Raw genomic sequence first — 72,089 nt, forward strand, 5'->3', positions numbered from 1 at the left:
GTAAGCGTAGTATAGGCCTATAGTTTATTCTGTAATATATTGCAATTCAATATTAATATCTGTATACATATATAAGATATACTGAATATTTCATAGAATACATAATATTAATATACTGTATCCATCAGTATACAGTACATTAATAGGTTATTAATATCTAGTATACATTGATTTCAATAGTATACATTAGCCTATACAGTACATTATACAGTATATTATATACACGTGTAAATGGAGTGTAAACAGCGCTAAAATATTAGAAAGGCCACTACGTTTAGGTTTTGTTTACTCTCTGTCAAAAAAATTTATAGTTAATTGTACAGGCTATTCAATCATTTAAACCTACTTGGAATCCCCGCATTTTCTGAAACTCCTTTCCACGCATCGTTTTTTTAATATATGTCCCTGTACGTGGGCAGAGACATGTCAAATAAAATCGGAAAATTACCGCAAATAACCGCAAGGATAAATTTTTCATCCATCTTAAATGCACTGCAGGCCCAGGGGCTGTGGAGAAGGATCACGTGCGCTTCACTCCTATTGGTTGTCGCTCGCGAAAGTCGCTCTTCATTTGCATAAAGTTAAACATTTCTCAACTTTGTCGCGTCGCCAGACACGCCCCATCCAGTCGCCAACGGTCACGACCGCGCGTGTCACCGGAAGTCGCCCGCTCCCCATTGAAAATGAATGGTATCGCGTCGCTTGGTCGCGTGTAGTGTGAACGCAGCTTTAGTGTGGACGGGAGGTGCAAACGTAGGAAAAGGTCTCCGTTTTTAAACGAAAACACAGTAGTGTGGACGGGGCCTGACAGTGACCTCTGTGCAGTTTCTGTTTTTCCACAAACAAAGACATAGGATGAGACAGAAGATGTTTATGAATAAGTCTCTTCTGTTTCAGATTGTCTGGATCATTGTGGCGGCACCGAGGCTCTGATTCGACTGGTTCTGTCTGGTCTGGTGGGAATCGCCACTGTTGTATTTCTGGTTGATCATGTGAGGATCTGCAGTTATCCTAGAATGCACATTAAAGCCACACTATGTAAGATTTTTGGATTCAAATATCCAAAAACCACTAGAACAATGTTATATATTTTGTTGATTTGTGTACTTCCATTATCCCAGATGTTTCAAAGAATGTTTAAATTCTTAAAATCCAGATTTTTAGCAGTTTTAACCAGGATACGGCGTGTGTCCATGTGTCGCCTATCAGTGACATCACACCCCCGCTTTACCCTCGATTTACGGTTTTAGTTGAAACCATGAAAACACCAAAGATACGTTATACGTTTTAATATATTATGTGTTTTATTAGACAGGTGAGCAACCGCTTGGATACATTTATCGACAGAAAACGAATCATTATTATACAGCTCAACAAAGGTAGTCTTTCTGTTTAAATCTCGTTTTCTTGATTTACCGCGAATACCAGATTTACCATGGCTAATATTGATCTAGCTGCAGTGTGCAACAAGTGTCTCATATAGCAGCTGCTGAGAAAACACACAGAGTTGCATTATAACAAATTTCATCACACTCAAATGTATCTAATATGATAAAACAGCGCTGCGTTACCCCACTTACTCATGACCGGAAGAAGCAGAAGCGGCGTCGGCGCATAATAAAAGTTACAACTTTCCAATCAACCAATCAGATCTGAGGGACAAGTTTACAGTTTATGTCAAGTTTAGGCTGAGAACCAGGGTGAGGTGCTTCAACATCAGTGTTATTCACCAATCATTTCCCTCTAATTTTAGGGAAAGTTATAGGTAGAGTTAGGTTTAGGGGTAGGGATAGGGTAAGGACTAAATTTTGGGACAGGAAGGTTATTCCAGGATCAACAAAATATGTTGATCCAGGAACATGTCTTGCTTGGCAAAATCACGGTGACCGCGCTCCAACGGCTTTCAAAATGTTAATACGATTACCAGTCATCCATGAATATGATTTCTACCCGAGTCCTGTCGTATTCTCCACAAGCTGTAGAGCTGAAGACAACAACTCCCATGATTCAGCGAAATCAAAGCGTCATCAAGCTATGCCTTTGTTTTGAATAAGCAACCTCTAGTGGCGAAAAATTACAGTGTGCCTTTAAGGCTGTTCTCTTTGTAGGAGTCATTTGTTGTATTGAAAAGTTTTTGTTGTCCACTGAGTGGCGCTGTGACTCAGTATAATTGGAGCACCTGAGTAACAAGTGTGTGGGTTGGTAATAGGCTTTATGCCCAGCTGCACTACTTCCTGAACTTCAGCCAGCTCTTTTGTTTCCTGCCTGCCATTATTGGACAATCTGATTAATCCAGGTGTGGCTGATTATTGTTACTGAGGTCAGGCACACCTGGATTAATCAGTTTGTCCAATAATGGCAGGCAGGAAACAAAGGAGCTGGCTGAAGTTCAGGAAGTAGTGCAGCTGGGCATAAAGCCAATTGGGAAGAACAGTTTTTGACCGCACTGCAGAGTAGCGTGCAAGGTTTTTATTTATTTAATTTTATTTAACCTTTATTTAACCAGGTGAGCACATTGTGAACACTTTCTCATTTATAATGACGACCTAGCCAAGATAAAAGCGTTGAGGTACAAAAGAACATAAAGTTACACATGTAATTACAAGACAAAGAAGTACACAATAAGCATAGGAATGCATGCAGTTTGCAGTTCAGCAGATCAAACATTTACAAATTTATACAAATAGTGCAAAAGGTGTCAATATATGGAGGTAAATGATTGGTAGATAAAGTGGTGTTGCTCTGTGCCATACAGTCAATGGAGGAAGTAAGTGTAGAGGTCTAATAAGGAGGTACGGTTGTCGGGTACAAAGTGGCAATGCTTAGAACAATATGAAAGGTGGCAAATGGCAAAATAGCAAATGACCATTGCTGGATGGGGAATATGCAAGTGTGTATTATAGTAGGGTGACCATACGTCCTCTTTTCCTGGACATATCCTGCCGGGATTTCGAGATCCGGGATTCGGCTTTTGCTTTCTACAGTCGCCATTCGTTATGTTTACATGCACACCTGTTGTTTCAATCGGACTGAATTAATTCCGATTGGTGAATCTGAATGTAGAGTTTACTGATGAACGCTAAACAAGTGATCGGTTGATGTGCGTTTTAACATTGCTAAGAAAATTCCTGTGTTTTTGTCTCGGCCGAGTGAAGCAGAATGCATGACCTGCAAAGCTGGCACGTACGTGTCAGTGTCAAATAATGTAATAATGTAAACATGCGACTGCAGAAAGCAAAAGCCGAATCCCGGACATTTTGGGTAATCACAGAAAAGAAGGACGTAGGCCTATGCTGTGTCTTCAAGGTATGGACTTTGTCTCAAAACAACTTCTTGTGGCTTTTCCTAGTTTACAAACACTTACACACAATGTTTAATGGAGCACAATAAAGAAAGACAATTGTTTGCATCTCCATCCGTCTGCATGGACTCTGTTTGTATGTGTTCTTCTAAACTTGCTCACTCCTGTTACCAATGGCAACGGCTTACTGGAAAGCCACTACACTCTTCTCTGAAACAAGGTGTGCAATGAAATTACAGCTCTTATAAAATGAAAAGCAGTGCCAGTGGAGGAAGTGGTCTAGTGGTTTGTGATCTGCAGTGACACCATCTGAAGAGTAAAGCTGTATGAAACCATTATGAGAGAAACATTAAAAACAGAACAATACTTACAATTAAATGCGATAGAAATGTTTGCATTCAAGTCAAGGTCTAGTTAAGGTCAAGTCTGTTTGATATTTTTGCAGAATATTTTGTAGCTTTTGTACCCCCAATAAAACAAAAGGTTATCAGAACTCAAACACTGCAACTTCATTTCAAAATGCTGACATTTTCTTGTAAATATCTGGACCAGTTATCTTCATGTATTCAGCCAATAATCCAACAACAAAAATTAAGCCCACAAGATATTTATTTCAAGAAATTGTATATAATTTAATAAACATTTATTTACAAGTGTTAAGTTAATGTAAACATTTTTTTTACAAAAATTAAAAAATTTGAATACATTAAGCAGCACTTCTTAAAATACAGTTTTTGTGTTTTATAGCACCCCAGTGAAAAAGCCAAAGGCCGCAGTGGCAAGTAAAAAACAAGAGGTTTAGCTGACTCTTTCCCCGCCAGTTACAGAATTTTCTGACAATCTGTGTTTTCACTGTTATACAGTAGAGGGCGCGATAACACATCTTCTGAAAGAGTCCTGAATCTCCAGATCAAAACACAGGTGAGGCAGTAGAAACAGATGTAAACAGTCACATGTAAGCAGATACATGTACAATAACATGATCATCAACGTGAAACAGCATTTAAATCAAAACTGCCTTACATTACTGAATGAAATGTCAACTCAGGAAGGGTTAACGACTGAAGCTTTGGGAGTGTATTCTTTCCTTTCATGAACTGTGTGTTCAGATATTTAAAAAAAAGAAATATTCTGGCAGCCATGAAATTGTGAAAATGGTTTAAAAAAAATGTATTAAAAAAAAACACTGAGGGGGACAGAGTAAACGAGGTAATAACCTTGGAGGGATTGAGCTGGGAAGCCCGCCTCCTCCTCGTGCTGGCACAAGACTTCAATACGGTCCATATGCGGATTACAAAACCAGCCATGTAACATTCAAACACAGTGACCTAATATACAGTATAAATAAACTGCAATTTTACTTCTGTCGCTGGCAAATGCTTCAGAGTATAAAAGGCACTTAAAGCTTATGACTTTGTTGTGCAGATCTGTCGCAACAGAATCTGGCACAGGACAACTTTTAATTGCGGAGTATGGATGGGAAGATACTGACTGGTGTGAACTCCAGAGAAAGAAATGAACTGATCCCATGCATTTACATTTATGCATTTGGCAGACACTTTTATCCAAAGCAATTTATATTGCATTTCAAGGTACATATTTACATTCTTATCAGTTCTTGCTTTCCCTGGGAATCGAACCCATGAGCTTGGCGTTGCAAGTGCCAACGCTTGAGGAAAGCTATGAGATGCAGATGCAGACCTCTATAACGAGGCATTGGTGGTCAGAGGGGACGGGTTGTGGTCCCAAGTGTCAGTGTGGATGAGATGATTGTTCGGTGACTGCCTTATGCCAGGAAATGCTGAGGTAAACGATAACTAATTGCACATTATAGTAGGGTTGAGGTGTGGAGAAAGTCAAATCTGTGATCTCCTTCATGTTGTATTCCTCTCGGCCTGTAAAATGTAAAATTAATTAGAAAAAACACATTCTTCATGACACAAAATAACACAATACATGTAAATGTCTGACATACTTTTTACACCATCAATCCTGGTGGCAGGAACTTCCCCGCTTCCCCGTCTCCCGCCTCACTGTCTCCCGCCTCACTGTCTCCCGCCTCACTGTCTCCCGCTTCCCCGTCTCCCGCCTCACTGTCCTCCTCCTGGTTAGGATTCCTCTGCAAGTAAATACAAACACAATATTTTAAGTTAGAGTATTCCTCAGAATCATTCAGGGGCAAATATCCATACTAATTTATTTTTATTTTGTAAAAACACTTTGTATAACAAGTACTATATATCTTTTGTGTATAAAAGATAATACGACAGATTGAATGCTGGCTCTCCAAATTTGTCAAATAGGATCAGAAATTCATATAGAATAACGACTTCCTTGAAGTGACTGTCGAAAGAACATGTTGCTAACGGCCTTGTGGAAGGACCCTTCGTGAAGGGATCATTGTCACTGAGAATGTCCTCTTCCCACCTTCAAAATTGGTCCTAATTTTACAGAACTGGTGTGTGTGTTTCCCGTACAATGACGTAACTCGCTGCTTCACTACTATAGTGCGATGAATCGTTGAAGAAATCAACTAGCTAGTCACGACTGTTTCCCGAAACGCAAAGTGGTCTTTCAACCACGTTAGTTAATGATGTCATGAACGTGGTGGAGTAATAACTTTTAATGAATCTGTTTGAGATCGAATTAACGCTAGATGTTTTGCTATAAATTACAGACATGGCATCTGAGGACTATTTATCACTTTTCTCAGTTATTTTCTTTATTTCCAGATTCAGTCATAGACTCGTTCTTACGCACTAGAGCACGTTCGCACATGCGCACTCTTCAAAAACTACGCTTTAAATCTCTTGACAAACTAAAAGACATAAATGACATTTGTATGTATTCTAAATAAAATATATATTGTACTGAATGTCAGCTTGTCAGGATAAGGATTTATTGAGTCCACATGTCATGCAAACTAGAAACTCTGCTTCTAACCACAGGTCGAGAGTGTCGTTCAAACACAACTCTGCGATGCTGTTTGCGAATGTTCGTTAGAACGATGGTTTCGGGAAACACCGACTCGTTGAACTGCTGATAACGACGGAACTTGCGAACATAGTTGGCTAACGATGCTTTTGTGAAACACACCCCTGAATGACTAGTTCACGGTCAGGTCCACGTTACAGTTCCACAAACACACTGGCCAAATAACTGAATCAGAGAGAAAAGGTTATTACCGTAGTTCTACACATAAACAATGAATATGTGTAAATGTTTTAGGACAAACATCTGTCTTGAGATGTGATTACTGTGGTACGAACTACATTACATTACACGCACAACCAAGGTGTGACGGATGTCTTTGTTTTCAATAATTTAGCAGTCATAAAATATTAAACTACAATAAACAAAGTCCAGTTTAACGAAGTTTGTGATATGCAATATATAATTTATATGCAATGGCAAGCAAATCCAAATTGTCAAAAGCAAAACACTCAAAGAGGTTAAAAATGGTTTTCACAATATACACAAACATTCCACTCACATGAACATATTCCGTATATTATTTTAGTTGCTCCTCCCCATCAAATGAGTCAAAAAAATGATTTCATTTTCATATGGTAATACTTACATTTTTACATTGTAGATGACTGAGGACGTCACGAATGGGTTGCTTGAAGCGATCCACCTGCAAGGACAAACATTTTATAGAATTATTACTAAAAATCAGATTTAGTTGTTCACCTCTTGGATAGTTACAAATGTTCTTATGCATCTCAACACACTTGCAGCTTTTCTCCTTCCAGTGCTTTGGACAAGGAACATTTAGTGCCTTTTCAAGTGTTTTAAAAGTGTATTTGCTTGATCTCGATTATAATACAAGATCAGAATCAGATTCTCCAGACTCAGATAACTTCTGAAGATTTGGAATATAACACACGGTTGTCTGGACAATTTTTATGGTATATTAATTGTACTTTAGTTGATCTTTTTGAAGCCTGGCAGTTGGAGTCCCTGATCTACATTAGTAGAGAAAAAGCAACCTAGAGATTCACAATATTTTCAATGATATAAGAGTGAGAAAGAGATGACAACTTTCATTTTTGAGTGAACTATTCCTTTAATAAAGATTAAAGGAACACCAACACAGATTTTCTTTAAGCTTCTGAAAATACTTGCCTTGAGGTAAAGGAAAATCATCAGCGCCACCAAACAGATGATCGGCAAAGTGACCCCAGCTGCAATAGCGCCTGATTGTGACTCATTATTGCCCAGACTGGGTGAAGTGATGGGAGCTCCTGGACAGGGTGAAGTGATGGGAGCTCCTGGACAGGGTGAAGTGATGGGAGCTCCTGGACTGGGTGAAGTGGTGGCATGTTCTACAAAGAACAACCGGACCAAAAACAGTATTGGAAAATGAATGCATGAAAATCAGTCAGCTTGGTCAGGTAGTTTATTAGTTAATTAATAGGTAATGGCCATTCATACCAGAAGGCAGACCTGCTCAAGAGAACACCACAGATAAGCAGAAGTAATCAAATGTGTGTACTTTATTAAATAATACTAACACTAATGATACTACACTGTAGAATCAATGCGCTCATCTTTCAGCTCTGCTGAATATTAATGCATCAACAGGTTGAAAGAACTGAGAAACATGTAGATGGGTAATAAAAAATGGCTTATCAAAATTAAAACTTGTATAACTTTCTTAAATAAGTAATAAATCTTCAGGAAAGTATATAAAGTTTTATAGACAAATGTGTATATGTTTCAGATGTGTCAATTATGAGTAATATATATATATTTTAAAGTGTTAAAAAAAATACACAAACATTCTTATTTTACTACACACACACACACACACACACACACACACACACACACACACACACACAATATATATATATATGCAGTACATATACAGTATATATATATATATATATATATATATATATATATATATATATATAAAACAGACACAGTATACTGTACATGTGTACTGTGCTAATGACTAAACCATGGACTAAACAAGTGAGAAGTCGCTTTCCTGTCGGTCTTTGTCAGGTGACGTCACACACAACAAACCCACGTGTCTGACAAATACCGATTCAGCCAAAGAGCGTCGCTGTTGCCATGAAGCCATGAACTGTCAGTATGTGGTGAGAAACATAGACATCATATATGATGTCTATGGTGAGAAAACCCGGCTTGTTGAGTCATCTCATTCATTCGGTTTCAAAACAAAGTTCGCTATTAGCGGCCACTGTAAACTTTAGTTTACACACAGCTGGCTGAGTGCACAATACAACTATATGTCGAGTCAAAAATAAAGCATTAGTTGTAACTTACCGATTTGAATTGCACTAAAGAATCATAAATGAAACAATCGTTTAATTACTTACGGTTGCAGTCCACAGTAAACTCCTCCGTTTGTTGATTGTCACGAATGTAACTCCGTGCCTCACAGGACCACGAATTGTAGGTGCAGTTGGTGATAGTTAGTCCATGCTTATCCAGCGAGACTCCGGGAGATGTCTTATTTCCACAGCTCTGATGACCAGTTTCACAATACTGTGCAATCTTCTTAGTACCGTTACAGACAAATTCAACTTTATCGGCGTCAGCCCATTCGGGAAAGCGTCGAACAAACGTTCCTGTCGACCTCTCTACACCTGTCAAATACAGTTATACTTTAAGTAAGCAAAAAAAACATACGACTTAGATAATAACGTAGAATAATAACGATCCAGAACTGTTCAACTATTAAAACACTCACTTGCGCCAAGGAGGTATAGGCCTACTATAACTACGAGAAAGTCACGCATCGTCGATGTAGTTTGGTCCCGGTTAAAAAAGTTGTGTGTAAAATCTGGAGTTTTTCGCCAACCCCATTCAGCGAAAAGTAAATCCCGCCCTGCAGCCGATTTCATTGGTTTAGGTTAGAGTGACGGGTACTCTCAGCCAATCACTGACTCAACTGGGTTATCACGTCATAAGTTCCAGAAGGTGTTCGCCAAACGCCGGTTTAAACCGCTTTTTTTCGGTATACTAGTGATGGAACCACTGTCTATGGATGGAACAGTACTTACTCTCCGTTCTGTTACTCTAACTTAGGCAATCTGTTTTACGCATGTCTTTTACTTATCGTAGACTGAACATTAGCATAGCGTTAGCTAGCAGAGTTAAAGTTTGTACTCACAATGAACATGATATCTTTTAATTAAATTTAATTAACTATTAATCTTATTAATTTCTACGCCATTTGTATGAGGACTCCATTAACAGGCTAGTAGCAAAATCACCTGTTACATTACACTAAGTTATATGTTAACGTTACATGCGTAAAAAGTTAGCAACATTATTTATTCATCATCATAGATATTTCTCATTTTCTAACCATAAAATATTTGATTATATATTATTATGTACTATTATTATGACGCAGTATTTTATAAACTATATTTAACTGTAAATGCCATCCACACAATTAGCCAAAAACATCTCTTTATATACTTAGTTTACGTTCCTTTACCAAAGGCAAATAATGGTTTTAAGTGCCCATGTTCATGAACCCTTTAGTTGTGAATCACTGGTTTAGAGATGCATGTCCTGTGTAGCAGTAAACTCTTCCTGACCATATCTATAACTGCCATACATATTATTTCTGTTATTTAACATGTTTTTGTTATATTTGTTTAATCCATTCATGAATATTGAGTGTTTAGCTTAACTAGGAACTAAAGTACATTTTGCGTTGCACTCTGACACTTTTAAGGGTGCAACAGGAAAAACACATATTTGGTCAGAAATTATTCTCCGTGTGTGGATTAAAGTTACACGTGTTTTGAGTTAAGAAGTAAAGAAGATGTTTTTCATTTTTGTTTTTTGAACCGGGTATTTTCAAGTGAACTCATTCCCTCTTGGTTGTGTGCAGCCAGCGAGGTATGTGTATTACGTTTGTATTCCCGAGTGTATTTGTATTTAACTCTTTATAGTGTATGTGAACGTGATTATCTTTATATTGTCATACTGTAGTTTGACGGTGGATTTCATTGATGGTGAATGTGATGGCGGACAAAAGGATGACAAGAGCAATAAATCCATCAGTAACCAGAACCGTGGTGTCGTTTATTTCCTGGAGGGAGTGATAGTAAAACTCGAACCTGCGTCAACGTTCCCGAACCTGCTCGTGCCCGGCCCGGACCTGCTGTGTCACAACGCGGATTTAACCGGATTTGTCGCAAGACGGGATTTAACACAGATAAGCCCATGTTTAACATTAAGGATCTGCAGTGATCAGTGTTTCATTAAGACGTCCATAAGTCAGACACTTAAGCTTGTGTTCTGAAAGGTGACAATAAGTTTGAACACTACAAAGGACTGTTTGTAACCTTAATAACTACTGTGGTTTAAATTGTATAAGGGGAATTTATTGATATTGTCTATTGAAGAAAGTAAGTGACAATTTGAAAAAGGAGAATTATTTTGTGCACATTTAAGCAAGCCAATATCTTTCAGTTTTTGAAGTTTTATTATTTTCTAAGCATGTTCACTTAAATGTGGCCATAAGCATTTTGTCAAGTGTAATTGACCAAGCCTTTACAATGTTTTTGCTTTAATTGAAGGGTAATTTTAAAGGACATTGACCTAATTTAATTTGATTGTTCACCTCAGTTTTGAAAAAAAAAAAAAAAAAAAATCTGCTGTTAACTCTAATGTTAAGTGAGTACAGGCAATTTCCAGATAATGTAAGATGTCACAAACAAGTGAAAAAGAACAAGTGTCAGAGAAGTCTGTAAAGCCTCGTAGAAGTGAAAGAGATCGAACATTAACAGAAAAGGGAAAGGAATTTCAGAAGGAAAAAGTGAAAGGATTATTACTTCGCTTTGACAGTGTTTATGAACGCTGGAAAGTTTTGACTAAGGTGGCTAAAAAATCTGTAATCAAACAAGATCCCAGTGATATCCTCCAAGAACACATTAAAGGTATTCAAAGAGAAGAATCTGAACTGAACAGTGTTTATGATGAATACAGAAAGATTGACAGCCCAGCTCATGATATGAGACGCAAGTTGGACAGATGTGCATCCATCACCAGAATTGTAATACAGAATGCACAGTCTCAGGTTCAAGGAGATGAGGAGGAGATTGTTTGGCCTGATGCTTCATCTGTGTTCGCGTCTTCAACCTCCAGTGTTTCATTTCAGGGCAGTCATTCTAAGTCTAATTCCATTCACTCTGCTGTATCCTCATCCAAAAGACAAGAAGCTGCTGCTGAGTATGCGCATACACAGGCTGTATTGAAGATTATGGATGAGCAAGAAAGCCACCAAGCAGAACTGCAGAGACTTGAAGCTAAGGATAAGTTGATAGTTGCAGACCAAGAAGCAGCTGCATCAACTCGCCGTCTTCAAAGAGAAAAGGAAGAAATTGAACGCAAGATAGAAGGAGAGAGACAAGAGGCTGCTCTCTTAAAGAGACAGCATGAAGAGAATGCTGCAAGAAAAAGGTCAGTTGAAAATTTGAAAAGAGAGCTTGAGCGTTTGGAAGAGTTGAAAAGGCTTAATGCAGCCAAAGCAAAGCTTCAAGTGTATAATGCAAATGAGTTCTATCCAACCCAAGACTTTGTACCACAAAACTTTAAAGCTGAGTTGCCTACAGATATGCAGATCATCAATCAAGCGAGTATTGCTGATCAGCATCCACCACCGCTCAGAGATGTGACTCCTAGAAGTGAACTCCAAAATGACATGCGAGAGCTGGTGAAGGTCTTAGCTGAAGCTATGACAGCAAATAGGCTACCCATTCCAGAGCCTTCAATCTTTAGTGGAGATCCACTCAAGTTTAATCATTGGAAATCATCCTTTCAGACACTTATAGAGAAAAAGAATATTCCAACTGCAGAGAAAGTCTTCTTTCTTCAAAAATATGTCGGAGGAGCTGCTAGAGAAGCCTTAGAAGGTCATTTTCTGTCTGGTTCAGAAGATTCATACAATGCAGCATGGCACCTGCTCAATGAAAGATATGGCCAACCTTTTGTAATTGCCAAGGCTTTCCGTGACAAACTACATGCATGGCCAAAAATAGCTTCAAGAGAGAGTGCTGAGTTGAGGAAATTTGTGGACCTTTTACGCAGTTGTGAAAGTGCTATGGCTAACAATGAAAGTCTACACATTCTTAATGATGGAATTGAGAATCAAAAACTTGCTGCCAAGTTACCTGACTGGTTAAGCTCTGGATGGAACCGAGCAGCCACACAATATCTACTTGAACACGGAAGATTCCCAAACTTCAGTTACTTTGTGACGTTCCTTTCAATGGAGGCTAGCATCGCTTGCAACCCCATTACATCCTTCCATGCATTACGGCAAAGTGAGTCTGATAAAGCTAAGACCAGGAGCCAGACCATTACGACCTCCAAGAACCAAACTGTAGGTGCCAAGATCTTCACAACAAACACCAGTGAAAGAAAAATACTCACATGTTTGTTTTGTAAAAAAACAGGACACAGCTTACACAAGTGCTACAAATTAAGAGAGAAGCCAGTTGCTGACCGCGTAAAATTTATACAAAGTGAAAAACTGTGCTTCGGCTGTTTGAGTCCTGGTCACCAGTCTAAGAGCTGCAGTAACCGGATGGTCTGCGATTCATGCTCAAAGAGGCACCCCACATGCCTGCACGAAGAACGTTCAAAAAGGGACCATGAGCTAAAGAAAGAACAATCTAAGGAAAAAACTCAACCACAAGACGTTACAAAGGAAACAACCTCTAACAGAGTTGTGCAAGATACTAATAGTACACAGACGTCGGCAATAGTACCTGTCTATGTGTCAACGCCAAGTGATCCAGACAAGGAAGTTCTCGTCTATGCTCTGTTAGATACACAGAGTGACTCTTCATTCATTCTTGATGAAGTGGCAGATGTTCTTGATACAAACACTGAACAAGTGAAGTTAAAACTTTCTACGATGTCGTCAAAGGATACAATCATTCACTGTAAAAGACTTAATAGTCTACAAATAAGGGGCCTATTTTCTTCCAAGACGTTAACAGTGCCGACAGTTTACACTCGTGACTTCATCCCTGCTAATCGCACACACATCCCAGTGCCTGAGACAGCAAAGGCATGGCCTCATTTGGAGCATCTTGCTGACCACATCGCACCTCAAAATGATTGTGAAATTGGTCTGTTGATTGGATACAATTGCCCACAAGCTCTAATGCCACGTGAAGTCGTTTGTGGAGAGGAAAGCCAGCCATTTGCTCAGAAGACTGACTTAGGTTGGAGCATAGTGAGTTATGGTGACCCAGGTGAACACTACGGTGATGCAATTGGAGTAAGTCACCGCATCATCGTAAAACAAGTCATGCCTGAAGTGAATGCAATGGTCAAGCTTAAAGGAGAAGTCCACTATGTCTGCAATACCCAGGTCAGTGAAATGGTTTCTCCAGATGACATAATTAAGATGTTGGAATCTGATTTCAGTGAGAGAGGTGGAGAAGAGACAACCTTCTCTCAAGAAGATCTTCACTTCTTGGCTAAACTGAAAGACGGAATCAGACAGAAGCAAGACGGTCATTTTGAAATGCCCTTACCTTTCAAACAAGAAAGACCAAATCTACCAAATAATAAATCATGTGCTGTTCAACGTCTAATGTCCTTGGAACGAAAGCTCAAGAGAGACCAGCAATACTGCACTGACTACTTGGGGTTTATGAAAGACATCATTGCTCGTGGCGACGCAGAAAAGGTCCCTGAAGAAGAGCTGGACAATCAACCAGTCTGGTATATTCCACACCATGGCGTATATCACCCCCAAAAGCCTGGGAAGATACGAGTTGTTTTTGATTGCTCAGCAAGGTTCCAGGAAACGTCACTGAATGACCAACTTCTTACTGGTCCAGAGCTCACAAACACCTTGGTGGGAGTTCTTTGTAGGTTTCGCAAAGGCCCGATTGCCATCATGTGTGACGTGGAAAAAATGTTTCACCAGTTCCATGTAAGGCCTGAGCACCAAGACTACCTAAGGTTCTTATGGTGGGAGAACGGTGATCTAGAGTCTCCACCCTCAATTTTTCGGATGAAGGTCCACCTATTTGGGGCAGCCTCCTCACCTGGATGTGCCAATTTTGGACTTAAGCATCTAGCCGCTCAAGGTCAGGATGAATTTAACCCAAGCACTGTTAAGTTTATCCAAAGGAATTTTTATGTTGACGATGGACTGGTGTGCGCAACATCTGACGCTGAAGCAATCCAACTGATTAAGGAAGCGAGAGAGCTTTGCAGCACAGGCAAGCTTAGACTACACAAATTTATCTCCAACAGCAAGGAGGTAATGAAATCAATACCGAAGGACGAGTGTGCTGAAAGTGTCAAAGACATGGATATGGCTTTGGGTGAGCCACTCATGGAAAGAGCTCTTGGCGTTCTATGGTGTGTATCCTCTGATGACTTCCAGTTCAGAGTGACTGTCAAGGAACACCCAAATACCAGAAGAGGAGTACTTTCTACAGTAGCTTCCATCTATGATCCTTTGGGATTCGTAGCGCCTTTTATTCTCCGTGGAAAACAGATCCTACAACAATTGTGTCGAGACAAAGTAACTTGGGATGAGCCACTCCCACAAGAGCTGAGAGCACAGTGGGAAATGTGGCTACAAGATCTTCGAAACTTATCTAATGTAAGGATAAGAAGGTGCTATATCCCAGACAACTTCAAGGATGTCAAGCAGTACGAACTTCACCACTTCTCAGATGCAAGCGTCATCGGTTATGGGCAATGTACTTACCTCAGAGCAGTCGACGTCAAGGGAGATGTTCACTGCGCTCTAGTCATGGGAAAAGCACGAGTTGCTCCTACCAAAGTAACCACAGTGCCACGGCTTGAGTTGTCGGCTGCAGTTGTTGCAGCAAGAACAAGTGTTGTGCTCAGAAATGAGCTGGAAATAGAGGGTCTTCAAGAACATTTTTGGACTGACTCAAAGGTCGTCCTCGGCTATATAAACAATGATGCCAGACGGTTTCATGTGTTTGTAGCGAACAGAATCCAAAGAATCAAGTCCACTACAGATCCTGAACAATGGCACTTTGTAAAGTCTGAAGATAATCCTGCGGATCATGCGTCGAGAGGTCTCTCCGCAGATCAGCTTGTTGCTTCAAATTGGTTCACTGGCCCAGATTTTTTATGGGAAAGAGAGCTACCCAGAGGAGATGCTATGGTGGGAGAAGTCTATGATGATGATCCGGAACTTCGAAAGGCCCTGGTACTCAACACCAAGGTGAGGGAGGAGAGGTCATTGTTAGACCGCCTAGCAAAGTTCTCTGACTGGAAAAGAGCTGTCAAGGCTATCGCTCTTCTAAAGCGCCATGCTAAGCAGATCAAGGGCATCAAAGATAAAGTAAGTGGAGCTACAAGTATTGAGGAACGAAAAGAAGCAGAGCTGTTTATAATCAAGTTGGTTCAGAGGGAAGCATTCAGCAGTGAAATCAGAGGTATAAAGCAAGACAAAGTAAACAAACTACACAAACTGAGTCCGTTTGTAGATGAGCATGGTGTGCTTAGGGTTGGAGGACGTTTGACGAGATCTGTTCTTCATCCACATGTTAAACATCCTGCCATTGTGCCAAATAAGAGTCATGTATCATCGTTGCTTATTAAGCACTACCATCAAAAGGTGCATCATCAAGGAAGAGGAATAACTGCCAACGAATTGCGATCCAATGGAGTATGGGTCATAGGATGCAGCAGTGCAGTTGCCTCACAAATTTACAAGTGCACAACATGCAGAAAGTACAGAAGGAACACACAAGATCCAAAAATGGCAGATTTGCCAGAGGAAAGAATGGAAATGACACCTCCTTTCACATATTGTGGCATAGATTGCTTTGGACCGTTCTATGTGAAGGAAGCAAGAAAGGAACTAAAGAAATATGGTCTTATTTTCACCTGTATGTGCTCTAGAGCCATACATATTGAAATGCTTGATGACCTCACTACAGATGCCTTTATCAACGCATTGCGCGCATTCATTGCGATACGCGGACATGTAAGACAGTTGAGATGTGATCAAGGCACTAACTTCGTAGGTGCAAGAGGAGAGTTCATGAATGCAATGAAGAATTTGGACCATGAACAGTTGAAGGAACACGGATGTGAGTTCATAATGAACTTCCCATCATCAAGCCACATGGGAGGCGTATGGGAAAGACAGATAAGGACGATCAGAAGTGTTTTAACCGCAATCCTTGACCAGTCTGCTAAACGACTCGACAGTGCCTCGCTCAGAACCTTTCTGTATGAAGTAATGGCTATTATAAATAGCAGACCTCTGACAATCGAGCATTTAAATGACCCAACAAGCCTTGAACCTCTCACGCCCAATCATATTCTTATGATGAAGTCTAACATAGTATTCCCACCTCCAGGTGAATTTGTGAGTCAGGATCTATTCTTGCGCAAGAGATGGCGCCAGGTGCAGTTTTTGGCAAACGAATTTTGGACAAGGTGGAAGAAGGAATATCTCCTTAATCTTCAGCAAAGACAAATATGGCAGAAAGAGAAGAGAAATACGAAGGTTAACGACATTGTCATCCTGCAGGAGGACAGTTCTCCACGTAACCAATGGAGATTGGCAAGGGTAACAGAGGTGTATCCGAGCACTGATGGAAAGGTTCGAAAGGTGAAACTGTTAATTAGTGACTCGACCTTAGACAGCCAAGGAAAACGAATTTCCAAGCCAGTCTACCTTGATAGGCCTGTACAAAAGACAGTTTTACTGCTTGAAGCAGAATAAAGGTTATGGTTGCCATTTCATGAATACAGCATTTTGTTTCTGCAAGGTTTAAGGCATACTATAGGGTTGAAATTAAGGTGTAAAAGGATTTCAATTCTGAGGTGAAATGACAAAATAGTCATTTGGTGGGAGTATAACTGCCATACATATTATTTCTGTTATTTAACATGTTTTTGTTATATTTGTTTAATCCATTCATGAATATTGAGTGTTTAGCTTAACTAGGAACTAAAGTACATTTTGCGTTGCACTCTGACACTTTTAAGGGTGCAACAGGAAAAACACATATTTGGTCAGAAATTATTCTCCGTGTGTGGATTAAAGTTACACGTGTTTTGAGTTAAGAAGTAAAGAAGATGTTTTTCATTTTTGTTTTTTGAACCGGGTATTTTCAAGTGAACTCATTCCCTCTTGGTTGTGTGCAGCCAGCGAGGTATGTGTATTACGTTTGTATTCCCGAGTGTATTTGTATTTAACTCTTTATAGTGTATGTGAACGTGATTATCTTTATATTGTCATACTGTAGTTTGACGGTGGATTTCATTGATGGTGAATGTGATGGCGGACAAAAGGATGACAAGAGCAATAAATCCATCAGTAACCAGAACCGTGGTGTCGTTTATTTCCTGGAGGGAGTGATAATATCACTACAAATGAAAGTTCACAGTTTGAAAAGAAGCCAATCAACTGTATAACACAAGGTTTATTTTCCCATTGACTGTTTATTCATTCAGTAAAGTATTCACAAACTAGTTACCAAGAAAACAAGTTATTTTTTTTATCCTGCAAAAGAAGAATAGCAATCCATGTTGTGAAAGATCTGGGCTATTATCATCTGCATATTAAACATTAGAAATTGTAATTTTATATAGAGTCTGGCCACTTTATATTTTGATAATACAGCAATCCATTCACATTAAATCTCAAGAATTCACTCGTATCAAAATCGGTCATATTTAATGAGAGACACTGTAAACATACAGTGACTATTGAAGAAAATGGGAAAAAAAATTCTACAAATATCAGCACATCTGTTGTATTTCTCAGCAAAATAATCATTTAAAGAAGAACAGATCAAATTTGTAACCAAAATATATCAGTTTGATGATGAGCATGAGTTTCCTAATTAATTTCTCTTGATATCATGAACTCATTCGATTAAAATCGAATCCTCATGTTTAGTCTCTTCCAAAACCAAAATGAAGCAAAATTGTACTTGGAGCATTAAAACTAAAAACCTACAGGTATAAGACAAAAGCAAAAGAGGGTTGCTTTCCACAGCAAAGTCACACCAAAACAAAATCTCCACACTCTGAGTCCGGTTTAGTGACGGGTCGACTGGTGGGTTTGATCTCTGAGAGGTTTCGTAACCTTGTTGGCTGGCATGAGAACTAACTTAGGCTACATGGGTAACCTTAACGTTTACATTTCCGTTAACGTCAAATCTGCGTGCATTGATGTAATGGTAATTATAAATTATAATACTGCCTCTTACACTAATGCCAAAAGTAAAAAAAAAATAATAATTAAAACATGAATCACCATTCTGAAATATCCTTTTGTAAGTGTGTTTGAGGAGGTGGTTGTTAATTGTCTCCTGTCGTCGCCGATTCGGGATCTGAGTCCGACTCGATCATATAAGGCCGGATAACATTTCCCTCAGCAATGTCCAACATTACAGGTGTTTTATTAACATTACTTGTGAGCATCACCAGCAGGATACATCATGTACCCTAGTTAGGGTAGAGTGGGGGGAAACGCCCCCCCCCCCCCCCCACCTGTTTTTTCCCAAAATAACCACTAAAAGTGTTCAAAATACATTTTTACTGTTGCTATGCACTACGTTGATAACGGGGATATACAAATCTCTATGGAGAAGCTGACACCAGCGACATATTTGAAGAGAAGTGGATTACATGGTAAATGCTATAATTTTCAGATATTTGTAAACAAGTGTTTAAGAGAATATTGTTCTGCAGGATATCACAGTGGTGTATGATAGATGAATAGTGAAGTCTGTAGTTTGAGATCATATGCTATTTATAAGGAATATAATTATATTTTAAAAAAAAGTTTTTTTTTTTTTTTAAACTCATAGCTTGTGGGGTAAAACGCCCCCCTGGGGGCATAGTTTCTCTCTATCATAATTACTATAATAAAATATTTATGTCTATCAAATCCTTTGTTTTACACTTAATGCAGTATAACTAGGTGGTAAAATCAAAATATTTGAACAAAACATGAAAAAATTACCTCAAGTGAGCATTAACTAGCTAGCTTGCTAGCAAAGTTAGCTCACTGATGGAAGGTAGTTAAATATGGCTATTTTGGACATTGCTGAAATAAATATTAATATATATACATGTTGATACATTACTTGCCTTTTACTTTTAGAGATTAAAAACTATTGTCTGTTAATTTTGCTGTTGATCTATGAAGCAAACTGGTTGGTAAGAAAGGGGGCATTTTACCCCACCTTGGGGGTGTTTTACCCCACCGCTGGGGCAAAACTCCCCCTTTGTACAAAAATATTTTTCAGTGAAAATACTAATTAATTATGAAGGCTGAGCAATTTTAATATTTGGTGAATAACTCCTGCCATAGTCACTCAAAACCGGGATGGCAATTCTAGTCACATTTATGTTTTGTTTCACTGTAATGTCACATTTTCCTTAAGGGGGGCGTTTTCCCCACTCTACCCTACCTGTGGTTGGCCTGGCCGTGCGTCAAACAACAGACCAATCAGAATTACAGTAATTAAAATGTTTAATACATAACTGTATTTATTTCTATTTTCTTAAATTACCTACAAATGTATGTAAAATTATAATTTGCTAAAAATCAAATAATAGTTTGCAAAATCACCACCAGATGGTGCAAATAGACAGTTGTGTCATCACTGCTCTCTGTAAAAAATAAAAAACGTCAAATGACAAAAAAAAAACGTTAAAGAAAAATATCCTAAAAAGTGCAACTAAAATTTGAATTAAACACTTTACAGAATAATAATTATTTTACAGTTATTTCCTGAATTACGATCAAATATCTTGACTGTAAAAAAATCGTTAAAAAAAAACTGAAATGACTGACAGCAACAGAACAAACACTGACATCTCTCAAGACCGCAACATCTTCACTTATTACAATCCAGTTTGACTTTATTCTTTCATACAAACGTTCTTATATGAAATTAACAGCGGTTTAGATGTTGATGTTTTATTGAAAATAATCAAGTTTGAAGTCACCATTATGGAGATCAGAGTTTTCTTTAGTTGGGCTCTTGACCCTTGACTTTTTAATATATTTTTTTCTCTGGGTGCTTTAATTGTGTGTTTCTAAAGCATGTTTGTTATACCAAAAGTGCAAGAGAAATTTAAGTTGTCTACTTATTGATCATATAATCATTATATAATGGCCTGATTCGCTGATCTCATCCAGTGTCTAATCTCTGAGTATATATGTGAATTTTTATATACACATACACACACACACTGAACAAAATTATAAACGCAACACTTGATTTTCTGCCCCCATTCTTCATGAGCTGAGCTCAAAGATCTAAGGCTTTTTCTATGTACACAAAAGGCCTATTTCTCTCAAATATTGCTCACAAATCTGTGAAAGGCTGCTTTCACACTGGGCTCGTTTGCTACGGTCCGAGCCCGAGAGTGTTTGTTCCCGGCGCCCCCTGCAGCGTTGGTCTGGTTTCACACTCAAATTCATTCTACCGAACCCTGGTGCGTTCGCGTGCATCTTACGTCATCGCAAACGTGCACGGCACATGATAGAAAACAGAACGTGGGTCAGTATATTGTGTTTATTAATTTGGTGCTATTATGTGCAGCTGAGTGAACAACACAGGTTTACTGTGTGTCATAAGGTGGCTTTCTGCTGCTTGCAAACGGACTCTTTTGAGGAGACAGTGGATTTCCATTAATTTGTTGCCCTGATTCCACGCGCTATGCGCAAATACACTGCAGGCTCACTTTCGCTCTTGTCCAAGGGAAATCATCAACACTATCATCCCTTACATGTATTTTATTTAACTAAATACATAATAATGTAGGTCACTTTACTTCCTGAACAAGCGCGCACCCGAGTCCGTGTTGCTTTCACATTCATGTGAACCGTGGCACAGTTCGAGTGCAACCGAACTCAGACCACCTCCTCCAGGCAGTCTTGGGTTCAGTACCCCAGTGCACACCCGGGTCCGCATGACAGCGTTCACATTAGAGATTTTTCATGCGAACCGTGCCCCGTTCCCAACTAAACTGCCAGTGTGAAAGCACCCTAAATCTGTGTTAGTGAGCACTTCTCCTTTGCCGAGATAATCCATCCACCTCACAGGTGTGGCATCAAGATGCTGATTAGACAGCATGATTATTGCACAGGTGTGCCTTAGGCTGGCCCAATGGCGCCACCAGGGGGTGGCCAGGGGTGGCCGTGGCCACCCTTGGCCGACTCCTGGCCACCCCACTGGCCACCCCGCTGGCCAGTATAAATTTTAGTAGCATCAGTTATGCATTTCATCCCTAATGCACAGCCAGGCAGGCCGCTCTAGACCTTCCATCGCACACAGTAGCCAGTACTCCCCCGCCCATAGACTGTAAAAAAAATAGCCCCCGCCCCTCCGTCAATGCCGCTGTTGCGCCCTTTTACAGTCTATGTGTTGCGCGCTCAGACAGCAACAGCTCAGCGCGTGCCCGTCGGTCAACAATTTCAAAAGAAGTTAAGAAAGAAGACGAAGAAGACTACCGCGTCAGTTTGGGTGACAAAGTCATCTGAAGTCATTCCATAGCTTAATGTGAGGGACTGAAGTCTATTTAGGCCTACATCATTTAAGTTTATGGAAACTCGTTTTCGCTCCTCTGTGGCGGTCAATCATTCTCCATTCAGTATTCAAACAGCGCGCGCGCCTCTTCCGGTTGGATGCATGGTAAAACTCTCCAATTTCAGTGGCGGATCTACGGGGTGGCAAAGGGTGGCAGCTGCCACCCCTGGGATACAGTCTGGCCACCCCTGTTGCCACCCCATTTATAAATCAGATTATATTTTTTAAGTATATTTTATGTTCATAGCTACACGTTGAAGGCCAAGGAGACCCGCAACAAACTCCTCTCAAACAGAAATCGCCGATTTAGAATACCCTCCCCCTCACAATGGTTTCACCCATCACTAGCACGGCAGTGCATCTGTCTGCAGTACGCAGTGACTTGCAACCCGACTGGAGAGACCGAGCTGCCCCAGAGCCTCTGAAGGTGAAGTGAGTTTCCCCAGGTGTAGTTTAAATACACGTTTAACTTAAAGTTACATTTGTAATGAATGTATTGTATGCTAAAGACGATTCAGCATCAGCAAAAACAGCGAGTCGATAACGTTAGCCAAAATCAGCGGTCAAATCGCTCCCTCGTGATTTGTAAGAGCACTCTTCCCTTTGATTAGCCTAATTTTTATTTTAGTAAAGACAAGAACAGCTTAATAAAAAATATAAAATATTGTTTGTATCCATAACGTTTACTGATGGTCGCCGTTACGCAGACGTACGTTACGTTACAACACACAATACAGTGCCAGTTAGGAGATCGATCATTTGATTAGCTAAGCAGTCCTATTAAATCCAATTCCTCTCAGATATCACAGCAATGAAACCAGGTTACAACTGGGGAAATAACAAATACAATAGGATTAAGAATGGGCGTTAATAGTTGGGAGAAAATATGATGCGTAATAATGATTAGATCTGCATTTGGTCTTAAAGATGCAGCAGTCTAATAATCCTGCTGACGATTGCTCCATTAATGTGAATCAAATAACAAAAGGCAAAGAAAAAATCAGTCGCAGCTCTTGAATTATATAAGCTTTAATCTATCTATGATAAACTATGCAGTGTTATTTTAAATCTGACTTTATTAGATGTCTTTTTAGCCCATATTACTCCTGAACAGTAATGTCAGTAGACATTACTGAAATTAAAGCACTGGATATACTGTATAATTTGTATATTTGTTTAATTGTATACTTTTTTGTTTGTTTGACCATGTGTTTGTACTTTGTTTTTTGGTGTCCTATGTCTTCTGAATATAAAACACAAAAGCCTGCACCCTTCTGCATAACGTATGTTTTATTTGTTTTGTTAAAGCATTGCTTTTTCTTTTGCTATAGATATTTATTTTACATTTCAAAATATAAAACAATATTAATTGTGTTCTATTTTTATTTATTTTTTTCCCTTTTTTTTGATATAACAAAAATAACCGATAAGAATACCGTTAAAGTACCGGATCGATAAGGAGTATTGGTAAGAGTAGTAATAACGAATGATACCTATCCCTATTGGCAGCAACAAATTAAAAGTTATGGCCAATTTAACTGTGATTAAATTCAGTATATATACGTCTGCCATATTTTGCCACCCCTCAAAAATTCCTGCCCCCCTTTCGCCACCCCATAAATATTTTTCTAGATCCGCCCCTGGATATATGCACATTATAATGCATTATCTGTAGATAAAAGGTTGTGGATTTGCATAAAATGACTTTATTTTGTTGGAGTTTGTTGCTGTTTTTAAACGACTCACTACCGTGTGCTTGTTAGATCACACACATCACAAGGACTATGAATCGACATCAAACGCACAATAACTGGAATTTTTAAACTGTGAAACAAATGATCAATAAACTGTTGGACAGATACACTCTAGGATTTGTGCGCTCGACATTTCTTCGCTTTGTGCCGTGAACTTTATGCTCACTTGTGCAGCGCAGCGCTGCACACTGTGACTCCATGTTGCTTTGAGCACATCATTCTGCATCCGCGATGCGCATACGCGCTTTGTGTGCTCTGTTTTGAAGCATTTCATATTATCATGGTTTTGCGCACTGAAAGATTATTAAAAGCCTATATTTTTTATACCTAGCCTGCTCAATACATTTTAAATAAGCATAATTTAATTGTATATTATTTCTTTGTAGTGTAGGCTATATAAATATATACACTTCTGAATTCTTGACATTAATATATAAATATAATATATTTGTGTCTGCCAGTATCTGCTTTTCCCCAGTAACTGTTTTGTTTGCAATAAATGTACACCTTATGCCAAATATAATTGCAAAATAAAACAGAATTGTTGTGCAACTCAAAATGTTAACTGTACTGTTATTAGTCTATGCATATTATATCATTAGTAACATTAAATATAACACAATAAACCATCATATAGTATATCAGTAGGAGTTTCTTTAAGTCTTTCTGATAGTTTTCTACAGGCCGGTTTACTACAACAGTAGAAAAAAATCTGAAATTATGGTTCATAGTTTTGGTGTGCCACCCCAAGATTTTAAGTGGCCCCATCTGGCCACCGCCATGAAAAATTTCTGGAGGCGCCACTGGGCTGGCCACAATAAAAGGCCACTCTTCAAACCATAAGAACTTGAAAGAATAAAGTTAAGATGGATTGTGATTAGTGCTGCGATCTGTTAGTGTTTGACGTTCTGTTGGGATTTAAAGGGTTTCTGTTGTCTGATTTTGTGGGTCACCATTTCTGTGCGTCAGAAAATACTGATGTTATGCTGCATGTTGCTTTATTTAAAGGTAATAACTGTGTAATCACTAACGCAATGATGTCTAGATTACATTAGCTCATGCCTCATTACCTCATGAATGATTTTGCTATAGATCTGCATTTTACAGTAAAGGAAATACCTGTAAATAAGTGTTTTTCTTTCAAATGGTTAATGAAAATTTCTGTAAACATTATTTAAATTAAGATATTTTAACTTTAATTTTACGTTTTTTCTTTGTTTGGCCAAGCCTGGTTGTTATTCATCAGTGAGACAGTTTTCAAAAAAAATCATCCAGTCCTTACTTTTGGATAGTTCGCCGGTGCTAGGCTAACGCGAGTCAACGGTGCACGCGTTAGCCTGCCATTAAAAACAGTTTTACCCACTCCACAGTACACCAAAAGCAAATAAATTATAACGCCAGACTATCGATGTAAATGTCTGTTGAGATAATAATGTTAGAAATCAAACTACCCTTTCATCACATTGCATTAGTTATAATTTGTTCCCTGTATTTATAAGCAGTATACAGCAGCGGCGGAGTAATATTTGGTTACCTAGGAAACCGAGAGAGCCACGGTCCACATAATCACGCAAGTGTATTTACCTGTCGCTGACAATGTGATGAAAGGGTAGTTTGATTTCTAACATTATATATATATATATATATATATATATATATATATATATATATATATATATATATATATATATATATATATTGTAAGCTCGCGCTCGATCGGCCCAAAACCGGCATCCGACCAGTGCGGAAGGTCTTTACGTGTTACTGTTCTTTTCTCGAGGCAAAGTATTTTTTGATTAAATGCAATACATTTGAATAAGTATTTTCTCGTTATTTCATCTGACTCCATAAATGAAAAGGTTTTAATGATATCTGTGCATCATGAAATGTGAGTGAATGTTTGACTATTCCTTTTAACTCTTTAATGAAAATAATGTCAAAGTCAGTTAGAATAATCAAATGTTACAATTTATTATGTCAGGTAAATGTATCATGCCAATTTCATAATCAATTCAAAGATAATCGATACAAAACATCAAATGCTCTGGAATAAAGAGAAGAGATGCAACCCAACAATAAGAAATACATGAGGCTGAGAGGTCTCTCTCTCAGCCTCACGGGCTAATCTGAGATACAGAAAAAGCCCCGAATCACCGGCTGCATTTAATTATAGTCAGACCTCTTTCACATGGAAACATGTACTAACAATGGAAATTTGCATTCAGAGGTTACACCTTTTTGGGGTATGAGACCATTTGCCAGGAGATCCCCTTCCTTTGTGTGTCAGTTATCCCTAAACTCTTAATAACCTTATTACCTTTTGTTTTACTTATTTGGAAATGAGACATTTCAAATGATACTAAATATGTATAATACTTGATGTTAATCATTCACATTAAACTATAAATTTTCATGGGTGAATTCAGGTGATCTGAGCATGAGAGAGAGGGGGTGAGAGAAGGGGGAATGAAATGTAGATTAGGATGACTCGGAGGTGAGACTTTCGTCTCGATAGTGCACAAGGCCAAGGGCCAGTTCAAATGTTAATTTCCAGAGAGGTCCTTTTGTCCTCTCAGGGCCTGGTCGCTCTTCAACCAGACTGTCCGGCATCTCCTAATTTCTCAATTCTTACAATATATATATATAGTATATTGTTTTAGTCTGTTGCTGGTCATTGTCTTAGCGTGCCTTTGTATTTTTTTCTTCATAACTGTTTTCCCCCTACCTGGATTATATTCTTATTTTTATATTCTTATCAAATGCTACACATAGATAATTTCCTTTACTCTCTTTCTATTTCCCCTCAACCAGAATGTTATGCATGATTTTAAAAATAAAAAAGATAATTTGTATAAATATAACAAAATATAAATTATTTGAATATCTTTTCTGCCTTCCAGATATACCTTTACATGGATATGCACAGATATTCACATTCAATTCACATTTGAGTAGTGCATTTATTTTATTTCAAAGCAGCTTTACAGAAAATGCACGTCTACATTACAGTTACAGAAATGTACATGCAAATCACAATATTAGCTAACAATGTATTGATTTAAGGAAGAAACAATGAGCTCATTAAAGTGATTATTATGAGTTGTGAAGATAAAGATTACAATATATATCAAATTTAGTATTGGTGCTTGTTGATTCAGAGTTTGCGTTATCAGACATAAAATATGAACAAATTAAGTATTTAGTTGGTTTTTATACTATCATCACCTCTAGAAATACCATCATCATCATCACCTCTAGAAATACCATCATCATCATCATCATCATCATCATCACCACCACCATTAGCAACACCATCATCATTATTATTATTATTCAAATAATTATTTGTATTATTACTTTTAATCTCATAATCCTCATCATTACTACAAAAATCACTATCACAATCATTATTTGTATTATTATGTTTACTATTATCATCCTCACTATAATTATTATTCTGCAAATGCTGTCCAGGTCTTTCATTTTCTTGTCCCGCCGATGGAACATGTATCAGGACCTCATTTAGATTATTACTGTCCTCATCTTCCGAAGGAGGAGCCCGGTCCAACATCTCGAAGGAATCACCTGTAGTCTGTTCACCTGCTGATTCTGAGAAAAGGAGAGTTTTGCATCATTAGTAATTGTGCCAGTGAATTAACCCGTATTATTTGTGTAGTGATATTAGGTTCAACAATATGAAAAATAAAACAAACTATACCCACACTTCAATAGCCTTTTTAAAGGGATGGTTCGGAGTAAAATCAACCTTGGGTCCTTTGCACCATGACCTAGAGCCAAACCCCCCCCCCCCCCCCCCCAGAAGACTTTTTCTCCCTTGGTCGAACATTATTAAAGTTAGAGCTTATTTAGATTAGATTTGTTTGGCTCAAGATCATGGTGCAAAGGACCCCAGGTTGATTTTACTCTGAACTATCCCTTTAATGTCTAATCAATGATTTAATTGTATATGCCAATTGTGTAATATCTAGGTAATGTCTTTCTTGATTGGTAATCAATTTGAGCATACATTATGTAAGGGATCATGTAGAGCGAGGCGGTTGTTATAGCGAATACAACCCCAACAGGCTGATCGTGTCCCCGACGCGAAGCGGAGGTAATTAAGCCATGTAATTAAGCGTAATAATCCTGCTTATTACATGGCTACCTACCAAATAAATCATCAATTTGACACAAAATAATGATTTAAAAAGGAGTTTATCGATTTAAAAACGATTGTATTGCTTCCGCTAAAGAAAATAGTCCGTTCCGTCTCTATGGTAAGAATCCTGCGTCCATAGCAACGTTGCCGTTTTTCATGGCAACGGTGTGTTATACTTAGCAGCGGTTATCAAGAAATAACACACCGCATTCTACATTAGAATTCAACCAAGCCATGTAATAAAATGCAGTATTAGCTCAATTTAAAATGTATATATTTCTTTAAAATATAAAGAAAGCAGCGAGCAGGAAGATTCTTTGTTGTCAATTGAGAAGAAAACCATAAAACAGGAAATGACAAGTCAATAATAGTGCAGTTTGTAAAATGTCAAATCCCTAAGAAACTGTGATATTTGTTCATGATACAAACCCATCTTGTGAACTCACCTTTAATATAATCCTTTTTGCAGTCACTAGCTTCAGACTCATTATTTTTCTTCTTCTGTAGGGAGACAAGAATGTTTAAATCACAGTCAACTGTACCAAAGTTAATACCAAAATAAACAAAACAGGCTTTATAAATCAATGTACCTAATGAATGACATTTTAATGATCTACTATGGCTTTAAATGAAATCCTTTGTGAGCAAAATATCTCTTTTACGAATTCCTCAAAAACAAACTGCGTAGAATACATGGTCTTCACTGAACACTGCTGTCAATAAGGCTACAAAAACAGAAGTGTCGCTAGATTTTCCTCTGCTTATACTTGCCTTTAGACACCACCAGGCCAAAATGCACACTGCGATTATGCCCACTGCACTGCACACTGCGATTATGACCAAAATGGACAGATCAACTGTCCTGGGTGTCTCCCGGGCTTCAGGATTCTCCTGTGATGGAGGAGGATCTGGGCTGATGGTACTGGGTAGAGTCCCTGTATAGGACAACAATAACAAAAACAACAAGAGATATGAAGTTCTTCAAGACAAACTTTAAATCAGATAGGTAGCTAATGCATTGGTATTTGGGAAAGTTTGCTAGCTAGTTGCTAGAGAGTTTTGGGAAGATGCTAGGCAGCTAAAGGGGACAGGGCTGGCGATATGACAGGGAGACCAAGCGTAGTGAAAAAGTAAATATATACCAAGTCAGGGAGAAAGGTGTAGTTTTTTTTCCCTCACAATAATCAGTGTAGAAGCAGAATATCAGCTGTGCCCTCTACTGGACTCAATTCTTACCGCAATCTCACAGAATTTGGCATCACAAGAACATTTTATTCACTGTAAAATAAAAAATAAAATAAAAAGTGATACTTAGAGCAGTAGTCCTTTATGCCCGCTTAAAGCGAACACTTAATTTGAGGGTCAAATGAAATGTAAGACAAAAATATTGTTTTCAGACATGAAAGCATAGATGTTATATTTTGTTTTGCTATAAATGAATCACTAACACTAAACTGACAATAATGTAAGCCACAGGGAGACCGCAGACAGCAGTCATGCACTGTATTGCATTACTAGAAAGCCAGGAAATATAAAGATTTGTAATACAAAGTATTTTTCCAAAATTAAGTTAATAGTACAGTAGTCAACACTTGAAGTGGATCAAAACCTTTCATCAAAGTTATACATGAATTTTGAACAATACCAATTCTTGACTTAGGACAACTTTGATGAACTTTATTGATCCGCTTTCAATGTTGACTGTACTGTATTTTCGTGCCATGACCGCGCGGACAGGAACATGTGTGATGAAGCCATGCGCTCTTACTAGACCGTCTCATTCTAGCGTTTAATTGCTGGAGGACACTGGCCTACAAGCCTCAGAAAGCAGTCTGCGCTTCAGAGAAGAACGGCCACGCCATCTGCGCTTAAAAACACATTTCACTTCTAAATGAGCTTGCGTGGTAGGCTAAAGGTGTGGGCGCTTGGTGTCGGTACACATATTTTAAAAATTCATAAAAAAATAAAAATGATGGTAGGCCTACTTGGGGACATGTAGAACAAAAATCTGGTGGAGTTTGTAGAAAATATTTTGATTTTATATTTTTATGAATTTTAAAAATATGTCTGTATAATGAGGTAAATTGTATATAACATTGACATATAATTATTAAAGAATGAAACAGTGTGGAACGAAGAATGGAACAACATTAAACACCACAGTGGTATTTGGGGACATGTAGAACAAGATTCTGGTGGAGTTTGCAGAAAACTGATTGATTTTATGATTTTTTTATGAATTTTTTAAATGTGTACCAACACCAAGCACCCACACATTTAGCCTGCCACGCAAGCTCATGTAGACGATGGCGTGACCGCTTTGATTGCGTCATACCGTGTGATGAAGTTGATCAACCTGCTAGACCCCATTCTGGAGGAGGGGGGGGGGGGGTAGTAGTAAGTGTATTGTCAAAAGGTTTGTGCTTTGTGAAAAGATTTAGTGACAACATATTACAATGTTAACATGGTACAATGACTGGTAGGCTACTGTTTTTATTATAGCTTGAAACAAATTTCACGATTTTAATTCAATTTAATTCTTGTGATCTTGATTAAATATCGATTCATTTGGATAATTATTAGGTAGGCTAAATAGCCTACATGGTCATTTTTCTCAAGATTTTTTTTTTTTTCTCCTGCTGTAAACAAACTCCAAACAGTCCTGTCAGCGTCATAAATATAATAGTCATAAATATAATGCGGGTTTTTTTTAAATGATAAGTAAAAATATAAATATGTAATAAATGCACATATTTAGCAAGATACTCCTCTCCGTTTTTCTAACCAACTAACGTGCTATAGTCATTAAATGGCTTTCCTGAGGTAAATGTAATACGTGACATCTGTTCTCCAGCTGTTTTATTGACTCTACCGTGGTTGAAAAACACTGATTGATCGACATTATGTAGGCCTATATATACATTTCGACAGTGGCGTAACTTTGTTTTAAAAAGTGGGTAGGACAGGTGGGGTGGGACAGGTGGGGCAGTGCTAAATCAGATATATGTACAATCGATAAGTTGTAGCCTACTGTAACTTTCAACATATCTATTGTTTATTCGTGTTTATTTACTATTAACTAGTGAAGAGTAAGAAAAGAAGAGTAAAATTGTTTAAACTTCGTAATAAAATTGACAGAATAAGAGCTAATTTGTTTCATATCAAAAGTAACCTGCGCTGTGTTGTCTGTCAGTGTCAGAACGCAATATTTTTTTTTTCTCTGGGTGAGAAATGCAATTCTCAACGCGTGAGAGTTGGTAGCACTGTCTTTATCTAAATCTTTATTTTTGCCTGATGGAAATTACAGTAGGCTATAGGCCTACCTGGGATATATACTAGCTAGGCCTATATAGTGGAGTTCCAAACAATTAAATAACAAACAAACAATTAAATAACAAACAAATAAGTAGCCTAGTTGTTGAATTCAGCCTTGACAAGACAAAACCTTTCGGCATCACTTTAGACAGGATAATAATACTAACCGTTGACTACGATTGATATTTTCTTGACGTTGTTGTTGCCGAAGGTGATGGAGGCAACGTAGTATCCATCACTGGCATTAAGAGGAGTTAAAGAGAAAATGTCCTTCCCAATGTAGAATGAAAATGTAGAGCTGTTCTTCTTGTTGATACATCCAGACGCATTCTCTTTAGGGGAACAGTAGTCCAAGATGATCTCTACCACCGGCTTGCAGTCTACACTTGCTTTGGATAGCGTCACTCGACGGAGGGTTTCCAGTCCAGATTTCTTTTCGACTAGGACGACTTTATCTCCCCTTTTTACCTCCATTCTCTTACAGCCGCTCACAACACCTGATTAGAAACAAATGAATATGTTGTACATTAGAAGTCACGTTTGTTAGATTATAAAATCATTTGATGTTTAAATATCCAAGACCAAGTTACAAGTATACCGGCTGCTGCGATGAAAAGGGTTATCGCGAAGAAGCCGTTCATTTTTAGTGAGCTTTGCGTGTCACCGGTAGCTGCTATACAATCTTTGAGAGAAAAGGGCTCCTCCTCGCTCTTACTCACCTGAAACCGCTCAGTATGATCACTTACTTTCAGCCAATCACTCAACTCAAGGTGTGGCTAGTGTGTTGTTTCCGTGTACAGGTATGGCTAAGAAAGTTCGAGAAAGTGATTAGCAATAGCCAAAGCAAAGGTATGTTTCATGGCCGGTTTAAACCGCATTTTTTCCGGTATATGTGCAGTTTTCCATCTCACTGATGCTGCAATGTTAGATATCCGTTCTGTTATTCTAACTTATCTGTTTTGCGCGTGTTTTTACTTTGTGGACTGAACATTAGCATAGCGTTAGCATAAACGAGTCAAATGTTGCACTCACAATTGAACAACATGATGATAAATTATAATTTTATATATTGTATATTTTTAGGATGTTGCATCTTATTAATTTCTACGCCATTTGTATGGGACGACAATAGGAGGACTCATTTAACAGGCTAGAAGCAAAAACACCTGTTAACTTACACTATATGTTACATGCATAAAAAGTGAGCAACATTTTTTATTTATAGGTATTTCTTATTTTCTAACCATAAAATATGCGATTATATTATCTATAATTATGTGCTATGAAACAATTATTATTAATTATGTATTATTATGAAACAATATTTTATTTAGAAACATTTGACTGTAAAGGCCATCCCCACAATTGCTAAAGCATCACTACATAGCCTACTATTTAGTTTACTTTTCTACCAAAGGCAATTTATAGTTTTTAAAGAGATCAAATATAAAAGAAGATATTTTGAAGAATGATGGTAACCAAACAGTTGATGGGCCCCATAGTATTTTCCCCCTCCATACTATGGAAGTCATCAACTGTTTGGTTACCATCATTCAGCAGAAGAAATTCATACACATTAGAACAACTTGAGGGTGAGGAAATGATGACAGATTATTCATTTTTGGGTGAACTGTCCCTTTAAGTGCACAGGTTCACGTACCCTTTAGTTGTGAATCACTGGTTTAGAGATCCATGTCCTGTGTAGCAGTAAGTTAAACTCTTCCTGACCATATCACTACAAATGAAAGTTCACAGTTTGAAAAGAAGCCAATCAACTGTATAACACAAGTTTTATTTTCCCATTGTTTGTTTGTTCATTCAATAAAGAATTCACAAACTAGTTACCAAGAGAATGAGTTTATTTTTATCCTCCAAAAGAAGAATAGCAATCCATATTGTAAAAGATCCGGGTTATTTCAGCAGAATTTTCAGATGTGTAATGTAGACAATGGGCACAGAGCACAAGATGGCTTCAGCTCAATAGTGTGTCAGAAAAAACAAAAAAATAGATATCAGAATTCTATCCATTTGATGTTTTATCTCAGTGATGATCAAAAGCATAAACACACACTGTATGTTCCAGTCATCTGCAAATGAAACATTAGAAATTGTCATTTTACATAGAGTCTGGCCACTTTATATTATGATAATACAGCAATCCATTCACATTAAATCTCAAGAATTCACTCGTATCAAAATGCATTTTGTTGTTGAATGTGTTCGGTCATTTAATGAGAGACACTGTAAACATACAGTGACTATAGGAGACAATGGGATCACACTGTATTTTTTCCACAAATATCAGCACATCTGTTGTATTTATCAGCAAAATAATCATTTGAAGAAGAACAGATCAAGTTTGTAACCAAAATATATCAGTTTGATGATGAGCATGAGTTTACCTAATTCATTTCTCTTGATTTCATGAACTCAGTCTATACACTGTAAAAAAATTCTAACCTCCCTAACTCAAAATTTTCTAGTGACTGATAACATCTAAATTTTTCAATTGGCCCAAGTGAAATTCTGTAAATTTAATTTTAGAATTTACAGAATTTAACTTGGGCAAATTGAAAAATTTAGATGTTATCAGTCACTAGAAAATTTTGAGTTAGGGAGGTTAGAATTTTTTTACAGTGTAGCAGTGAGGGCTTTAAAATCGAATCCTCATGTTTAGTCTCTTCCAAAACCAAAATGAAGCAAAACTGTGAGGTTTCATAACCTTGTTGGCTGGCATGAGAACTAACTTGCATGAGTAACCTTAACATCACAGTTTAAATTAGCGTTAACGTTAAATCTGCGTGCATTGATGTAATGGTACTTACAAATTATAATACTCTTAGAATAATGCAGAAAGTAAAAAAAATAAAAATAATAATTAATCACCATTCTGAAACATCCTTTTGTAAGCGTGTTTGAGGAGGTGGTTGTTTGTCTCCTGTTGTCGCAGATTCGTATAAGGCCGGATAACATTTCCCTCAGCAATGTCCATCATTACAGGTGTTTAATTTGCATTACTTGTGAGCATCACCAGCAGGATACAGCACACATGACCCTAGTTACCTGTGGTTGGCCTGGCTGTGCGTCAAACAACAGGCCAATCAGAATTACAGTAATTCAGATTTTTTATTTATACAGTATTTTTCTGTTTTCTTAAATTACTTACAAATGTATGTAAAATTAGAATTAGCTAAATCAAATAGTAGTTTGCAAAATCACCACCAGATGGCGCAAATGGACAGTTGTGGCATAACTGCTCACTCTGTAAAAAAAAAAAAAAGTCAAATGACAAAAAAAGAAACCCGTTAAAGAAAAATATCCTAATGAAAAGGTGCAATTAAAATTTGAATTAAACACTTTACAGAATAACAATTATTTTACAGTTATTTCCTGAATTACAATCAAATCTTAAAAAAAAAAAGTGAAATGACTGACAGCAACAAAACAGATCTCTCCGCAACATCTTCACTTATTACAATCCAGTTTGACTTTATTCTTTCATACACACGTTCTTATTGGAAATTAACAGAGGTTTAGATGTTAATGTTTTATTGAAAATAAAAAAGTTTGAAGTCATCATTATGGAGATCAGAGTTTTCTTTAGTTGGGCTCTTGACCCTTGACTTTTAATATTGTTTTTTTCTCTGGCTGCTTTAATTGTGTGTTTCTAAAGCATGTTTGTTATACCAAAAGTGCAAGAGAAATTGAAATTGTACTTATTGATGCTATAATCATCATATAGTGGCCTGATTCTCTGATCTCATCCAGTGTCTAATCTCTGAGTATATATATGTGAATTTTTATATACACACACACACACACACTGAACAAAATTATAAACGCAACACTTGATTTTCTGCCCCCATTCTTCATGAGCTGAGCTCAAAGATCTAAGGCTTTTTCTATGTACACAAAAGGCCTATTTCTCTCAAATATTGCTCACAAATCTGTGAAAGGCTGCTTTCACACTGGGCTCGTTTGCTGCGGTCCGAGCCCGAGAGTGTTTGTTCCCGGCGCCCCCTGCAGCGTTGGTCTGGTTTCACACTCAACTTCATTCTACCGAACCCTGGTGCGTTTGCTTGCATCTTACGTCATCGCAAACGTGCACGGCGCATGATAGAAAACAGAACGCGGGTCATTATATTGTGTTTTTTATTAATTTGGTGCTATTATGTGCAGCTGAGTGAACAACACAGGTTTACTGTGTGTCATAAGGTGGCTTTCTGCTGCTTGCAAACAAACTCTTTTGAGGAGACAGTGGATTTCCATTAATTTGTTGCCCTGATTCCACGCGCTATGCGCAAATACACTGCAGGCTCACTTTCGCTCGTATCCAAGGGAAATCATCAACACTATCATCCCTTACATATGTTTTATTTAACTAAAATAATAATCAGCTAAAACGCATGGGCAGGTCACTTTACTTCCTGAACAAGCGCGCACCCGAGTCCGTGTTGCTTTCACATTCATGTGAACCGTGGCACAGTTCGAGTGCAACTGAACTCAGACCACCTCCTCCAGGCAGTCTTGGGTTCAGTACCCCAGTGCACACCCGGGTCCGCATGACAGCGTTCACATTAGAGATTTTTCATGCGAACCGTGCCCCGTTCCCAACTAAACTGCCAGTGTGAAAGCACCCTAAATCTGTGTTAGTGAGCACTTCTCCTTTGCCGAGATAATCCATCCACCTCACAGGTGTGGCATATCAAGATGCTGATTAGACAGCATGATTATTGCACAGGTGTGCCTTAGGCTGGCCACAATAAAAGGCCACTCTTACTTCAAACCATAAGAACTTTTGTATGAAAGAATAAAGTTAAGATGGATTGTGATTAGTGCTGTTACTAATCTACTAGATCTGTTAGTGTTTGATGTTCTGTTGGGATTTAAAGGGTTTCTGTTGTCTGATTTTGTGGGTCACCATTTCTGTGCTTCAGAAAATACTGATGTTATGCTGCATGTTGCTTTATTTAAAGGTAATAACTGTGTAATCACTAACACAATGATGTCTAGATTACATTAGCTCATGCCTCATTACCTCATGAATGATGTTGCTATAGATCTGCATTTTACAGTAAAGGAAATACCTGTAAATAAGTGTTTTTCTTTCAAATGGTTAATGAAAATTTCTGTAAACATTATTTAAATTAAGATATTTTAACTTTAATTTTACGTTTTTTCTTTGTTTGGCAGCCGTTGCTGTCAGTCATTTGACCGTTTTTTTTTTTATTATTATTATTTGGACAGTGACAAATGCATGCAGTGGAGGTGTAAAGTCGGGTGACTGGTGGGTAGATTTATGGTCTGTATTAGTGAAAAGCTGTGATTAAAGTTCTTTGTTGAAAGGTTTTTACCTCCCATCTTCATCTGATTCTGTGGTCAGTGTGTCACTTCCTGATGAAAGTCATAGAGACTTTAAATCTTCACTGAATGTTCATCAGATCAGGTTGAGGTTCATCATCAAGAGCAACACAACTTATTATAATACCTGATAATTGTTCATAATGTCCATCATCATCTGGGTTTTCATCGTATTTTTCATCAGTGTGGAGGGTAGGATAAATCTTTTAAATATATTTGATTGATTAACATTGTTTAAGTGGATGTATTGAACAGCATTTTCTGAAACCTCAACATTGTTTCAAGTTTCATGGGTTAGTCTGGAGAAACATGAAACTTAATGAGGATGAGAAATAATTTTTGGTTTTATATGTAGAAATTTTGTCACTAGTTTCATGAAAAACTAAATAGTTCATTATGTGGGTGTGGTCATGACAGCGGCATAATGTAAATATAGAATTATGATAAAAGCATATATGTAGGGGATGGTGACATGACCTTTTCCTGCCACAGTTTTTTTAACGTTTCCTTTGTACTTTTTGTATTGCAAACTTTAACAGCATATACAGTAAGTTTACAGCCGCGTTATTATAGTTTTTAATTTATTTTATTTTCATTTTATGTTAAATATGACTTTAATTTAGGTTTTTTTTTTTTTTACTCCTTGAATGTAATTTTTTAATTAATGGATATTATTTAAATAGTGTCAATGATTATAGTGTTAACTAGTGGCATTTGTCATGTGTAATTAAGGCAGTTCATCAAAAAAAGTAATTCATCTTTACCATACAAATTTCTCCATAATTCTGTACAGTAATTTATTTAACAAATAATTTGAAATATTCATTATGCAACAATAACATTTCAATCCTCATTGTCACATAACCTCACTGCATTGTATGTTTAATTTAGCAAGTATCATCTTTTAAAAATAATGAAGCATCTATAATTGTTTATGTAATTTTGTGTAGAAATTCCTTTGTATATAAAAAAATCTCTATAAAGAAGTCTAGAAATCAGTTATTACTCCCCGTTTATTTGTCACACTGAAAATCATAAAAAATGTCATAGTTTAACAGGTAATCTAGGTTTTTAGAAAAAGTAATGAGCTATTCTGCTAATGACTGTTATAATCAGGATAGGAAGTAACAGGCGTTCCACTTTTTGTGGGTAGTTGGGGTTGGTAGGGCTTTATTTTATAGTAGCTTTAGTTTGAATCTAATTATTTTTTCTAATTCTTCCCGATTTAGTGACTGGCGACTGGGATGAGTTAAAGATTGTGATGGAGGGAGATGTTCTCACTCTGCAAACAGGAGACGCTGAGCTTGAGAGTCTCAGAGAAGCAACATGGCTGTTAGAAAGAGGTGATCGAACTGTCCGTATCGCACAGATGTATTACGGTTTTGAGCCTTTTTATGAGGAGAGACTGACCGGCAGAGTGAAAATGGACCCAAACACTGGAGCCCTGACCATCTGGAACATCAGCACCGCAGACTCTGGACTGTATGAAGTTTCTCTCCATAGTGGATCCATACATGCGAGAAGGTTCAAAGTTGACGTTTATGGTAAGTTTTAGCTGCAGCTGCTACAAAAATAACAAAAACCATCAATAAGGTTAAGGAATAGGTGTCAGTAAATGAGGGAATATCTGTTTGACACAATCAATTGAGGACATATTATGGTCCTGGGGTACCAGTCTTTTTAGAAACGCCCTCATCACACCACAAAATGTTTTTTCCAGACATAAAAAAGAAGGGAAAAGTAATTGTAATGCTGATTCTTTCAATTTCATCTTGATTTTTTAAATTGTGAACCATGCATGTAGCGTGTGATTAAATGCCCACAATGTAAGGTATTACATCATAAATATGAGAAAACCGAAATTGTAAGAAAAAAATACAATTAAAGGGATATTTCACCGCTGGAAAGATGAATGTGCATTTAAATTGGGTCATTTATGTAGTAGAAATGTGAAATTTTAGAAGTTGGTGCCTTCTAGACTGAGAAAAGCTAGAAAATGTATTTTTGGCTCATGTGGATGAAAGACAAAAACTCCCAGAATGCACTTGCTTCGCTGCCCTACGAGGCCACTCCCAAGCCACGCCCACTGGTTACAGAGGGCAGTATCGGAAGAAATGAGACAGCTAGGCTACTAGTCGACTCGAAACTGAAAAGACGCCGTTTTACCGTGAGATCCCCCTATGGGCGGGTTGAAGACATGCGGGACGAGCTCCTCCTACTGGCTGGAGTCTCTCGCCTCTGGACAAACAAGCCTCCGATGATCATGACGATTTTTGCGTCATCTGAGGGTTTTTTTCCAGACACATAATACAGAAATCTTTTGTCTCAGGGGGACATGAGGGAGGGAAGCACGGTCACTTGAAAATACTACCAGGTTTCTACTGATACAAAGCTTAATGCCGATCGGTGAAGTATCCCTTTAATCAACACTTTGATTATAAAACAGTGACAACAAAGTAGACTTGAGTGATAAGCCACTATAAGTGACGATCTGGTTCCCAGGACAAAATATATTTTTCATTTCATTGTTTCATATTGTACTAGCAGCCACTTTGCACACATTCACGCATTGTTCACCTTCCACCTTCTTTGGTTTCCCTGCAAATTCCCAATTTAAAGACAATGCCTTTGTGTCTTTTTTTAAAGGGGCTCTTTCTGTACCTACCATCAGGTCACTTAGTGTAAACCAAACTCAAGGTAAGTCCCCCACCTTCTCTGATTATTCATTTAGCAGACTACAGTTATGTAACATACAGTACCAGTCAAAATTTTGGAAACATTACTATTTTACTATTTTAAGTCTCTTATGCTCATCAAGCCTGCAGTTAAAAAAAAAAATTATTACAATATTATTTATTATTATATTTAATATTATTAGATTTAATCATATTATATTAAATATTATTACAAATTATGAAATATTATTACAATTTAAAATAATGGTTCTCTTTTTTAATATATTTTAAAATGTAATTTATTTTTGTGATGCAAAGCTGAATTTTCATCAGCAAGTACTCCAGTCTTTGGTGTCTTATGATCCTTCAGAAATCATTCTAATATGATGATTTGATACTCAGTTATTATCAATGATGGAAACAGTTGTGCTGTTTAATATATTTTTTTGGAATACTTTTTTCAGGATTCATTGATGAGTAAAACGTTAACAGCATTTATTCATATAAACAGCATTTATTCAAAATAAAAACATTTCTAACAATATAAATCGTTACCATCACCTTTTATCAATTTAACGCATCCTTGTTGAATTAAAGTACTAATTTCTTTAAAAAAAAATTGTTATTGTTCCCAAACTTTTGAATGGTAGTGTATATTGTTACAAAAGATTTCTATTCTAAATAAATACAGTTCTTTTTAACTTTTTATTCATCAAATAATCCTGAAAAAAGTATCTCAGGTTATAAAAAAAATATTAAGCAGCACAACTGTTTCCAACATTGATCATAAATCAGCATATTAGAATGATTTCTGAAGGATCATAAGACACTAAAGACTGGAGTACTTGCTGATGAAAATTCAGCTTTGCATCACAAAAATAAATTACATTTTAAAATATATTAAAAAAGAGAACCATTATCTTAAATTGTAATAATGTTTCATAATATTACTGTTTTTTGTTTTGGTTTTTTGTTTTTAACTGCAGGCTTGATGAGCATAAGAGACTTCTTTCAAAAACATTAAAAATAGTAACGTTTCCAAACTTTTGACTGGTACTGTATATGGACATAAGTTTCAAAATGATGCACTACAACGCTCCATATCTGACCAGACGTTGTAAGCTACAGAATAGATATTTTTTTAAAGATAAAATGTATAATAGTGATATTTTTACTATTACATACATCACTGTTTTAACCATATGTGCATGTACAGCATCCCACATTTGACCTCTCCAGACACATCGACATGTCCGCCATGTTAGAAAGGTTAACATGGTGTTCATCACTTGTGAATGATGTGAACGCTCTGTGCAGCCTATTGCTGTAAAAACAACCAAGCTACAAGTTTCATACAAAATGGGATGAAGTTTGTCTTTTTATACAGTATGTATTAATTAACTGAATATTGCAGGTCTTTAAACTATGGTAACTTTTTAATGTTGTGTTAGCTTACGCCTTTGTCTTGTTTTATTGTGTTAGTTTAGCAATTATAATGTTTTGGTCTACACAAAAAGTATGTAACATTTGCTAGTTAACCAGCTTTGATCCAGCCACTAATGAGGAATCTATGTATAAATATCTATGGTTGTAACAGATGAATAAATAAGCAGTGTTCTTTCATCCTCACTCTTATAGAAATCAGTTTGTTTGGCTCACTGATTCATTTTATGTACAATACAACTGGAAAGTCAGATTCATTTCAGTGAATAACCCAGACAGCAACATAGTGTCGGCCCAGATCTGGGCAATTTGTTCAGACAAAATATTAATATAAATGCTTGTGTGGCATTTATATCAGTTTTGCAGTAAAATTTCAATTCTTCTGTTCTTCACTGTGTTGTTGACAGTCATATAGTTCAGGTTAAACGTGCCCTTCTTTCATCGCAAAAATCATAGTTACAACCCCTGAAGCCGACAACAAACATCTTTTTACACTTTACCACAATACCACAGTGAAAGCACAGTCATCAAAGGACAAAACAAACACCATATCAAAAAGAAAATGGTAAAAAACTACAAAAGAAATGGCACCCACTAACTGAGAAGCTGACAGTAAACCATGAACATTTTAACAAGGCACACCACAGGCAGGAAACCAAGCAAACTACTATGGGGCGCCGTTTGTAAAGCGGCTCACGCTGAAAATAACAGCAACATTTTGTCACATTTAGCTTCAAACAGTGTTTAAAAAACTGGTATGAATTTTTGACGGTCACCTTTTAGCACATTTACAGCAATATTTGTCAACTTAGAGATATTTTAAATAGTTAAATCTAAATATTAAATGTTACACCTAAATGTTAAATGTTAAATCTAAATGCTAAATCTAAATCTAAATCTAAATGTTAAATCTAAATCTAAATCTAAATCTAAACGGCGCCCCATAAACTACTACATAGATTAGCAACAATACCACACTTAAACACAACAGGTTAATCCAAATCCATTTCAACCACAGGAATTATCAACCCCCCTTATCATTCCTTTATCTAGGGATGAGTTAGCCTGGCAAGCCAGACCTACAACTCTCCATAGACACGGCTCAATCCGAGGGGCGGATAAACAGCTGTCTTTCAAATTCCCTCTGCACGCAATAGGACAGCGCTTCAACCAACCAGAGCGTTTTCCCAACAGCGGAGCTAACGTTAGTTGATAGATTCAACTTTTGAATCTGGCCGGCAAAACTACGAACACATCTTCCTTTTTTAAGAATGACTTAAGTGCCGTTCTTTGCTCTTTTCTCAAAGAAAAACTTAACCCCAAGTCCTCCAGAGTCGCGGCCAAAGCCGATTCGAAAGACTGTTCGCCAGCAGCCGCCATTCTTTGTTTTCAAGTAGCAGCTAGCAGGGAGGGAACATAGGGGAGGCAACCGTCGCAACTCTGTCGTCATTATGTTAAGCCCGCCCCGCCTACTCTATACACTGAAAAAAATGATAGTTGAATTTACTAAAAAAATTTATCGTAAGTGGTTGCACACAATTGATTTTAGCTACATTTAAACAAATGCATTAAGTTGAACTTAATACATTTTAGTTAAACTTAATGCATTTGTTTAAATGTAGCTAAAATCAATTGTGTGCAACCACTTACCATAAAACATTTTTATAAGTTCAACGAATAATTTTTTTCAGTGTACACGACGTGATTGGCCTGACCCAATTTAGCTTTTTACAGCTCCGAAAGTCAACGGAGAGTTGCTAGACTACCCTGGCTGCAAAACACATTTTGCTGCCGCTAGGGTGCGTCTAGATTTCTAGGCTAGGGATGAGTAGCAATGGAAAGAAAAGACCTGTGTGGTTTAACACTCCTGACCCCTGAATCACAGCTGCAAGAGTTGGTAAAGGTTTTTTCAAAAATGTTCAGAATTAATCTCATAACAGATGTCCACTAGGTTCATCAATGCGGCCACAGAAGATCTGCTCTGTGCTCTGCTCTGTGAGAAATGATCGAGACGTGTCCATCTCATGGTATAAAGGGAATGAAATGATGAACCAGACCAGCAATCCTGATCTCAGCATCATCCTCAGTTTACCATTAGAGCTTCATTATAATGACTCAGAGATCTACAGCTGCATGACTGCAAATCCAGTGAGCAACAAGAGCATCCGTCTTCACATGAAAGAGATCTGCACACGACATGAAGGTATGGAAACTTATTTACCACAAAACTCTCTTCCTGCCACAGTGACCTCTGTTTCTGTTTGAGACAGACAATGTTTATGAATTAGTCTCTTCTGTTTCAGATTGTCTGGATCATTGTGGCGGCACTGAGTCTCTGATTCGACTGGTTCTGTCTGGTCTGGTGGGAATCGCCACAGTTTTCTTTCTAGTTGATCATGTGAGGATTCAGAGAAGAGCTGCTGCTTCTGTGTGATGATGATGATGATGATGATACTTCCATGAGATGACACAATGACCTTATCTTCTAGTGATAATCCTCACGAAAAAAAAGTATACTTCAAGTTCATTTTATGAAGTATACTTAATGTTCAAGTATATTTTAAGTATAGCCTACTTTATGTAGCAAGTATACTAATGTCAATGTACTATATTAAACTTGTAAGGGTACTGCTTTGAACTAAATTGGCAAAATTTAGCATATAAAAACTATATGTTTAAGTGTACTATAGGTGTAACAGTAGTAAACTAAGTGCACAACTAGTTCACAACTACATTTCTCATTTGTACTGCATCTGTACTACAAGTAAACTTAAGTATAATAGTAGTTTAATATTTTAATACTAGTAGTACAAACAAAATGTGTTTAATAAAATACACTTTGAATTATAATCGCAGTAAACTACTAGTTTAGTAGTTTTATACTTGTAAGTTTTCTTTAAGTGAACATGTTACGTGTCGGAACGTACATTTTGGGCGCTTCTTAACTCTTATTTGTGCATCCAAGTTTCCTTTCCTCGCGTCTCAGCTCCACCCCTGTAGGAAGCGAGGGAAGGAAAGGAGGACGGAGGGATTGAATGAAAGCTTTTTTATACATTGGAATACTTGATCACTCGAGCGTCATCAGCAGCACTCAAAGGATCTGCCCTTATGTTGTTGAAGTTTGTTTATTTAAGAAATTCATAAATAATAATAAAGCATGATACCCTTTTGAAATATGTAAGAAGTGTGGTTTATATAAACAGCCATGGTAAAGTATGTGAAGGGGGAGGAGAATTTACAGTGAGGAAAATAAGTATTTGAACACCCTGCTATTTTGCAAGTTCTCCCACTTGGAAATCATGGAGGGGTCTGAAATTGTCATCATAGGGGCATGTCCACTGTTACCCCTTTTCCACCAAGGCAGAGCTGGTGCTGGTTCGGAGCCAGAGCCTAGTTTCAAATCGGTTCTTTGTTTTTCCACCGCCAAAGCACCAGCTCCGAACCAGTAAAACTGGTTCTTAAGTAGCACCAAATCATTGCAGGGTCTAGAACGGAGCCAAGAAAGAACCGCTTGCGTCAGAGGCTGGGGGCGGGGTTACCATGGCCAACAAGACTGAAGAGAAACTTGTGACCGCCATTTTTAAATAGCAGCTAGTCGAGCTAATAGCAGCTCGATTATAATATCCGTCTATGTAAGTTACGGCGAGCTGCACGAACGCGTTGGATTCGCCGTGTTTGGATGCCGATTTATTTTCGCAAACCCATGAGCATCCATAGTAACGCAACGTCTATTATTGTTGATGCCTTGTTCGAGATGCATCGGAGCAGCGTGGACCGATCAGAGATTCGGGAGTGTTTGGAGATCATACGACTCCTTGTGCTTTTTGATCGCTTTCGCAGTGCTTTGATTTCATGTGCTGATCGTTCTGCGAGAAGCCGATGCATCTCGAACAAGTCTGGTGTGTTTGTGTTTGGCGCTGCCGCACTAGCGTTGCTGGGCAACATGATACGTATGCAGTGACGTAAGATATAGCTCTGTTGTGGCTCTCTGGCCGGTGGAAATGCAAACGGGTTCTTAGTAAGCTCGTCAGTCGAACCAACTCCGAACTGGCAATAGCTCTAGCTCTGAACCAGCACCCGGTTCTTGTTGGTGGAAAAGGGGTATGTGAGAGACATAATCTAAAAAAAAAAAAAATCCAGAAATCACAATATATGATTTTTTAACTATTTATTTGTATGATACAGCTGCAAATAAGTATTTGAACACCTGTCTATCAGCTAGAATTCTGACCCTCAAAGACCTGTTAAGCCGCGTTTCCACCGCAGGAACTTTCCCCAGGAACTAGGAACTTTGGGCTGGTACTCGATGTGTTTACACCGCAGGAACCAGGGTCTAAATGAAGTTCCGGGTAAATATTTCCCCCTCCGATAGTCCCTGCTCATGAGGTAGTACTTTTTCAAAGTTCAGGAACTTTCAGGGGTGGGACTTGTGCGCTGCACAAGCTGATTGGTTGTGTTCACGCCGCATTTTGGTTGGATGACTCCACGCAGCATTTTCTTTATTTTTAACCTCCCTTTTAAAAAGTGGCTTCATGCAGTAAAGTTGTCTGTCTGCAAATATGGAATTTAATAAAAAAAAACTGGGGGACTGGCGACGAGTTTCAGGCTTTATTATTTGGGTATTTGTGGAAGAGGAAACTTTCTGCGCGTTCGTCACAGCCATCTCACGGCCAATGTCCGCAATAGCTGATAACATACAATTTTATATCTAACGTTAGCATTACGAGCTCTGAACACGCTTTATCAGTGCTCGTCTCTTTTATGCCACAGCTTTTAATATTAAGTCATTATGTTTACACATTGTCATCTATTGCAAGGCAAACCATGTTACAAATTTACTATAACAGGATTGAAATAGCGCATTGAGGTGTAACAAACAACTATTTACAAGACTGTCACTATTTATGATTGATAGACGGGGTTCAGGCTTTTTTTAAAGAGTATTTACGCAAAAGGAAATTTTTGCGCGTTATTCCCAGTCATCTCACAACGTACCTTGTCTTAATTTTATACGCATACAAGCTTTCTGAACACGCTTTAGTATCAGTGCTCGTCTATTTTGTTATGTTAATTACCTCGTTAGTAAACCAATAACTGCAACACAGTTTGAATCTCCTCCAAACTTATAAATGTGGCGCTCAAAACTGATTACTGTCCGTCGCAGACTGGGAGGAGCAGTTGCGCGCAGTTTACCTTCCCGGTACTTTAGACCGCGGTGTAAACGCAGAAAGCAACCGGTCTGGGGCAAAAAAAGGTTCCTGGGAAAAAAGTTCCTGGGACAAATTGTTCCGGGTAATTTCGGTGGAAAAGCGGCTTTAGTCTGCCTTTAAAATGTCCACCTCCACTCCATTTATTATCCTAAATTAGATGCACCTGTTTGAGGTCGTTAGCTGCATAAAGATACCTGTCCACCCCATACAATCAGTAAGAATCCAACTACTAACATGGCCAAGACCAAAGACCTGTCCAAAGACACTAGAGACAAAATTGTACACCTCCACAAGGCTGGAAAGGGCTACGGGGAAATTGCCAAGCAGCTTGGTGAAAAAAGGTCCACTGTTGGAGCAATCATTAGAAAATGGAAGAAGCTAAACATGACTGTCAATCTCCCTCGGACTGGGGCTCCATGCAAGATCTCACCTCGTGGGGTCTCAATGATCCTAAGAAAGGTGAGAAATCAGCCCAGAACTACACTGGAGGAGCTGGTCAATGACCTGAAAAGAGCTGGGACCACTGTTTCCAAGGTTACTGTTGGTAATACACTAAGACGTCATGGTTTGAAATCATGCATGGCACGGAAGGTTCCCCTGCTTAAACCAGCACATGTCAAGGCCCGTCTTAAGTTTGCCAATGACCATTTGGATGATCCAGAGGAGTCATGGGAGAAAGTCATGTGGTCAGATGAGACCAAAATAGAACTTTTTGGTCATAATTCCACTAAACGTGTTTGGAGGAAGAAGAATGATGAGTACCATCCCAAGAACACCATCCCTACTGTGAAGCATGGGGGTGGTAGCATCATGCTTTGGGGGTGTTTTTCTGCACATGGGACAGGGCGACTGCACTGTATTAAGGAGAGGATGACCGGGGCCATGTATTGCGAGATTTTGGGGAACAACCTCCTTCCCTCAGTTAGAGCATTGAAGATGGGTCGAGGCTGGGTCTTCCAGCATGACAATGACCCGAAGCACACAGCCAGGATAACCAAGGAGTGGCTCTGTAAGAAGCATATCAAGGTTCTGGCGTGGCCTAGCCAGTCTCCAGACCTAAACCCAATAGAGAATCTTTGGAGGGAGCTCAAACTCCGTGTTTCTCAGCGATAGCCCAGAAACCTGACGGATCTAGAGAAGATCTGTGTGGAGGAGTGGGCCAAAATCCCTCCTGCAGTGTGTGCAAACCTGGTGAAAAACTACAGGAAACGTTTGACCTCTGTAATTGCAAAGGCTACTGTATCAAATATTAACATTGATTTTCTCAGGTGTTCAAATACTTATTTGCAGCTGTATCATACAAATAAATAGTTAAAAAATCATACATTGTGATTTCTGGACTTTTTTTTTTTAGATTATGTCTCTCACAGTGGACATGCACCTACGATGACAATTTCAGACCCCTCCATGATTTCTAAGTGGGAGAACTTGCAAAATAGCAGGGTGTTCAAATACTTATTTTCCTCACTGTATATGTGCGTCATGTTTAGTCGATAAAACACTTCCGCATAGGATACACACCCGTGCATCCTCGCTCATGACTCCTCAGGAAACCTCCTCACTCCTCATTCCTCAATCCTCGACTCCTCGCGGTGCGATTAGAGAATTGAGATGTCCTTCAAGATGGCTGAGCTCGATTGGTTTCCAGGTCATAAGATGGAGGACGGAGGAACGAGGAGACGATGAGGGATATTGAGAAGCACCCATTGTGTTTCATTCATGTTGTTCAGAGCAAGTGTGTGCGCACATGTGTGGTGCCCTCTCTCCCTCTCTTTTTTTTTCCTCTCTCTCTCCCTGTCACTCCTCGCTCATTTGAGTGTAGATGTTTAAATGGGCGGGGCTGATGTGACTCAACTCGTGGATATAAGCTGAAGGCCTGCTCATCGAGTTCTCCCTCCTGCTTCCTTGTGTGGTAAAGCGTGTGTGTGTACGAGCTTTTACCTAAACAGTGGAGTCTTAATGCCGGTTGGCTGAGTTGTGCTTCTATTCATGTGAAAGCTCCTTGTGAGGGGTCGAAGTGGTAGCGGTACAGGCCGGTAACTGTAGTAGCCTAGTCTGCAATTTCACTGAGACTGTGAGAGGTCAGAGACCCTTTTATTTTATATCATTTTGTCCTGTTTATTGGTCAGCAGGGAGGAAAGAATTGTATCTTTGTTTGTTATTTAACTCCAGGAAAGACGACCTAAAATTAGTTAGAAAACCCCCTTTTCGTTTGTTGTTTTGGCCGACTAAAACCCTCTAAACCCAAGTTATTAATTTTCCTTTTTATAAATGAAAGGAAATCTTACCCCAATGTAAAAATAAATCTTGACTACTATGTTGTGTTGAGGGAACAGGAGAAGGAAATCCGGGTGACACCTATTTACAGGTGTCGCACTCCATGTTTGTGAGTGTGGCACGTAACAAACATAGGGCCTAATAATAATAATAATAACAATAAACTATTTTATAAAGCTCCTTTAAAAGCAACTTCTCAAAGCGCTGTACACAATAAGCAATACAAAGCTCAAATAATAAAAGTAACATAATAATCAAACGCTAATTTAAAAAACTATGTCTTAAGTCTACCTTTAAAAATGTCATAGTTTCTCAGCTTCCCTAAGATCAAGAGGCAGAGAATTCCAAAGGACAGGAGCATATGAAGAAAAAGCCCTGTCACCCATAGATCGTAAGCGTGTATGAGGAACAACCAACAAGTTGGATTCTGAAGATCGCAGTCTCCGATTTGGAGTATAGGAAATTAACAATTCAGATAAATAACAAGCCATGCAATGCTTTATATGTCAGCATCATAATTTTAAAATCAACTCGGAATCTGACTGGGAGCCAGTGTAAGGACTCCAAAACTGGAGTAATATAATCGCATACCCTGGACCCAGTCAATATCCTGGCAGCCGAGTTCTGTACATACTGCAGTTTGTTGAGCGTGGATTTAGATACTCCAGCTAAAAGGGCGTTACAGTAATCTATCCTAAAGACAACAAAGGAATTCATCAGCTTTTCAGATACTGAAAAATTTAGCATAGGACGCAATCTTGCTATGTTTCTGAGGTGAAAGAAGGATGATTTAACTGTACTCTGGACAAAAGAATCAAATGAAAGACTAGTATCAAAAATAACTCCAAGATTCCTCACTTTAGCTTGAGTCGCCAAGACAGAGCCATCAATAGTCAGTCAAAGATAAAGAACCAGCTTTGGATATTTGATGACAAGAACCAAAAAGCATAACTTTAGTTTAACCACCGTTAAGACACAAGAAATTATTACTCATCCATTCCTTCATCTCAGAAACACAGCCGGAGAGAAAATCATCATCAAGGTGTTCACCAGATTTAGAGAGTGTATATACATCTGCGTATCATCAGCATAAAAGTGATAATGGAGGCCAAGCGATCTCAACAAATGACCAAGAGGTGACAAATATTAAAGAGCAGAGGGCCCAAGACAGAGCCCTGGGGAACACCAGTGAGAACAGAGCTAATCTCAGACCTGAATCCGCCCATGGAAATGAACTGAGAACGGTCAGTGAAATCGGATTTAAACCACTTCAGAGCTGTCCCCGACACACCAAAATCTTGTTCAAGGCGGGTGAGTAATAGGCTGTGATCAACAGTATCAAAAGCTGCTCTTAAATCAAGGAGGATGAGAATGAACCTCCGGTTATGTCGGGTTGCTGAACGGTCACATTTTTTCAAAGCTCTCGGATAATCCCGTTTTTAAATCTTTATCTAGACCCGATAACCAAAAGAAACGTTTTCTTTTTTGACGGTTGCACTGCAAAACAGTCAGCATGTCTTTGCAAACGCAAAGAAAAAGAGATAAAAAAAGGATAATACAGATTCGGCTGTCGACGAACTAGGACTCTCGTCTGAAGCTGATAGCGCACCGGTTGGTGCCAACGCTAACACTGAGGCTGAAACTCAACCCGATAATAGCAGGCAAATTCATTGCGGTCTTGCCAGAGGATGTTCGGGTACCAGAGCAGCCAACGCCCAAGTAACTCAGCTGTAGCCTACTTTTTGTCACTTTGCATTAAAGTTTAGTACTGAACTTTCATTAAAATTTCTGTTGGATGATTAGTCTGAATGCCCTATAAAACGTAAGGTTGGGCCTTTTTGGATTCATAGTTCGTAAAGGGTTGGTGTTATACTGAATACTGGTGAATACTAAGCAGAACCATCAAGTAGGCTGATTATTTAGGTAACATATTTTCTTTTGGTTAAACGGTCATAATACTTGGTCTATGTTTATTTGTTTTGTAATTACTATTTTGGTTTTGGACACAATTGTTATTTTTTCTCTTAAATTAAGCAACCTTATAGCGTTCCTATTAAGGCGGGCATACACTGTGCGATTTTCGTCCGATTTTGAGCCGAATTCTGACTCGTGCGACTCTTTTTCAGGTCGGGCCGATTTTCAGCTTTGTCGTGCGTCGTTTGTCGTGCAGTGTTCGTGCAGTGTACAGGGGGAAACGAGAGACCGTTTAGAAACGAGATTAACCTCTCCCGACCGGCAGTCGGATGGTCGGATGAATTTCTGGCATGTTAGAAATTTTAGTCGCTCCTCGTGACTATATCGCACAGTTGAGGCTACGAACCGACTGCCCTAAACTCAGTGTTTTTTCCCCCACTGCGCCTGCGCGAAAACAGAAGTTTAACCATTTCATCGGCAGCAAAAAAAAAAGAAAAAAAAAGAGGGAGATCTTTAAGTTCTGTAGTTCAAACTAGCTACAAATTACTGTTGCTTACCTCCAGTTCGTGTTGCAAAATGGATTAACCATTACCCACTTCTTCCAAGCCACCTGAGATTGTACACTTTGCCTCTTTTATTAGTTTGTTAAACAATGTTTTTGAAATAAAGCTGTTTTTAATTTTCATTGATGAATTATTGTAGTGTTCGGACATATTATAGACTGTTAATAATTAATGATATGCCTATAATTCATAATCGACCTAAATGTTTTAGACAATTTTCAATGAGGAGTAAGCTTCTATGTAATATTTTATTATCCTCACAGCGCGTTGGTTATGCGGTGATGCGCTATGAAATTATTGCGTGGCAATTTAATTAACAATCACTTTAATAATAAAAGTAGCCTAGGCCTTCCCTAATAATAATACAACACTACTAATAATAATTTAATACATAAATTGGAAATGCTAAATCATCTTGATATTGAAAGCTGATGCTTGTTTTGAAAATATCTATGGATAGGCTACATGATATTGTCTATAGGCGCAACCCGGCACGAGGGTTTATCGCGCTGATTCGCGCATATTTCACACGTATAGTGTGAGCAGTGAAGTCGCAGCTCGACGTTCGGACCGTAGTGTCCATCCTGAGCTTTGGCTTTACATCGCATGCGATCTACTCGTTCAGTGTGAATAGGTACCTTGCTGAAATCGCACAGACATCGCACAGTGTATGCCCGCCTTTAGAGGACCGTACACTGTAAAAACTAAAGGAGCCTCAAGTATCCTGTTGGATACTCAAGGAACTTCAAAATGTAATTTTGGTGCCTCAAAGCTCTTTTTCCTATAGAAGGGTAACTGGAAGAGCATTGACAATCTTTGAGGTTCTTGCTGGAACTTATGGGATCCTTTAAGCACTTTGTATTTACTTCAGAGGTTCTGGAGTCACCTTTTCATTACCATGAGACCTCGAAGTGCTTTGGGGGAAAATAGAGGAACTTAAATGCGATAAAAGGGTTATTGGAAGATCTTTTAACATTTAAGTGGTTCCTGGAAGATCTCTTATGTTAAAGCCAGCATCTGGAGGAACCCAATGGTTCAGTGAGGCCCGAATTAGATTATTATTCTATTATTATTATTATTATCCTATTATTATTATTATTATAGGCTACTTAAGTTTGATTCAGTATACATACCCAGGTGAAAAAGACGTACTATTAAATGTATTAAAAATGTACTTGAGTGTGTTTTTAGTAGACCTACAATACAAATATAGCCTACTTTAATGCATTTTTATTATTATTATTATTATAGGCAAGTTTGATTCAGTATACATACCCAGGTGAAAAAGATGTACTATTAAATGTATTAAAAATGTACTTGAGTGTGTTTTTAGTAGACCTACAATACAAATATACTTTAATGCATTTTTAATACATTTAACAGTAACTATAGTCTTTTTTACTTGGGTAGCTTACATATATTTAGTATAGGCCTATTTTATTAAGTCATTTAAACCTTAAACAACAACACTAAATAATAATAATATTATATGAAGAAGAAGAAGCAGGAGGAGAGAAGTATTATTCTGTCACGAAACTGCTGCTATTCCTCCGCTGTCGTCGCTTCAGTGATCCTCGCGCTGCTCGCGCGCAACAAAGCTCAGCTGATCGACGTCAGAAAGTAACGGCTCCTCTCATCAAAGCTTCCGCCGTTTGTTCGGCTCTCCATTACAAGGTTTGTAAACTCGCCAAATAAATATAAATACAGAGTCTATTCACTATATATTTAAACACACATATATATAAACTAAATTTATTATACATTACTACGTTTTTACAGTGTTTACCACTCGTTTATTGCACAGTATCTGGTATGAAGGTTTTAGCCGCGATGCTAACTACGTTGATCTAATGAACAAATGGAAATGATTGACTTATTGTCTTAGATTGATTTAGTCATTCAATTCAACATATTTTGTACAACTGTGTCTTCAAATTGCTGATATAGCCTAACTAATTTAGAAAATTCTCTGATTCTTGGCGTTTGTTATGAATAACAAAAACAGGTTGTAGTTTGCTCTGTTTTTGTTTAGCCTAACGTTAACTTTACTTACTACAGGTGCCCTCATTCTCTCAAATACCATTTTAAAGCCATTTACTGGTCAATAAATATTATGTTGTGAATAATCAGCTTTGTTCTTTTGTTTCCCCAGAACAACCATTACATTTCTAAAATAATCTGAACATTTCAGTGGCAACATTGAATTACAGTAAGTTACCTGCACCACATGCAAGTACTTTATTACTATGAACTTTCTCTGTGTGAAATTGTATTGTTTGACTGTGTACTTGTGTTTTTTAATCAGTTACTCTCTGAAAATCTTTTCTCATGATCTCAAATCTCATTCATGTTACTCAGAAAAATAATATTTGATTCACAAAAAATGCTATAGACATTTTAACTCTGAATTATAACTTCAAGTTTAGTCTTTTTCGACAAAAAAAATAAATAAATATGAAAAAGCAATTAGGCTTCAGAAGACTTGCAACACAACCCATAACACATGAGTTGTGAACTCATTGATTATTTTTAGGATCTTTTCTGGGACATTTTTGGAGCTTAACCATTTTTACATAAATTGTTGCATTGAATTGAACTAGACAAGTGTGCATAAGAATGGTTTCATGAATGATTTACACAATTGTTTTCTGCTTGTGTTTCATGCAGTGTAAGTGATCGGTGACTGGGGTTGCATTATGCCTGAGATCTGCTTTTGGGTTCCACAGACAGAAAGTCAAACAGGTTTGGAACGTCACAAGGCTGAGGAAATTATTTAAATTTCACAACTATCACTTTAATAACATTACTAACAGTAAATTTTGTACTTTGCAGGGATCTCGGAAAGCTGAAATACAAGTTTGATCAAGAATAAAAATCCTCCTGTAGAAAAATCATTGAAGTGCCTGGACCATCCACCAGAAAAGAGGAAAAACAAACGGAAAACGATGCTGTACCTTTTCACTTTTCTAACTCGTTAAGTACCTCACACCAACTTGGTCCCATAGTGACATTTTTGACCACAAACGAAATTGCTGATCGTGTGAATTCATATTGAAATGACTGAATTCACCAGTGAACATTCACAGAACAACAGATCATTTTACTGCACCTTAACTCTGTTTCGGGTCGAAGCCTCTACTTCTACTTCCTCTATCTTGTTTCATGAGAATACTCAACAACCATTTATGAACACTGTTGATTCAAGTCACACATTTAAGCTTTTCAAAAGCCATATTGTACATTACAGTCTCCAGTCTAACGGCATACCAGACTTCAACATTTTATGATTCAAAATAGCTGAATAACTAACCATCAGAGATTTCAGTATAGAGATAAAGGTTACAGCACAATGAGTGTATATTAGCACTGTTGTTTGTTTTTGGCATCTGATAGAGCTTTTGGACTTGGAAACAGTGATGTCAGACTAACCATCGGACTGAAACACAAATGTTTTAAAGTTAAGTATGATGGACATTTTTAATTAGTTCAAATGTAATTTTTTTACATTGATTTATTTAGTGGAACATATGTGTTTCCATGCATTTTGTTGATGTCTTTTCTTGTTTATCTATTGTATATACATGGTTGATTATTCATGTTGCTTATGTATTATACTATTTTTTTGTGTATTCATTGATATTAATCTGTAGTTAAATTTTTTTCCCCATGTGCATGGAAGTGTATGTATAAAAATGAATATCAAATATGTAATAAACAATTCTTATTTTGTATTTGGTTCAATTTGTTTATTATAATAGAAGTCAAAGGTAACCATAGTAACATGAAATTAAATATTTAAAAAAAATGAAATTTGGTTCCTGGAGGCACCCAAAGTGGTTCCACACAGTGCCTAATATAAGAGTTCCTCAGGAAACCTGTGTGGTTCCTCAGAGAACCGGCCCTTTTTAAAGGGTGCCTAGAGGATCTTCAGACGGTTCCGCCGGTGTGGCGAAGTGAAGAACCCCAAAAGGTTCCTCCAGGCACCTTTTATTTTTACAGTGTACGGTTAAGAGTAGGGGAAAGTGGGGTGAGTTGTGCCAGTTTTTACTCAAAATTACTTTAAAGTGAGGCCATGGCAGTAATGCCTTTATTTCAGGATGTGGTGCATCCCTGAGAACAATAACTTTGGATCTGAAATAAATTGTTTCAGAAATATAGCTTTTGGGAAAAAAGTGGTCTCATGGCACAACTTGCCCCTGGTGCGGGGGAAGTTGTGCCTTTGGGGGAATACATTGGGGTAAATTGTGCCAGTGATTTCTGAAGTAAAACAGAACATTTTAATGTTATGAACCATAATGCTATATGAAAGCAAGATAAATTCAATACAAAATTACTCATTTAAGGTTTATTTAGATATTGTCACCCTGGAATACCATAGCATGCGTTTTTCCTACTATGGTCAATTGCATAGGGATTTTGTATGGAACATAACTCTGGATCACAGTGTCATAGAGACAAGGGGGCGGGCTCATTTTACTCAGACGACCAATCAGTCTCTCAGGATCATTGTGAAGCTATCAAGCTATGCCCTAGCAACCATTTAGAGCACCATAGCAACACAATATATGATATTTGTGAATCATTTCAGGCAAAAAGGCTTTGGCAATAGATGCCTGTTGACATAGCGCTGTCTGTCAACTATGTAACATATAAGAATAAAGTGACTAGGCTAATTTCTAAACATCCTATTGAATATAACAGAATAAAACTTCTCTTTAATAACATAGTGCAGACTCAAAACTGAAATCAGTGTTAGCTAAATTAAACAAATAGCAGGCAGGCCTAAGTCAAACAATAATGAGGAATGCCCATCTCCTCACTTCTCAAGATTATCTCCTGTGAGTATGTAGGTCTAGGTGGTCTGGATCTGGCACAACTTAACCCAGGCCAGGGGCGTAATTTGTGGGGGGGTTGGGGGGGAGATAACCCCCCCAATATTTAAATCTATGCATTACAACCCCCCCAATATTTATACCATGATCACATGAAAAATATGCAGACCCAAACTTCAACCCCCCCAATGTTCAAACCAAATCTACGCCCTTAACCCAGGCCCTCTGGCACAAATCACCCCAGACCCACAAGTTTGAAAAACTAGCATGATCCAGCAGTTAAGAGCTAACATCATGCTAACTGTATAGACTCATTGTGTTCCCTACTAAAGCACTAAAACATGTGTGACATGTTTTCAAACTTGTCTATAATTGTTCAGACACTACAATCAAAAAACCTTAATCATAGAAATTTTACTTTGAAAGGGAAAAAACATTTAGTTTTTTGCACTAAAATGTGCTTAACTCTCATGCCATGTGTCTCTCTTCTTTGGAGGATGAGTAAAATTGATTGCTTTTCAAAATTATGTGGTCACATGACCAATTTCTTCTATGGTTTTCCAGAAACAAGGGGTGGAACTACTTCCCCCCTGGCACAAATCACCCCACTCTCCCCTATGTAACTTAAGTTCTAGTTGAAGGAAAAGGGATGTTTGCCGTGCACTGTGTGTTCCATCTAGTGCATGTGCTGGGGAAACTTTGTATCTTGGATGTTTGGATTTTTTACATATATATATATATATAAAAAAATGCATCTTTGTACTTTACAAAAATGCTACAGGGTGTTTCTTGGAACAGGTCATTAATGTTTGGACTACCAAGAATATTTAGAATATTCAATTTTGTTGCAAATGTCGAGGGATTCTAGTCTTATATTGACATCTTGGTAGGCTGTGTGCGGGGGGCTCCAATTTCATATATTAAAAACTATCCGTGATCAATTGGGTATAATCAGTAGTAGGATGTTCAACGAATATTGCAATCTTGTAAGTGTTTATGGCCCTAATACAGATGAACCAAATTTTTTTTCATAATCTTTTCTTAAATTTGTCTTCCCTTCAGGGTATCTTAATAGTCGCTGGTGACTTTAATTGTACCTTAGATCCTAATTTGGACCGTTCCACAGGTATTGACACTAAACATTTGCAAAGAACATAATCAATATATCAAAGACTTTAATTTAAGTGATGTCTGGAGGCTTCAAAACCCAACAAAGAAAGAATTTTCTTGCTATTCCTCATCTTTCCATACTTACTCCAGAATAGACTATTTTCTTATTTCAAAGGACTTGATTGATTATATATCTAACTGTAAATATAGTAGTATTGTTTTATCAGATCATGCTGCTTTATCGCTGTAATTTACTCTCAGAACATAATAAATAAATAAAAGCCCATCTAGATGGCGTCTAAATATAAAGTGGCTACATAACCCTGAGTTTCTCGATTTTGTTGGAAATCAAACTGAAATTTTTTGAGTTTAATACAAACCAGACGTCTGCTTCAATAGGATGGGAGGCATTTCAGGCCTATATTAGGGGGCAAATGATCAGCTTTACTAGTTCTAAGACAAACAGATCTGCCCTTAAAATTATTGAATTGTAACAGAGTGTCAAGGATTTAGAAGAAGAAATTTTCAAACAAGATACTCCTGAACTGAGACATAAACTTTTGCTACTTAAAGCAGAATTGAATGACATCTCTACTAATAAAGCTTAAATATAATATAATTTTATTTATATTGACTAATAAAATACTCTAAATCATTTCCGCTTTCTCGAGGCACACGTCAGGGATGCACCCTTTCGCCGCTCCTTTTTACATTGGCTATTGAGCCATTGGCTATTGCAGTACGAAGAAATGGAGGGATTACAATTGGTGGTCTTGAAAGTAAAATAGCTTTATATGCTGATGACATTATATTATTTCTATCCAATTTAAGTACATCTGTGCCTTCTTTATTGGGCCTAATTAAATCATTTGGGTCTTTTTTCAGGTTATAAAGTGAGTGAGTCAAAATCTATGATTCTATTTCTAAAAGAATCAGAACGTCCCAGACCCCCTTTAAAAATGCTCATGAAGGTTTTAAATATTTTGGTATTAGTATCTGACCGCAGACATAAATAATTTGGCTACCAGCAATTATAATTATCCACCTAAATGAATCACTGAATCAAATTAATAAATGGTCATCCCTACCAATTTCTCAGATTGGACATATCAATATATTAAAAATGAATGTTCTCCCCAAATTCTTATATTTATTTGAATCAATTCCTCTGCCCCCACCACATAATTTTTTTCTGTAATATGAAGAAGCTTTTCACCAATTTTATTTGGGCAAATCGACGTCCCAGGCTGAGGCTCTCTCTTTTGTATTTACCATAAAGGGGAGGGTTGCAGTTTCCTAATCTTAAGTGGTAATACAGGGCAGCTCAGCTAAGAGCAGCAATGTTTTGGTGTACAAACAGAAATTCTATCCCTTGGATACGGATTGAGGCGAGTACAACTCAACAATTGCCTTTGTATCTGTACACAGCCCCTGCCCAAATTGAAAAAAGCCACTTCCAACCCCTTTGTTAAAAATACTATTGTGGTATGGTATGAAGTTTTGAAACATATTGGACAGATTCCACAATTATCACAATTTACCCCTATTTGGGGAAACACTGCGTTTACGCCAGGGACACATGATGGTGGTTTTAAAATCTGGGCATTAAATGGTTTGAACAAAGTGGCAGATTTATTAGCAATGAAACTATGCTCAGTTTTCAGGAATTAAGACAAAAGTTTGATTTGCCTAAAACCCATTTTTTTTAAATATCTTCAAATTAGGAATTTTATCAATAAGACACAGCATCATTCTCTTCTCTTACCAGATCTGTCCCCTTTAGAAAAAAATACTTTAAACCGCCTTAATGGTGCTAGGCAAGTTTCCTTGTTTTATAGACCGATTTCCACTAACTCCAAGGAAAATACGGAGTGTTGTGGCAATTTCTGGCAAAAACAATAATTAAACAATCATCATCACTGCATAAGAGACACCAAGAATCAAATTGTAATTTAAAAGATATTTATTCTCTTCCATGAGGCTTAGTGTTGTGGAAATTCTTTTCTCAACTTTTATCAATAATTGTAAGACAGTAGGATATCTCAAAGGTTAACAAAGATCAGCTTTATTTCTTGCAAGAAAGGCTGTTCACACATCAGTCAGAGTCTGATATGAGAAGCGCGTCGACTTCTCCTTTTTGCTCAGCTTATATACACAAAACACATCCTGGTCTGTCTCAAAAGATCGCCTTAGTTACCTTAAAAGGCAACACGTCTCTGTTCGAGATCTCTTGTCCAACATAAATTCTATCTAGACAGAACAATATCACGTCTGCAAAAGTTTCCTGTTTTTAGCTGCAGCTTTTTCACACATTTTGCTTATCTCTATTTCTATCAAATCTGCGCACATACTTTTCACACTTGGAGTACACAAAAGGACATTTGAAGTACAAAAGGTCACTTGAGTACTCATAGTCTCTTTGCTACCCAGAACATCTTGTTCCTGCAAGCTTATATGATTATATTTCTTTAAATGCTTATGAGTAAAAATAAATGTTCAACGTTAACACAAGTTGCACACATCTGAAAGTAAAAAACACATCTAAAATGTAAAATTCCCATTACATTAGTCACAAAATCACAGCAGCTACCCAGTGACGTGAGCAAGACCTGACACCCAGCCCTGGAAATTCCCTTCTTTATACTCTGTTTTCTCTGTAGTTTTCCACTCACCCAGCATGGCCACATCCACATCACATTTAGAATAGAATGACCCCTCTAACCCCCCTTGGCTAAATTATCTTCCATAAAGAGTTAAAGGTTCTTATCCATTTGTCTTACTGTGTGTGTCTTGCTTACGTCAGGTGTACAAACATACATAAATTCCAGAAGAGAAACAATGCTTAAAACAATGTTTAAGAAAGTTAATGAAAAAAAGTAAAATATCAATTTTCCTACAACACGGAGAAAAAGCGTTTGGCTTGGTGTCAAGATATAGCCTAAGTGAGAATATAACAGAAGATGAATGGCAGAGTATCTGCTTAAAGGCCCAAACCCAGACAATTAATACCAGGTTTAAACTTCTGCAGTACAAGTGGATTATGAGAGTACACATAACTCCAGAATTACTACATAAATTTAATCCCAACATTCCCAATCAAAAATGCAAGAGATACCATTGCTTATGGAAGTGTCCTCGAGTTCAACTTTTTTGGGTAAAGGTTTTGGACTTTTTGTCACAGGTGGTGAAACAGAATGTCCCCAAATGTCCTAAACTTTGTATATTTAATATTTTCCCTGTAACTTGCACCTTAACTAGCTCTGGTAAGAAAATGTTGACCTTCTGTTTATAACAAGCAAAACTTGTAGTCGCTCGGCATTGGAAAAACACAGAAAGCCCTAATTTTAAACAATGGTTACAGGAATTGTCTGTAGTTTGGCTTTGGAGAATCTCACATATATTGTTAAGGGAAAACCTAAAAAGTTTTTCAAAGTATGGAACCCCTTTATAGGATTTTTGAAAGAAGCTGAACCAAATAGTTTATTTTCTGTGTAACCAGGCATAGGATGCACCATGTCATAATATTAATGTACCATTGTTTTGACTTGTGTATAGTATAGATTTTTTATTTTTTTTTATTGAAAGTATTCTTTCTTATTTTTAGTTTAAAAGAAGTATACTAATAGCACACTTGAATAAACTTCTTTTTAGTAAGGGACAAAATGTTGCAAGATATGCTGGCCAGCATGTTATTGCTTTGACAAGGAAGTTGATGTGCAGGGAGAAAGAGCTTAAAAGAACAACACTCTCCAAAATGCCATGAAAAAGAGATATACTAGAGAAAAAAATTGCATGACTCTTTTGTCTGTATGTTTGTTTGTGTCCTCTTATAAAAACTGAAACTCTTGCATAAATCACCCATTCATTCACTAAGAGCAAAATGAAGAGAAATTTCCTATTGAAAAGACATTAACAGAATTTTTAGGGTTGATTAAAAGTGATAGTTGACTCATCATCATTCACTCACCTTCATATGGGTCCAAACCTGTATGACTTTCTTCTGCAGAACAATGTCTGTTTCTGTCCATACAATGGAAGTCAACAGGCAGCCATGTTGTTTGGTTACCAACAGTTACCATGTTACCAATTGTTTGAACCGTACCTTTAAGATGAACAGTCTCTTCTGGTGGATAATGAATATACAATTACATTTATTAATGCATTGTCACATGTGTGTGTGTGTGTCTATATATCTATATAGTTTTAGTCTGTTGCTGGTCATTGTCTTAGCGTGCCTTTGTATTTTTTTCTTCATAACTGTTTTCCCCCTACCTGGATTATATTCTTATTTTTATATTCTTATCAAATGCTACACATAGATAATTTCCTTACCTCTCTTTCTTTCTCCCTTCAACCAGAATGTTATGCATGATTTTAAAAATAAAAAAGATAATTTGTATAAATATAACAAAATATAAATTATTTGAATATCTTTTCTGCCTTCCAGATATACCTTTACATGGATATGCACAGATATTCACATTCAGTTCACATTTATGTGTGTAGTGTATTTATTTATTTCAAAGCAGCTTTACAGAAAATGCATGTCTACATTACAGTTACAGAAATGCACATGCAAATCACAATGTTAGCTAACAATGTATTGATTTAAGGAAGAAACAATAAGCTCATTAAAGTGATTTTTACAAGTTGTGAACAAAGATTACAATATATATAAAATTTAGTATTGGTGCATGTTGATTCAGAGTATGCGTCATCTGACATAAAATATGAACAAATATAGTATTTAGTAGTTTATTATTTATAGCCAGTATTCTTTTATTTTATTTTACAAATAGTTTGATTATTAAAACTTATTTAAATTATCATTACTACTATTATCACCACTAGAAATACCAGCATCATCATCATCACCACCATTTTTACCATTAGCAACACCATCATTTTTATTATTTACATAATTATTTGTATAATTACTTTTAATCTCATCATCATTATCATCCTCATCATCACTACAAACAATACTCTCTCTATCACAATAATTATTTGTATTATTATGTTTACTATCATCATCCTCATCCTCACTATAGTTATTATTCTGCAAAAGCTGTTCAGGTCTTCCATTGTCTTGTCCCGCCGATGGATCTGGTATCAGGACCTCAGTTAGAATGTCCTCATCTTCCGAAGGAGGAGTCCGGGCCGCCATCTTGAAGGAATCACCTGTAGTCTGTTCACCTGCTGATTGTAAGAAAAGGAGAGTTTTGTCAAATCCCTAAGAAACTTTGTGATATTTGTTCATGATACAAACCCATCTTGTGAACTCACCTTTAATGTTGGTTTCTATGAAAAAAAAATTCTTTAGATACTTTTTGCAGTCAGTAGCTGCAGACTCCTTATTTTTCTCCTTCTGTAGGGAGACAAGAATGTGTAAATCACAGTCAATTAATACCAAAGTTAATACCAAAATAAACAAAACAGGCTTTATAAATCAATAAATGTAAATAATAAATCAATGTACCAAATGAATGACATTTTAATGATCTACTATGGCTTTAAATTAAATCCTTTCTGAGCAAAATATCTCTTTTACGAATTCCTCAAAAACAAACTGCATAGAATACATGGTCTTCACTGACCACTGCTGTCAATAAGGCTACAAAAACAGAAGTGTCGCTAGATTTTCCTCTGCTTATACTTGCCTTTAGACACCACCAGGCCAAACTGCACACTGCGATTATGCCCACTGCACTGCACACTGCGATTATGACCAAAATGGACCGATAAACTGTCCTGGGTGTCTCCCGGGCTTCAGGATTCTCCTGTGATGGAGGAGGATCTGGGCTGATGGTACTGGGTAGAGTCCCTGTATAGGACAACAATAACAAAAACAACAAGAGATATGAAGTTCTTCAAGACAAACTTTAAATCAGATTGGTTGCTAAAGCATTGGTATTTGGGAAAGTTTGCTAGCTAGTTGCTAGAGAGTTTTGGGAAGATGCTAGGCAGCTAAAGGGGACAGGGCTGGCGATATAACAGGGAGACAGAGCGCAGTGAAAAAGTAAATACTGTACCAAGTCAGGGAGAAAGGTGTAGTTTTTTTTCTCACAACAATTCTTACTGCAATCTCACAGAATTTGGCATCACAAGAACATTTTATTCACTGTAAAAACTAAAAAAAAAAAAAAAAAAAAAAAAATATGTTAGAGCAGTAGTCCCTTATGCCCGCTAAAAGCGAACACTTAATTTGAGGATCAAATGAAATGTAAGACAAAAATATTGTTTTCAGAAAGCATAGATGTTATATTTTGTTTTGCTATAAATGAATCACTAACACTAAACTGACAAAAATGTAAGCCACAGGGAGACCGCAGGCGGCTGTCATGCAGAAAGCCAGGAAATATAAAGATTTGTAATACAAAGTATTTTTCCAAAATTAAGTTAATAATACAGTAGTCAACACTTGAAGTGGATCGAAACCTTTCATCAAAGTTAAACATGAATTTTGAACAATACCCGTTCTTGTCTTAGGACAACTTTGATGAACTTTATTGATCCGCTTTCAATGTTGACTGTACTGTATTTTCGTGCCATGACCGCGCGGACAGGAACATGTGTGATGAAGCCATGCGCTCTTACTAGACCGTCTCATTCTAGCGTTTAATTGCTGGAGGACACTGGCCTACAAGCCTCAGAAAGCAGTCTGCGCTTCAGAGAAGAACGGCCACGCCATCTGCGCTTAAAAACACATTTCACTTCTAAATGAGCTTGCGTGGTAGGCTAAAGGTGTGGGCGCTTGGTGTCGGTACACATATTTTAAAAATTCATAAAAAATAAAAATGATGGTAGGCCTACTTGGGGACATGTAGAACAAAAATCTGGTGGAGTTTGTAGAAAATATTTTGATTGTATATTTTTATGAATTTTTAAAATATGTCTGTATAATGAGGTAAATTGTATATAACATTGACATATAATTATTAAAGAATGAAACAGTGTGGAACGAAGAATGGAACAACATTAAACACCACAGTGGTATTTGGGGACATGTAGAACAAGAATCTGGTGGAGTTTGCAGAAAACTGATTGATTTTATGAATTTTTTATGAATTTTTTTTAATGTGTACCAACACCAAGCACCCACACATTTAGCCTGCCACGCAAGCTCATGTAGATGTAGATGGCGTGACCGCTTTGATTGCGTCATACCGTGTGATGAAGTTGATCAACCTGCTAGACCCCATTCTGGAAGGGGGGGGGTGGGGGAGTAAGTGTATTGTCAAAAGGTTTGTGCTTTGTGAAAAGATTTAGTGACAACATATTACAATGTTAACATGGTACAATGACTGGTAGGCTACTGTTTTTATTATAGAAACAAATTTCACGATTTTAATTCAATTTAATTCTTGTGATCTTGATTAAATATCGATTCATTTGGATAATTATTAGGTAGGCTACATAGCCTACATATGCAAGATACTCCTCTCTGTTTTTCTAACCAACTAACGTGCTATAGTCATTAAATGGCTTTCCTGAGGTAAATGTAATACGTAACATTGTTCTCCAGCTCTTTTATTGACTCTACCGTGGTTGAAAAACACTGATTGATCGACATTATGTAGGCCTATATATACATTTCGACAGTGGCGTAACTTTGTTTTAAAAAGTGGGTAGGACAGGTGGGGTGGGACAGGTGGGGCAGTGCTAAATCAGATATATGTACAATCGATAAGTTGTAGCCTACTGTAACTTTCAACATATCTATTGTTTATTCGTGTTTATTTACTATTGAAGAGTAAGAAATGATCGATTCACGCGGCTTGAAATGAGGCGCTACATCGATGTCACGTCACATTTACAAGCGCAAAAAACGATATTGTTTAAACTTCGTAATAAAATTGACAGAATAAGAGCTAATTTGTTTCATATCAAAAGTAACCTGCGCTGTGTTGTCTGTCAGTGTCAGAACGCTATTTTTTTTTTTTTTTTCTCTGGGTGAGAAATGCAATTCTCAACGCGTGAGAGTTGGCAGCACTGTCTTTATCTAAATCTTTATTTTTGCCTGATGGAAATTACAGTAGGCTATAGGCCTACCTGGGATATATACTATATAGTGGAGTTCCAAACAATTAAATAACAAACAAACAATTAAATAACAAACAAATAAGTAGTTGTTGAATTCAGCCTTGACAAGACAAAACCTTTCGGCATCACTTTAGACAGGATAATAATACTAACCGTTGACTACGATTGATATTTTCTTGACGTTGTTGTTGCCGAAGGTGATGGAGGCAACGTAGTATCCATCACTGGCATTAAGAGGAGTTAAAGAGAAAATGTCCTTCCCAATGTAGAATGAAAATGTAGAGCTGTTCTTGTTTGTACATCCAGACTCATTCTCTTTAGGCGAACAGTAGTTCAAGATGTAGCAGTAGTCAGTAGTCTTTCCCTCCCGCTTGCAGTCTGCATTATTTTCGTATAGTGCCACTCGACTGAGGTTCTCCAGTCCAGATTTCTTTTCGACTAGGACGACTTTATCTCCCCTTTTTACCTCCATTCTCTCACGGCCACTCACAACACCTGATTAGAAACAAATAAATATGTGTACATTAAGTCAACGTTTTTAGATTATAAAATCATTTGATGTTTAAATATCCGAGAACTGTTTACATACCTGTGATGAAAAGTATCGCGAAAAAGCCGGTCATTTTTTTTCCACCGGTAGGCCTATATAATCATTAAGCAAAGGCTCCTCTTCTGGCTCACCTTACCGCTCAGGATAGGATACGAGGGGAGGATCACTTACTTTCAGCCAATCACTCAACTAGGTAGGTGTGGCTATGTGTTGTTTCCGTGTACAGGTATCGCTAAGTTCGGGAAAGTTTTTAGCCATAGCGTATGTTTCATGGCCGGTTTAAACCGCTTTCTTCCGGTATATGTGCAGTTGTCCATCTTAGTAAAGCTATATCATATGTTAGCTATCCGTTCTGTTATTCTAACTTATTTGTTTTGCGCATGTTTTTACTTTGTGGACTGAACATTAGCATAGCGCTAGCATAAACGAATCAAGTGTTGTAACTTACAGTTGAACAACATGATAAATTATTAGTTTATATATCGTGTATTTTTAGGATGTTTCATCTTATTAATTTCTACGCCATTTGTATGGGACGTCAAATGGAGGACTCCTTTAACAGACTAGTAGCAAAAACATCTGTTACATACAGTATATGTTACATGCATAAAAAGTGAGCAACATTTTTTATTTATAGATATTTCTTATTTTCTAACCATAAAATATGTGATTATATTATATAACATTATGTGCTATGAAACAGTTATTATTAATTATGTATTATTATGAAAAAAATATTTTATTGTGAAACATTTGACTGTAAAGGCCATCCCCACAATTGCAAAAGCATCACCTTACATAGCCTACTATGCAGTTTACTTTTCTAGTTTTTAAAGAGATAGTTATCAAATATAAAAGAAGATATTTTGAAGAATGATGGTAACCAAACAGTTGATGGGCCCCATAGTATTTTCCCCCTCCATACTATGGAAGTCAGTGGAGCCCATCAACTGTTTGGTTACTATTATTCAGCAGAAGAAATTCATACACATTAGAACAACTTGAGGGTGAGTAAATGATGACAGATTGTTCATTTTTGGGTGAACTGAACTGTCCCTTTAAATGCCCAGGTTCACGTACCCCTTATTTGGGAATCACTGGGATAGAGATGTATGTCCTGTGTAGCAGTAAACTCTTCCTGACCATGCAACACAGTTCACAGTTTGAAAAGAAGCCAATCAACTGTATAACACAAGGTTTATTTTCCCATTGACTGTTTATTCATTCAATAAAGAATTCACAAACTAGTTACCAAGAGAATGAGTTCATTTTTATCCTGCAAAAGAAGAATAGCAATCCATATTGTAAAAGATCCGGGTTATTTCTGCAGAATTTTCAGATGTGTAATGTAGACAAAATGGGCACAGAGCACAAGATGGCTTCAGCTCAATTATGTGTCAGGTTCAAATCACTATATCTATCCATCTATCTATCAACAAAAACAAAAATATCAGAATTCTATCCATTTGATGTTTTATCTCAGTGATGATCAAAAGAATAAACACACACTGTATGTTACAATCATCTGCAAATGAAACATTAGAAATTGTAATTTTACATAGAGTCTGGCCACTTTATGTTATGATAATACAGCAATCCACTCACATTAAATCTCAAGAATTCACTCAAATGAATGAATGTGTTCATATTTAATGAGAGATAGAAGAAAATGGTATCACAATGTATTTTTTCTTGTCTGTCCAAACTCGTTTGACTTACTTTCTTCCATGAAACATTTTACAAAATGTAAAAGCTAGTTTGACACACACACAAACGTACCATAGGTACATCAAAAGTACCATAAAAGTTCTCCTGAAACCAAGACAGTTTTGTGTGAGGAATTAAACCAGAATTTAAGTTCAAGCACCATTAGGAAAACAAAGGAAGAGGGCAGATTTATCAGTGAATAATTATTTAATTAAGATCTTTTTGTCACATTAAGTTATTAAATTACTTCAAAAAGCTTGGAATATAACTACTTTCATGATAATACTTTGTCCATTTTGGAGCTTGAAGGTAAAACTTTTTTTTTTTTTTATCAAATCCACTTTCACTGCATTGAAAGCAGCAACTCTGATATTCAGCAGAAATTCTCCTACAGAAGAAAGAAAATAGTTCAAAAAGACAGGAGGAGTAGATGATGACAGGATGATGAACTTTTCCTTAAATCATTTAAGAGTCTTGTACCTTCTTCTTCCTCTCATTGAGCGCCTCCTGATCTTTGGATAGGCCTATTCTGTGAGCACACGGGTCATAACTAACTTCTCCTCATAGGAAAGGGATACATGTACCTTTACAACAGGCACACCTTGTTCTGACTCTCCGCCCTGAGTGAGTGGAAACATCGACAGATTCAGCGTTCTGAGTCTCTGGCCTGTGAAGGAAGAGACAGATGCAGATGTCGTGCTCTGAGCTTCTTCTGAGGCAGAGATACAGTAACTAGTGTCTGTAAGAGACCAAACTTTTACACCTGAATCTATAAGGTGTTTTGAACCAATCTGCTGAATGAAAGATTTATTCATTAAAACAGTGATTTGCTGCCACCTATCGGCGGTTTAGTTTCATTTCCATCATTTCAGATTTCTAATCGAGTTTATTGAATAACTTTAAGAATTTGACATAAAAGATTATGCATACATTTAATAAGATTAGAAAAAATGCACTTTATAAAGGTAAAAATGCACTTTATAAAGGTAAAAATGCCTCCCCTCAAAAAGTTAATTTCAGTATTCAGTATACACAGTTTGTGAAAATGAAAATAACCTATTAAATACAATTAGAAAATGTTAAAAATATTAAATCTGTTATATGTTCTCATATTTATTTGTTTTCATTATATGTTTTGATGACACTTTTACATTCTTAAGAAATTGTTCACCCAAAAATGAAAATTTGTTGTTAAATTACTCTCAGACCATCCCAGATGTAGGCTATAGATGACTTTTTTCTTCAGTAGAACAGTAAAGAAGATTTTTAGCTGAAATCGTGATCCTTGGTGATTCATAGCCTAATGCAAGATAGTTATCGATCGGGCAAGAAACTGAACATTATTTATAAAATATTACCTGTAATCCACAGCCACGGCGAACGATATACTTATATACATATATTTATATGTAGGTAATTATTCCAAATTGAAACTGATATATATTTTGAGTCACTTAAATTGGTAAAAAAAAAAAAATAAATAAGAAAGCTATGTCAATAACTGATATATACTCAAACTTTTCAATTTAAAAAGGAAAAAAATCCTTTTATCCTTATAATTAATGTTTGTAAGTCTGCTTTTTTATTTTATTAATTCCATTCATGTTATTTATATTTTGCTACTTGTAATTATTCGATGTATAATCTTTGTTTATGGACTGTGGACTGAATGTTTGTAAATTAATTTCTAAATAATAATAATAATAAATAAATAAAACGATTTTTATGTAGCCTAGGTTGTGTTGACTGTTCTTTTTTAGTTATTGTTTTATAGTAAAATTCAGTTTCTAAGAATAACCCAACTTGTGAAATCCATCTCTTGATGTTTACCATAACATGCATAGATAATGAAACATTTACATATGCACAAGTCACATTTAAAAAATAAATAAAAAAAAAAGTGGAAAGAGTGACAATTTCCTGCCTGTAGAACTTGGTGTCTCTTCATGTTCACACACAGCTCATATTAGAAACAAAAAGAAGAAGAAAATTTATTTTTATCAATTAATATTTTATTTATTTTCACCAATTTCCTGCAAAAACATTGGTTTATATGTTCAACTAAAAAGTGCCATATTTTATTGGTTTCACTCTTTAAAGTTAAAAGCAACTTCTGGTCAAGGCCAATTCATTTACATACAACACTCTCTGAAACCACAAAAAACATCAACTTCCTTCATACCTCTTTAGATCATGCTGTGTCAAATCTCATAGTGTTGCAATACAGTCAGTGTGGTCGCTCATTACCACGTAATGCATCAAATGTCATTGCTTTATTCACACTACACTGTAAAAAGTGAACATGGGTCTAAGTTGGATTACTAGAACTATTTGAGTCTATTTATTTAGTATTTCTGCTTTCCTAATCGTAATTGATTATTGTACATTCATTCAACTTGAGCACAGAGAAATTCACAGACACTCAAATATCTCACTTTCACCCAAAGTATAATTTCCCTTTAAAGGGATCTCCGCGTCAGACGTTTTTTTCTGACGTCATGACGCACGAGCCTGATTTCAACTTCTGTTCCTCAACTGACAACCGCCATTTTCGTTCTCTCCGGACTCGGATGAAAAAGGTAGGTTGGAAGTTTATTTTAATTAGGGTAAACGTACCTATTAAGCTCAAGTACCCATTAAGCACACTACCATCTTGGAGCTCAGATTATAAAAAGAAACAGCAATGTATTATCCTATTTGATGTATTAACCAATTGATGTGTTTGTTACTATATACCTCCTGTAATTTTAAACCAATCAGACCATTGCACACTGAGATATGTGTGTCCATGTGTTCACACTGTCTGGCGGCTATTTTCAAAGCTGTCTGAAAACTTTCACCAGAAGAGGAGCCCCTCAGATGTGCATTTTTTATATGTTTAAGCCTTTATTTTGAAGAAGTACATCTTCTTATTGCAAAATTAAGAGATTAATGTTTAGACTTTTGAATATTACAACCTGGAACCTGGATGTGGGAAATAATTACAGTTAGATCTAAAAGATAGTTTTAGCAACATAGCCCAGATGCTACGAACATAGCTAGCTTACTAGCTGTATAAGATTGTGTGCTACATTAATATATTACTTCACAGGAATTAATGGCTTGTACTTTTAAATCCATAATATTATAATTTTACATTTTATTGATAGTCTGTGGTTTTAAACTGCTGTAATTTTTAAAGAATTCATATTATTGTTAGGTGAGCTTAAAGGGTGCACTACTATGACAATCACACAGCTTCAGTGTGACATCAATTAGAAAAAGCATAATTTCATAGATATTGTCTATAATAGTTGTTCATATTAAAATTGGTATAAACTTAATACATTACCTAGATTATTAATTTAGCTAAATATTTTCCTTTAAATTTTAATTTAATATTTATTAATTAAAAAATGTTTTTGCTCCAATTAAGCACAGTGTGTGCTCCCTTTAAGCTCACCCACATTAAACGTCTATGTAAATACTTAATAATCAGAATTTAAATATTAACTGATGGTTGTCACTATGTTAATCTTCAAAAAAATTATTAATAAACTTATTTTCACAGTCTTAAGATGACAAAAGCTAGACGAAACTATAGTGTATGCCCAAAGATGAAAGAGGCATGTCATACAAAGAAGGAGCCATCAGAAACCTGTCGTATCTGTCCAAGAAGTTTGGAGTAGACAGGAAAGCTCTGACCCAGAGAGTTAAAGGGATACTCCACTTTTTTTGGAAATAAGCTCATTTTACAACTCCCCCAGAGTTAAACAGTTGAGTTTTACCGTTTTCGAATCCATTCAGCCGATCTCCGGGTCTGGCGGTACCACTTTTAGCATAGCTTAGCATAGATCATTGAATCAGACAAGACCATTAGCATCTCTCTCAAAAAAATGACCAAAGAGTTTCGATATTTTTCCTATTTAAAACTTGACTCTTCTGTAGTTACATCGTGTACTAAGACGGACGGAAAATGAAAAGGTGCGATTTTGAGAGTATAGTTCCTAGCCATATCAGCCTAGAAAATTTAAACTTTACATTTTCCGTCGGTCTTATTACACGATGTAACTACAGAAGAGTCGAGTTTTAAATAGGAAAAATATCGAAACTCTTTGGTCATTTTTTTGAGAGAGATGCTAATGGTCTTGTCCGGTTCAATTCATTATGCTAAGCTATGCTAAAAGTGGTACCGCCAGACCCGGAGATCGGCTGAATGGATTCGAAAACGGTAAAACTCAACTGTTTAACTCTGGGGGAGTTGTAAAATGAGCCAATTTCCAAAAAAAGTGGAGTATCCCTTTAAGGAGCACATTGGTTTGTTTTGTTATTTGATTTTTCAATATGGGTTACATAGCTGAACGTGGACTAGTCTAGATGTTGCAATGAGTTTGAATGACACGTCACTATGAATAGGATAGGCTACCTGATCAAATTGAATGCCTTGTTGCTTGATTTTAGTGTTCTGTTTTTTTGTGATTGACTCTGTACCTTCAAATAAAACTTTTTTCAATTATTCCTTAAAAAGGTTGTTTAAAATAAACAAGATTTTTTTATAAAACTTGTTGTGAGCTTATTGGGAACAGGGGTGTGCTTAAAGGGTACAAAATGTACCCATTAAGCACAGCCAGACTTTTTATATTTAATGATGTATATCTTAATTGAAATACTTTTGTCATTTAAAATAAAATGAAATATTATAGTGTGAGAGATTAATATTTTATTTTAAAATAACTTCTTGTACTAAAACCAATATCTTGTGCACTAAAAATGTCTCAATGTAGATTTTGGTGAGCTTAATAGGTACGTTTACCCTAATATACTCGAAAATGCAACTTTTGGACGTGTGTTTTAGTTGTTTATGAGTTAATTAATGTTGTTTGTGAACATGAATACTAACGAAATCGTAATTAACCGAATTTTTGAACGTACGTTTGCGATATAGCGTTACTGAACATGTTCTATGTATACAATATGTTGCATTTACTCGTTTGTTTTATAAAAATGTGTTCAGTTTGGATCTTGGTAGTGTGTGTATAAAATTATTTTTTTAAATTGATGCCTCCTTAACCGTCTGTGCCGCGCGAGATATTGGAAATGCTTTGGGCGGGAAGTGCTCGGGGAGTGGGATAAAATGCTTGAATTTGATTTCCTGCAGTAAAATATTGAGTATGCTTTTTAAGTAATGTTTGTCTGTTCTTTTATTTGTCTTTGAAAACGTTTGCTAGCTCTGATTTATTCATCGATAAATTTTTTCGCCCAGAAATATGATGATGATTAAAGTCATTGAGTGCGTCTCAATCAGCTCCCTAGTTAAGCAA

At 37.1% G+C, this 72,089-nt stretch overlaps 5 protein-coding genes across 6 annotated transcripts; 2 read left to right on the forward strand and 3 right to left on the reverse strand.

Annotated features, from left to right (window-relative positions):
• Window positions 1-3,894: 3,894 nt before the first annotated feature.
• LOC308703685 (uncharacterized protein) lies at window positions 3,895-9,135 on the reverse strand. The gene is made up of 6 exons (XM_081387428.1): window positions 9,030-9,135; window positions 8,656-8,925; window positions 7,430-7,629; window positions 6,882-6,938; window positions 5,277-5,420; window positions 3,895-5,196 (listed from the first exon to the last, which is right to left on the reverse strand). Exons 1-5 carry the CDS (start codon window positions 9,076-9,078, stop codon window positions 5,280-5,282), a joined length of 717 nt encoding a protein of 238 aa, XP_081243554.1. The 5' UTR covers window positions 9,079-9,135; the 3' UTR covers window positions 3,895-5,196; window positions 5,277-5,279.
• Window positions 9,136-9,285: 150 nt separating this feature from the next.
• Window positions 9,286-17,652, forward strand: LOC308703793 (uncharacterized protein). Of its 2 annotated transcripts, none has more exons than XM_081387710.1 (2): window positions 9,286-10,195; window positions 10,289-17,652. In XM_081387710.1, exon 2 carries the CDS (start codon window positions 11,007-11,009, stop codon window positions 17,043-17,045), a length of 6,039 nt encoding a protein of 2,012 aa, XP_081243836.1. In that variant the 5' UTR covers window positions 9,286-10,195; window positions 10,289-11,006; the 3' UTR covers window positions 17,046-17,652. The 2 variants fall into 2 exon arrangements, 1 of the variants encoding a protein (XP_081243836.1); XR_014031737.1 differs by having other exon boundaries at window positions 9,907-17,478; window positions 17,572-17,652.
• An 8,927-nt stretch (window positions 17,653-26,579) lies between these two features.
• On the reverse strand, window positions 26,580-31,820 carry LOC308703097 (uncharacterized protein). The gene is made up of 5 exons (XM_081386367.1): window positions 31,703-31,820; window positions 31,272-31,601; window positions 28,561-28,724; window positions 28,236-28,290; window positions 26,580-27,239 (listed from the first exon to the last, which is right to left on the reverse strand). Exons 1-5 carry the CDS (start codon window positions 31,743-31,745, stop codon window positions 26,830-26,832), a joined length of 1,002 nt encoding a protein of 333 aa, XP_081242493.1. The 5' UTR covers window positions 31,746-31,820; the 3' UTR covers window positions 26,580-26,829.
• Window positions 31,821-31,878: 58 nt separating this feature from the next.
• On the forward strand, window positions 31,879-43,277 carry LOC308702737 (CD48 antigen-like). The gene is made up of 5 exons (XM_081385812.1): window positions 31,879-31,953; window positions 37,695-38,009; window positions 39,112-39,162; window positions 42,535-42,786; window positions 42,887-43,277. The coding sequence occupies exons 2-5, from the start codon at window positions 37,727-37,729 to the stop codon at window positions 43,015-43,017; spliced, it is 717 nt and encodes a 238-aa protein (XP_081241938.1). The 5' UTR covers window positions 31,879-31,953; window positions 37,695-37,726; the 3' UTR covers window positions 43,018-43,277.
• Window positions 43,278-62,094: 18,817 nt separating this feature from the next.
• On the reverse strand, window positions 62,095-65,021 carry LOC308703233 (uncharacterized protein; the record flags this gene model as incomplete). The annotated part of the gene is made up of 3 exons (XM_081386554.1): window positions 64,686-65,021; window positions 62,150-62,313; window positions 62,095-62,103 (listed from the first exon to the last, which is right to left on the reverse strand). Exons 1-3 carry the CDS (start codon window positions 65,002-65,004, stop codon window positions 62,095-62,097), a joined length of 492 nt encoding a protein of 163 aa, XP_081242680.1. The 5' UTR covers window positions 65,005-65,021.
• Window positions 65,022-72,089: the final 7,068 nt, after the last annotated feature.

This window comes from Scardinius erythrophthalmus (assembly GCF_964197995.2).
Source record: "Scardinius erythrophthalmus genome assembly, chromosome: 15".
In the NCBI taxonomy this organism is placed as follows: Eukaryota; Metazoa; Chordata; class Actinopteri; order Cypriniformes; family Leuciscidae; genus Scardinius; species Scardinius erythrophthalmus.

Excerpts from the sequence above, each read along its gene's own strand:
- LOC308703685 (XM_081387428.1), bottom strand. The coding sequence starts at position 9,078 with ATGCGTGACTTTCTCGTAGTTATAGTAGGCCTATACCTCCTTGGCGCA. Across the intron at positions 8,926-9,029 it reads CCTATACCTCCTTGGCGCAA|GTGTAGAGAGGTCGACAGGA; the intron begins GTGAGTGTTTTA and ends TGTATTTGACAG. Across the intron at positions 7,630-8,655 it reads GTTTACTGTGGACTGCAACC|AACATGCCACCACTTCACCC; the intron begins GTAAGTAATTAA and ends TGTTCTTTGTAG.
- LOC308703793 (XM_081387710.1), top strand. The coding sequence starts at position 11,007 with ATGTCACAAACAAGTGAAAAAGAACAAGTGTCAGAGAAGTCTGTAAAG.
- LOC308703097 (XM_081386367.1), bottom strand. The coding sequence starts at position 31,745 with ATGAACGGCTTCTTCGCGATAACCCTTTTCATCGCAGCAGCCG. Across the intron at positions 28,291-28,560 it reads TGGCCTGGTGGTGTCTAAAG|AAGAAGAAAAATAATGAGTC; the intron begins GCAAGTATAAGC and ends GTCTCCCTACAG. Across the intron at positions 27,240-28,235 it reads CAAAAAGGATTATATTAAAG|AATCAGCAGGTGAACAGACT; the intron begins GTGAGTTCACAA and ends TCCTTTTCTCAG.
- LOC308702737 (XM_081385812.1), top strand. The coding sequence starts at position 37,727 with ATGGAGGGAGATGTTCTCACTCTGCAAACAGGAGACGCTGAGCTTGAG. Across the intron at positions 39,163-42,534 it reads TAGTGTAAACCAAACTCAAG|GTTCATCAATGCGGCCACAG; the intron begins GTAAGTCCCCCA and ends GATGTCCACTAG. Across the intron at positions 42,787-42,886 it reads GATCTGCACACGACATGAAG|ATTGTCTGGATCATTGTGGC; the intron begins GTATGGAAACTT and ends CTTCTGTTTCAG.